The 72,089-nt window shown below is 40.8% G+C and overlaps 1 protein-coding gene across 1 annotated transcript; it reads right to left on the bottom strand.

The window, feature by feature from the left end:
* Positions 1-19,107: 19,107 nt before the first annotated feature.
* LOC148023266 (ABC transporter F family member 5-like) lies at positions 19,108-38,320 on the bottom strand. Its single transcript, XM_087696308.1, has 9 exons — positions 36,652-38,320; positions 35,926-36,267; positions 34,707-34,847; positions 34,437-34,616; positions 33,697-33,852; positions 32,183-32,284; positions 31,956-32,084; positions 31,760-31,864; positions 19,108-19,635 (listed from the first exon to the last, which is right to left on the bottom strand). The coding sequence occupies exons 1-9, from the start codon at positions 37,651-37,653 to the stop codon at positions 19,540-19,542; spliced, it is 2,253 nt and encodes a 750-aa protein (XP_087552434.1). The 5' UTR covers positions 37,654-38,320; the 3' UTR covers positions 19,108-19,539.
* Between the last annotated feature and the right edge of the window lie 33,769 nt (positions 38,321-72,089).

Raw genomic sequence — 72,089 nt, 5'->3', positions numbered from 1 at the left:
AACGAGGGGCTCTGTGTTGGAGATCTACCTCTATGACAGTGCATTTTGTTCATTGTCTATGTCCAAGCTCAACCTTTGTAATCGTGTGTGACCAATTGGGGTTGCTATTTGAGTCGTTATGGATGTGCCATTGAGCTCCATGAGAAGGTGTATCATTTGCAGATTGATCCAACAAATAGCAAGAGGAAATTATCTATCTTTATAGGTGGACAATTGAGGATGCCATGCCATTTCATAGTAAGACAAGGTAGTAATTGATTAGTAGCTCAAACCATCGTTTCTACGAAAGAAGTTTTAGACTATCTTTGAAGTGTATTCTTGTCTATTGGGGCCATGAGCTATTGCAAACACCATAGAGTGCGTTAAATATATGCAGAAATCTTTGCTTTGTCACTCACATCCTATGGAGTTTAGGTCTTTAGCAGTATAACATCTTTAATGCTCCTTATTACAAACAATCTATTTGATCTAAAGAGTATGAAGGGCCATAAGACTACAAGAGGTTTTTCTTGTTGCATGGTTTCTTTTCAACAAAGTGCAATTGTTGATGCATCTGAAGACAATGGTATTTCTGAATTGTCACAACAAAGCTACTAGGCAAATTTACACCCAAAGCTTCTCACAAATGTGTTGCAAATAATTGAACCTACAAAGGAGGATGTGTGCCCTACATGAAAGGAAGTCATTGTATACTCTATAGTTTGTAGGCCATGGCGAAGGGCAGCACACAAAATGGTAGCACAAAGCCAACAAATGTTGGCAATGCAACTGATCAAAAACATAGACAAATGAGGAAGAAAAGAAAAAAAAAACAAAGAAGCTGTCATCCAATAGTTTTTTAGGCTTTCTAAAAAATCTTAAAGTTTTTTTTTTTAAGAAAGAAGTTCTAAAATCTTTTTAAAAGCTAAATTATTTTCAATAAGGTTAAACAACGTAATGAAAAGCATAAATATTTTAGAGTGCATTAAAACATGGAGAAGAAAATTTATCTAAGGGAGGAGGTTGGAGAACTAGGGGCTCTTCTCACTCAAATGTTTTGTTACCTTGGTGAGGAGAGGAGGATCACACCCAAGCATTTGGAGCAATTTATGTATTCTCTACAAGCTTAATGTGCAAACCTTGATGTATCACCACAACCAAAATATAAGGTGTAGGATTTTGTGTGAAATTTTCTTCAAAGGGACTTTTGTTTTTGGTTTATTTTGAGATTGTAGATGCTATAATTTTTGTGAGATTTTAAATGTGTTTATGGTCCTCATAGACTACTATGTTGGCTTGTAGTTTGGGTATGCTGGTGTTTTGGCCGTAAATGGTCAAAGTTTCTCAGTAAGTGTAGTATTGAGACAAAGTCATTCTCTTTACTAGCACTCCTTATCATCTCATTTTTTGGTTGTGTGAGAGGGTTATCATTGATCACCACTCGCAAAACAACGTCAACTTCGAAAGAGAGCTTCATTCATAGTTTTCACACTAGCCATTCATTGAGATGGCCATTGCTCCCTGAATCACTTCCACACCTTTCAGCCTTGATGTAGACCTTCCCCAAGATTGTTAGAGCTTCTCAAAGTGATCTCTAAGTTTTAAAACATCTAGCAAAGGCCCCAAAAGTGTTTAGGCTAATTGAATTAGTTTAGGCAACACATATCCTTGATGTGCTCTAGCTTCTTCAGCCCCTACCTATTGCTCTAGACATTGATCAAGAAAGCTTTGGCACACCTTGGCACTTGCTCTTGGGTGGTTTTGGTTTAATATTGAGCAATTAAAATTCATATTTACTTCACTATTAAGGGTGGACTGTTGTTCATTGTTTGGGGCAACATACATATGATTGTTTAATGCTCCTATGACGCTTATGGAGCAAGTTTTTGATGTGTTGATTATGTATTTATTATCATGAAAGCTTTTTGGATGGATTACAACTTGTTTAGATCAATATTTGGAATATTTTTTATGTAATACCTTGTGGGTAGCAAGCAAACAACTTGAATACTTGTGTATTTGATGCATACATGCAATCCAAGGATATTATATGGACTTATCGATGCTTGCCACCACTGATGTACATGCTTGGATATATGCTCATTGAACTTTGCGCTTTGAACTCGGGCTCAAATATTTACATACTTGCAATGGCTACTTGCTTTGGAGCTTTATCAATTACAAGCTTGGTCGCTTACATTATGCATATACTCCTAGATGTATGTTTGATGCTTCTTGGGTTCCTGAATACTATGACACTTATCTTGCTATTTCAAAGTTTGTTCTAGTGGGAGTACTTTGGCATTTTCATTATAGAGCTTGGCTTATTAGAGACAATGGGAGTCTCTTGTTTATGTATATGTGCTTACTTGGCTTATACATACACAATTGTTGCAGACTTTGATCATTGTGGGCTTATCTATGTTTGATTTGTACACCTAATACTTGAGCTTCACTGTTCATATACAATGAGTTAGTTGCAAATTGGTGGATCTCTATTGCTTTTGGAGATCTCTTATGTGCAGTTGGCTTATGTACATGCTACTCTTTTACTTGGAAATATACCTATATACTTGACATTTATGGGTCTTTGGATAGTATTTGATACCTTGGTGGTTTATGCACTTTCTTGACACTGCTAGTTGCTTTGCATATCCTGCTTTCTATTAGAATATCAAGCTCCCGTTACTCTTCAGTCGGTCTATCTTTATGTGTATGACCGACATTAGCTAGATACAAGTGTACACGTGTGTGACATTCAATAAGTTAGTGTAGTCAATGACTTAACCACATTTAGTCTTGGTTACTCATACCTATGTGTGTAAGTCTCTTTCAGTTAGTATGATGGAAGAATAATGGAAGAAGAACAACAATGAGCTGAGGCTCATCTTCCAATCCACTCTGTCTCTCTGACTCTCTTCCAACATGGTATCAAAGCTTGAACGCCTAAAGCCTAAAGGCTTGGCAGTGGCCATTTGACATCAAGACATCACATCTGAAGAAAATGTCATCAAAGGAGACTGTGCCTGAATCTTGTTTTTTTGCAGAAGCTATATCTTGTAGCAAAAATGGTTTTTGGAGAAACGGCCCGCGATTCTTGACCATTTCGACGTGGTCTACAACTTTGCAGAAGAAAGTTTTTCAAATTCCTCACAGATTTTGATATATTTAGCACAACCTGTGTAGACTAGCTGTTTACTGCAGTAAACAGCAAGTGATTCCAATGCACTGGTTTCTTTCATCCTAACAATGTATATGCCCTTATTATCATGCATTTGAGCATGATATTGGAGTGTTAAATGCTCAATTTTGGAGCTTATTTGCAAGCTAGAAATAGTGAACTGGTTGCTATCCTAAATTTGGAAACAATATACCTACAGGGTTGAAGTATCTGTGATGCTTATTTGCTACTGAAAAATGCTTGGATCATACCACTTGAGTGGTAGATGCTTTTTGGGATATTGTGAGTGCTAAAAGTCCAAAGTTTGGACTGATTTGTTATTGGTTATACCAGGGTATTGACTAGTTATTGTCTATAGGAAGGATACCTATCATCTTCACTTGACATACATGCAATATATTCTGACCGGTTGGACATGTATCAACTCCTGCATAGAGTGGCAACTGAATGAGATGTTTTGGGGCTGTTTTGAGGTCTGAATACTCTTTTTTTAACACAAAAAATACTGCTAGTTATAGCAATGGGCTGGCTGTATTTAATACTGCTACTTGCATACATTACAAACATTGATACTTGTATGGACATAGTTGGTTGCTGGGATGTTTTGCCACTACCATAGAATGTTTTGAACTGATTTGATCTTGGTTTATGCTCAGTTGACTATGTTTTTTCATTGTCGGAATACAATTTATAGCAAGCAGGTTGTCAAGAAAACTGTCCTGAATTATAGGAAATTGTCCTGAATAGCAAGAAATTGGTCCTGACCTGTAGGAAAATGAGTCAAATACTTACAGGTTGTATACATCACTAAATACCTAAGCTGCAACTATGGCAAATGCTCAAGGCACTGACAATATCACTCAAATTATGGGAGAAAAGCTAGACAACAAAAATTTTGCCTTATGGAAGTTCCATATGAAGAATTTTTTGGTTGGCAAAGGTTATTGGGACTTATGTACAGGTGATGAGGCTGAACCTAAAATGCATAAAAGGAATCCGACAAATGATCAAAAAAGGGCTCATAAGCTATGGACTGAGAGAGCATGCCAGGTGTTACATTGGTTTTCCTTATGTATATCAGATGCTATGGTTATACAAATTACTAGATGCAATTCCCCAAAGGATGCATGGGACATACTCATGAAGAATTATGGAAATGTAGCACATGCAAGAAAGATTCAGCTGAAGAAATAGTTCAATAACATGTCTAGGAATGGAGAAGCATTCAGGCCTACACTACAAAAATCAAGAACATAGTGGATCAGCTTGCCACCATTGGATCTTCAGTGTCTGAGGATGCTATAATTGCAGTGACATTGAATGGACTTGGCAAAGAGTATAAAGCATTTGTTACGTCTATTTGTGTGAGAGTTGCATCCCCTAATTGGGATGAGCTGATTGCTTTGTTGTTGCATGAGGAAGTTAAGCTTGGGCTGAATACAGGTTCTAGTACGTCTCAAAGCAAAGACATTGTTCTTTACTCTAGCCAGTGTGGTAGAGGCGACAGAGGCCGTGGCTCTTTTCAAGGTCGAGGAGATACTTGAAATGCTTATGGATAGCATCAACAGAATGCCTGGCATGGCACAAATACACAGGGCCAGCGTAGATCTGGTGGCTTTAAAGGCAAGGGGAGATCACCCCATGGTAGAGGTGGTGGATCTGGTTCATGGCAGTCAAATGATCAATCAAACATAGATAAGGATTGTCATTACTGTGGCAGATATGGACACATTGCAAAGGATTGTTACAAGAAGTAGGGAGATATGAAGGCAAAGGGCAAACATCATGGGCCCTATGCATCTTCTAGCAGTGCTCATGATGAGCATGTTGACAAATTGTTTGCCATGCAACATGTGTCTAAGAATGTATCTAGGCAGAACAAAGATGAGAGATAGTACATTGATTCAAGGGCTTCAAATCATATGACACCCCATGGAGAATGGTTTGATGAGATGGTTGCAAGTTCACATGGTTATGTGTGTACTGGGGATGACACCCAACATGATATTCCACACACAAGAATTCTTCCGTTGTTGATGCCTAACGGCAAGAAAAAGAGCATGCATGATGCACTACATGTGCCTACAATAACCAAGAATCTTTTGTCAGTGTTGGACAAATAACAGAACAGAATCTGCAAGTGAGATTTAATCTTGGTTTATGGTAATGGCTGCAAATTGATTGCTAGAGGCCAAAGAGATGGCAGAATATTTACTCTTGATGAGTCAATTCAAGAATTGAAGGCAGCCATGTTTGCACATGATGATGGTGCTATACGGGATGTTGAGATATGGCATAAGTGGATTGGCCATGTGAATGTATAAAAGCTAAAATCTATGCAACAAAAGGAGATTGTGATTGGACTGCCTAAGTTCAAGTATCATAACTTTGGACATGAATGTGATGCATGTCAGTTTGGAAAGCAAGCACAATTTCCATTTATGAGACATGTACAGAATAGCTCACGACCCTTGCAGTTGGTACTTTTAGATGTATGGGGTCCGTCTCATAATGCTTCGTTTGGTGGCGCTCGTTATTATGTATCCTGTTGGGGGTAAAGGCGCCTCCGCCATGCCGCCCCGTGTATTACTACACTGACAGTACCCGCCACTGCACACTGCAGGTGGCGGGCGCCCGTCACGTCACTTTATTCTTTATTCTTTTAGTGACAGTTTGAATAAAGGAAGGCCCAGTCACACATTGTGACTGTTGGAGTTCCCATTTCTTGTCTCTCTCTTTTCTTGCTCTTGCTCTCCCGCCATAGCTCGCGTGCAAGCTTCGATCCTTCTCACCTTTCAACTCGTATCAGAGCTTGGCATTCTCTTGCTCGAGCTCGACTCGATGCTCCCTGACCTTCGCATCGACTCGCTTCACGCATTGGGTCTCCATCCCGGCAGCCATATCCGATCTCCCCAAGCTCCCGTCACTCCCCGGCTTCCCGAGTACCTTCCCAGCCTATTGAGGCACCTTCAAGGCATTAATACTGAGGTATTTGATCATTCTTTCAGGGTTTTATTTCAATCTATAGGTTGCAAACAACAAGGGCAGCCATGGCTTCAAACCCTTGAAGCTTATTCCCCTCATATTGTGCCTTACACCTATCAAGGCTCAAAGAGGCTTGTCATAGGCCTTTGATAGGCCCTTCTTGAGCCCCCCATTACCCCCTTTTCAGCCCATGTGGAGCAGCAGCAAGTTCAGCACCAACAGGGCAGATTGCACCATTTTTTTCCAAGCTGTGAGCACTCATCTACTTCAGGTCCACACTTGGCCATTGCTTCTTGCTCTCTACCTTGATCAAGAGGGCTATAAACTTCATGTTTGATGTCATTCAAGCTTTGGGCATTGGTCTTGATCATTCGGGGCTGATCTCTTCAGATTTGGGACTGTCATAAACTGTCATAACAGGCTGAAAACAGGGCAGCACCATTGGCATTAGCATTTGTTGCTTATACTCCATTCCGGTTGTGCTATTTGATGCCCGTATGCAGTCTACATGATGCCTAGTGCCTTGGGAATGTATGCACATGATTATGCCATGATTTTGGCCTGAAATATTGGCTGATTTGGGACTATTATTTATTGTTATACAGTGCTGGAAATAGGGCAGCCACACTTGGCATTGGCATTTGATGCTTATACTCTACTCCGGTTACCTTATTTGATGCCTGTATGCGGTCTACTTCCTACCCGGATGTATTGGGGATGTATGCATTTGGTTTGACCATGATTTTGGCTTGAATTCGGGGCTGAAATCTACTATTTAGAACAGTAAATACATGCTGGAATAACAGTGGGCTGAAGGTACTTTACAGGCTTTGGCACTTACCTATCGATATCGGATGTATGCTTTGAGCTTTGGCATGATGTCTCTGACATTTGGGGACGGCTTGGAGCATATGTATGAGATTATGGGATGCTTTTGAGCTTCACATTAGCTCTGTCTTCACTGGCATTTGGACCGACTTGGCATGCTCGTGGACCGCCTATGCCTCATGTCTCTGCTTGACAGTTAGGCTTTTGCATTACATGCTTTGGTTCGTGACATATGCTATTTGGTTCGTGTATGCCATACCGACATTTGGAGGTTGGATTTGGATGTATTTGAGCATTCCCGGCTTACTTGATCACTGATCTTGGTTGCTATTTGGATGTCATTGAGTTGACCGAGAGCTTATTTGGGCTTATGTATTGCTTCATGGTTAATACGACCGGTGCTTCATGTATGTCATGCTCTCTTGGATGCGCTTGATGCATTGACAGGGTCACTTATCACTAGTGCTTTCTCTTGGGTTGTTTGAGCTTCTGAGCTCGCTTTGTACGCCTTTTGTGCCAGTGGGAGCATTTTACATGCTTGCTTGACCTTTGACAGACAATTGCATGCTATTGGAGCACTTACATGTATTTGGAACAGTTTATGTCTTGAGCAGCTACATACGCATTGAGACTTTGGGATCATACTCCGATCTTTATGGATATACATTGATGTACTCTTGGTTCACAGGATGCTTATGAGCTGAGTCTCATATTTGGATCTTTCTCTTTGAGCAGACACCTATTTGTGTCAGGTTTTGGCAGTTACAGGAACACTTTGCCTAGAGTGTCTGGGGGTGTGCCTTTCACTGGCATATGTTATTTTGACATGCTTCGGTGTTGAGCTCATGTTCTTTTCACTGTCATTGGCCTTGCTTATGTCCGTTTCATGCCGGCTTTAGACCTAGCATTGTTTGCTTGACATTGGATCCTATTTTGGGACAGTTTGCTCTCTAGACTGCATAGCTGCAATTTATTACAGCAAGCAGTTATTGGTGGACTGAGGTGTACTTTTCATGCTGAAATATCCTGATTTGGTGTACCGCCCCTAGTACTAAGTGGGCAGCAACTTTTGGCACACTTTGCTCGCCCTTTGGACCCCGTTTTGGTCATTTTTGGACAGTTTCTATAGTAAAACAGCAAGTAGTTTTGGACTGTTTGGGCATTTCCAGCCTGCATAATGGCGTCATCTTCGCATGATAGTGCCATCTTTAACATTTCAAAGTTGGATGGTACCAACTACTCTTATTGGAAGAGTCAAATTTGGCAGGTCTTGGTGCAGAAATCGCAGATTAAGCCACTTCGGTTGAGTGGGGAGCAGCCTGAAACTATGGACTTGAACTTGATGAGCTATGCAAGTCCACGATTGTATTGTCTCTCACTGAACAGGTACATTATAATATATCTAAGGAAGCACAGAGTGCATGGGATCTATGGAATAAGATCAAGAATCTTTATGATAAGAAAAGTCCGGCGAGTCAGATGTACTGGTTGAAGCAGCTTATGGATCTGCGCATGAAGGATAATGTGACTATGTCTGCTCACTTGAGCCAGTTCCATGCTATACTGAAGAACCTGACTTCGCAGGATATCACCTTTGGAGAGAAAGTAACTCCTCTTTTCTTGCTTGGGACTCTGAATGAGTCATGGGAGGTTTTCCGTACTGCTCTTTGTGTCTCTAGTGCTACTCTAAAATTGGCAGATGTTGAGAGTGCTCTTCTTCAGGAAGAGGTGAATTGCAAAAACTTGGATGCCTCTCGTGGTAGTCATGCTTTGACAATTAGAGGCAGGAATGACAGGTATGACCGTGGTAATGGCCGAGGCCATGACTCGCAGAAGGGTCGGTCTAAATCTCGTGGCAAGTCGCGTAGTAAGTCGCGTGGACGCAATACAAATGTCACTTGTCATCATTGTGGGAAAAAGGGCCATATTAGACCACAGTGTCATGAGTTGCGTAATGAGAAACGCAAGGATAAGGGGAAAAATAAAGTGCAGGAGAAGTCCTCTGATCGCAGCATAGTACCTACGAAGTCCAGCATCAAGATTGAGAAAATTAATGTCACGCAGACTGAGGAGTCCGATGGTGGTGATGAGTTTATACTTGCAGCTAGTTCTTCTGATGCTTCACACATGACTGAGACATCTAGTATGTATGCACAGTGCTGGTTATTGGATTCCAGAGCATCCTTCCATGTGACGCCCTACCATGAGTGGTTCCACTCTTACCGCACTATATCTGGTTCAGTCAGACTTGGAGACGACAGGTCTCTTGACATTGTGGGCATGGGTGATATTTAGTTGCAGTTTTCCACTGGCAGTTCATTTTTGCTTAGGGATGTACGTCATGTACCTGCGCTTACGCGCAGTCTTATGTCTGCAGGACAGCTCGATGATGCAGGATTTCATGTATTTTTTGGGGATTCTGCCTGGAAGATTACTCGTGGCAGACTTGTGCTTGCTAGAGGCGCCAAGTCTGGCAGCCTCTATCCTCTTGTTGTATCTAGGTCCTCAATTGAGCATGTTTTGGTAGTGGGTTCTATCCCACATGTATCACTTTGGCATGCTCGTTTAGGGCACATGTCTTTGAAGGGAATGAAAATGTTATCTAGTTTGCAGTATCTTCCGTCTTTGGATTATGCATGTTTTGACTCGTGTGATCATTGTCTTTATGGTAAGCAGAATAGGTCTACGCATAAGAAATCGGGTAGGCCACGCATGAGTGAGCCCTTGGCACTGGTGCATTCCGATGTTTGTGGGCCTATGCCTTGCATGTCTATGGGTGGCGCAAAGTACTTTATTACCTTCATTGATGATTTTTCTAGGAAAGTGTGGGCTTATACCATAAAGCAAAAGTCCGATGTCTTGGCAGTCTTTCAGCGTTGGCTTGCTCTTGTTGAGAACCAGACTGGGTATAGGCTGAAATGCCTTAGGACAGATAATGGGGGAGAATATGTCTCGCATGCTTTTGAGCAGTTTTGTGATGACAGGGGTATTAAGCGTCAGTTGACCACCCCTTACACCCCACCCCAGAATGGTTTGGCTGAGCGCATGAACAGGACTATTCAGGAGCGTGTGCACTCTATGCTTAGCCATGCAGGCCTACCCCAAAGTTTTTGGGCTGAGACAGTTGGTATGGCAGTGCATGTCATAAACCGATCGCCTTCCAGTGGATTGGATTTCCAGATTGCAGAGGAAGTTTGGGCTGGTAAGCCACCCTCTTATGCGCATCTCCGTGTCTTTGGATGTGAGGCATTCTGCCATGTGCCCAAGGACAAGAGGAGTAAATTGGATCCAAAGAGCATTAAATGCATATTCCTTGGCTATGGTGAGTCAAGAGAGATGGGCTATCGCCTATGGGATCCGCAGGCGCGGAAAATAGTACGCAGCCATGATGTCGTCTTCCATGAAGACAAGATGCACAGGCAGCCTGAGAAGGTGGTTGAGATCCGCAGAGTGATCTTTCAAGAGGAGCCTAGAGCTCCAACACAGCCAGTAGTACAGCCTGCAGCAGTTCCTCCACAGGGCCAGGGTGTTGGACAGGCAGTTAGACAGGCAGGAGAGGCTGCGGTGAGACGGTCTGCTAGAGACAGACGTCCACCTGGCAGATTTCAGTCCTCTATGCATTATGTTTTGGTTATAGATGCAAGAGAGCCTTTCACTTATGATGAGACTATGCGCAGGGGTGACAGTCACTCCTGGAAGAGGGCTATGCAGTCTGAGATAGACTCCCTGCATAAGAATGAGACTTGGGATTTGGTTGCCTTGCCTAAGGGCAAGAAGGCTTTGCCATGCAAGTGGGTGTACAAGCTGAAAAGTACCTCTGGACACCCCAAGCCGGCATACAAGGCTAGATTGGTAGCAAAGGGTTTTAAGCAAGAACATGGTGTGGACTTTGATGAGGTCTTCTCTCCTATGGTTAAGATTACCACCCTGCGCTTAGTCTTGGCTTTGGTTGCACAGCTTGACTTAGATCTATATCAGATGGATGTCAAGACGGCTTTTCTACATGGGGACTTGCATGATGAGATCTATATGGATCAGCCTAAGGGCTTTGCAGAACCTGGCAAGGAGCACCTAGTATGCAAGTTGAAGAAGAGCTTGTATGGCTTGAAGCAGGCACCTAGGGAATGGTATCATAAGTTTGATGCCTTTATGCAGTCACAGGGCTATGGCAGGAGTGCTATGGATCCGTGTCTTTACACGAAGAAAGCCCGTGATGGCAGTTTGCTTATCTTGGTACTCTATGTTGATGATATGCTGATAGCAGGGAAAGCTCATGATGAGCTAGATGCTCTTAAATCTCAGCTGAAGAAGAGCTTTGAGATGAAGGATTTGGGGCAGGCCTCACATATACTTGGGATGCGCATTAAGCGCGATAGGCATCAGGGGCTTTTGTATCTCTCACAGCGGGAGTACATTCATAAAGTCCTTGAGCGCTTCCACATGCAGGACGTAAAGCCTATTGGCTGTCCATTACCTTCTTATGTGAAGGTATCATAGGCCAATTGTCCGCAGACAGATGAGCAGAGGGCCGAGATGGCCAAGATCCCTTATGCTTCAATCGTGGGCAGTTTGATGTATGCCATGATAGCCACTCGTCCAGATATTGCGCATGCAGTTGGTGTTGTGGCATGCTATATGGCTACACCTGGCAACAGACATTGGGATGCCGTGAAGGGTATCATGAGGTACCTGAAGGGCACAGCAGATATGTGTATTTGCTATGGCAGCCAGGATACAAGGATCGTGGGGTACACTGACTCCGATTATGCAGGACATGCAGATAGTAGGAAGTCCACTTCTGGCTATGTATTCACCTATGCTGGAGGGGCTGTCTCTTGGATGTCCAGGGTTCAGAAGTGTACAGCTTTGTCTACCACTGAGGCCGAGTATGTTGCAGCCACTGAGGCTTGCAAGGAGGCCATATGGTTAGGCCGTCTAGTTGCTGACCTTGGGATTGATGCTACACCTACACTGCATTCGGATTCTATGAGTGCCATTCAGTTGACTAAGAATCCGGTCTTCCATGCAAAGACGAAACACATTGAGGTGAGGTATCACTTCATACGTGGTGTCGTGGAGGACAGGTCTGTTGACCTTGTCAAAATCTCCACTGACGAGAATCCTGCAGATCTGCTCACGAAGAGCCTCACTACTGAGCGCTTTGCCTTCCTCAGGAGGTTGATGGGCGTTGGATGAGATGTCGCATTTCCTCATCCCTTGTACCTATGTACATTTGTACTGTCTTTTCTTTTTCTTTTCTCTCTCACTAGGGCAGATTCGCCTTTAAGTGGGAGGTTGTTGGGGGTAAAGGCGCCTCCGCCGTGCCGCCCCGTGTATTACTACACTGACAGTACCCGCCACTGCACACTGCAAGTGGCGAGCGTCCGTCACGTCACTTTATTCTTTATTCTTTTAGTGACAGTTTGAATAAAGGAAGGCCCGGTCACACATTGTGACTGTTGGAGTTCCCATTTCTTGTCTCTCTCTTTTCTTGCTCTTGCTCTCCCGCCATAGCTCGCGTGCAAGCTTCGATCCTTCTCACCTTTCATATCCTTCATTGATGATTTCAGCAAGTATACTTGGCTTTGCATACTGAAACATAAGGATGATGTGTTTGATGCATTCAAGGACTTCAAGAAGCATGCTAAAAATGAGTTGAGCTGTAAAATTTCATGCCTTAGATCAGATGGAGGTAGAGAATATATCTCTAATTACTTTGACAGGTACCTTGCTAAACATGGGATCAAAAGACAGTTAACTTGCACCTATACACCGTAGCAAAATGGTGTAGCAGAAAGTAAAAATAGGGTACTAAGTCAGATGGTTCGTTAGAACACTATAAGGCCAGGTTGGTTGCAAAAGGGGTATACACAGCAATATGGCCTTGACTATGCAGAGACTTTCAGTCCGGCGGCTAAAATGGCAATAGGCGGAACTGTCATTGCTTTGGTAGCATGCAAAGGCTGGAAATTATGGCAAATGGACATCAATAATGCTTCCTTGAATGGTGATTTGGTTGAGGAAGTATATATGGAGCAGCTTGAAGGCTATGTTCACCCGGACTTTCCTACACGTGTATGTAAGCTAAAAAGGATTTATATGGACTAAAACAAGCACCTAGAGCATGGAATGCTCATATCAACAGTTATTTACAGCAACATTGATTTAGATTAGGTGATGCTAATCAAAATCTGTTCATGAAGAAGACAGATCATGGATATGTGTTTCTAGTGGTTTATCTAGATGATCTTATCATCACTGGAGATGATGAAGAGGGCATTGCTGAAATTAAATCATGTTTATAGGCTGAATTTAGAGTCAAAGACCTTGGTGAACTAAAGTATTTTCTTGGAATTGAGGTAGTCTCTATGCCTCAAGGTATATACTCATGACATATTACAGAAGTATGGTATGGCTGAATGCAAGCCTATGGAGACACCTCTTGATCAGAATGTCAAGTTGCAGATTGATGTTGGAAATGACATAGAGAATGTGACCATGTATCGACAGATAGTGGGTAGCTTGATATACTTGACTATTACCCATCCCAACTTATGTTATGCGGTGGGGCTTGATTAGTCAGCTCATGCAGAAGCCTCGCAAACCACATTTAGATGCAGTCAGGAGGATCATGAGATATGTAAAGGGTACTACAGATTATGGGTTGTTTTATGCATATGGAAAATCCCTTGACTTGACAGGGTTTACTGATGCTAATTGGGCTAGTTGTGCCTATGACAAGAGGTCAACCAGTGGTTATGCATTTGAATTGGGCAGCAGTATGATTAGTTGGCAAAGTAAGAAACAACCTACTGTTGCATTGTCTAGTAATACAGAAGCTGAGTACAGAGGAGCTGCCTTAGCGTCTTGCGAAGCAGTTTGGTTGATGAAACTATTGAAAGACTTGGGAATACATCTGGAAAGCAGAGTGAGATTGCATTGTGATAACCTCAGCAGTGTTATGTTGGCTAGCAATCCTGTCTACCATGCTAGGTCCAAACATATTGAGGTTCACTACCATTTCATCAGAGAAATGGTTTTTACAGGGCAGATTGACTTGATTCATGTGAAGACTGAAGACCAGGTAGCAGATATATTTACCAAGTCTCTTGGTAAAGAAAAGTTCATATACTTCAGACAGCTACTTGGAGTTTATCAGATGGTTTGAGCTTGAGTGGGAGTGTTAGAATATCAAGTTCCCGTTACTCTTGAGTTAGTCTATCTTTATGTGTGTGATCGACATTAGTTGGATACAGCTGTACACGTATGTGACATTAGTCAGCGTAGTCAGTGACTTAACCACAGTTAGTCTTGGTTAGTCATACATATGTGTGTAAGTCTCTTTTAGTTAGTATGATGGAAGAATAATGGAAGAACAACAGCAATGAGCTGAGGCTCATCTTCCGCTCCACTCTGTCTCTCTCCCTCTCTTCCAACACTTCCTACCCAAAATTTCTTGGCAATGTGAGCTTGTCATTTTGAACCTTTGCTTGTTTGGTTTAAGTAGTTTAGTGCATTTATTTTGTGGACAACCATACATTATATTGCATGCCACCTCTTGCATTCAATTTTGGAATGATTATGAGGCTTATTTACTGTTATTATAGTAGGCCATTCACTCTTTGATTTGTAATCATAATGGCATCTTTTTTTGGGGATAGTGTCATTTTCAACATAGACAAGTTGGATGGTAATAAATTCAATTATTAGAAAACCTAGATATGACAAGTTCCGATTCAAAAGAAGCAAATTTGGCCATTGAAATATAAAGGTATAAACCCCGAAGAGTTTGATGTAGAGGCTTGGGTTGATCTTGATGAGTTATGCAAGTCCACTATTATCTTATCTTTGTCAAAGCACATTTACTTTAATATCATTGAGACAATAGGTGGTGCTTCGAAGTTATGGGAGAAAATATGCGGTCTTTATGATAAGCAAAGCCTTGCTTTGCAATTGTATTGGCTTAAGCAACTCATGGATCTTTATATGCAAGAAGGCACTCTTATATCTTCTCACTTGAATAACTTTCATTCCATTTTCAGCCAATTAGCAAAGGATTAACTTTGAGAAAAATGGCAATGCTATGTTCTTACTTGTCACTCTCCCCAAGTCTTGGGACACTTTCTGCACTACCATAAGTACTATGCTCTTGCGGATGGTTTTAAGCTAAAAAATGTAGAGGATGCCTTTCTTAATAAGAAATCAAATAGAAGGAATATTGATGTAGCATGCGCCTCTCATGCACTCACTTTTAGAGGCTGTAATAATGGCAGATATGGTAATGATGTTCCCCCATTGGTTCACAGCCACATTTGAGTTCAAATGTGCTCTAGTTCATTTCAAGTTTGTTGACTGTGGCTTCTTCTAGGTAGTGATTGACTCCCCAACAGAGCATAATTGGCTTGCTTCATTAGATATCAAGGGGATTTGGTTTATATGATACCTTGGTCTATAGGATTTTCTCCATTTGAGGTCTTTTTGTCTAAGTGCCCAGTCTAGATGTCGTTCTCGAGGCTGCACTTAATGCTTGAAGCAAATATCTAAGAGATTGTCTATGCCTTGAATAGAATTTTTTATGTCCCTCCTTTGTAGGTTAATCTAAAGGGTGATCAAAAGTTGTGCCTTCTTTGGGACCACTGGTGTATGGAGTCATCTGAAGTGCTACATATACAAGACCCAAGAGGCTTTGAGTTACTTAATGAGCCCAAATTCTCACCCTTTCTTGACACGTGTTAGGTATGTTGGAAGATCAATCATTTAGCAAGAGATTATATAGAGAAATAGCCAACTACCCTGGCTCAAATGGTTATTGATGTGCCATCTCGACCTAAAGACATGCTAGTTGGCTTGTCTCAAGTAAAGGCCCTCAAAGATCTAAGATCAAAAAAAAGTCACAAGCAGCAAGTAAGAAGAACTTGACCCCAATGGAGAATTAGATCACTAAGGAAAGGAGGGAAAACTCGAAGGGCAATGAGAAGGTGAATGGAAGGCGGAAGGGTTGAGCAAGGATAAGAGCATGAGCAGAAGAAAGAAGTAAGAGCTATGGATATTGGAGTAAGAAGAGAGAGCGAGACTATATATGGAAGCATGCCTACAAACTTTTTTTTTGAATAGTCCTATTTATGCGCTCTACAACACCATTCTAAAGTGGGGTGTGAGGGGTAGTCAACTAACGCTCAATACCCCTCTCATCACAAGATAGCTCAAAGGCACGTGAGATATGTTTACCCCCATTGTCAGGTCTTATACATTTCAACTTATGCCCATACTAGTTCTCAACTAGAATAAGAAAGCGTTGAAAGGTAGACACAACTTCTGACTTTTACTTTATGGGATAGGACTAGACCTTATGCGAATAAATATCAATGAATGTAACAAAATTCTTAGCATTACCCAAGGACAAACATCCAAATAAACAAGAGCAAAAGGCTCACATGTACACATAGAGCCAAACTTTTCATGCATGTTACAAGTCTGCTCGCCATATAAGTAATGATCACATGAATCAAAACACCTCAATTGGAACACAACCCATGAAAGCCCAAATGCAACAAAATTAAAGTAGTACTACTCACAAGGAGCTTCCATGGGGAGATTGAGAGGACTTATAAACCTTCCACAATGACAAAAGGGCTTCCCTTTTGGCTTCATTAAGCTTATGTATGTCTACAAGTCAAGGCTTGTAGCACTATCTGTGAATCAACTTGGGCATTCTTTAGATGAGTAGCATAAGAGTTGACCTCCATACGTCCATCTGAGCACAAAGCCTTCTAAGATCCTCCCACATTATTCCCTTTCTTTGACAAGTGTTTTCCCTACATACATGATGGCCACACAATAAGCTAGCTAATGGCCCATTTATTACTAATGTTGATCATGATCTTTTCAAGAGAACATAACATATTTCTACTTAGTCTACAGTGCCAATCAATTGACTTTTTATGGCACTAAAAAAAGAAAGAATCTTAATAAATTGAGATAACACATAGGCACATACAGATACTTGCATAGGCACATACAGACAACTACAAATAGAGAACAAATCTTGCAATTGTTTTAATGTGCTTTTCTTTTTTCCAAGATTGTCTACGAGTCCATGGTATTGTAATGGTGGATGTACAATCATTTAGTAGTCGATTCAAGCTAGCCAAACTTCATTTTTGAGTGAGCACTTGTGCAACAGTTGATTACATCATGCACTAATACCCTTTTCTTTTTTCTTTTTTGTTGCACATACATGCATGCTATTTTAACAAGTGATGTGCACCATTGTGTAACAACCAATCACATCAAGCTAACTAAATGCCACCACTACATCAAGTAATCAAATGACATCAAGCATACTTAAGTGCAGTAATCTATGTGACTTCTTTCTTTCCTCCCTTTTGGTACCTTTTCAACCATTTTTGTGCACTTGGAAGCGACTAAACCAACAAACATATTATGTCAGACATTTGCTAGAAGCCAATTACAATAACCAATTTTGTGCAATGCTACCACGAACTTCATGTGCCTTTGATATATTGCATGTGCATGTGCGTGTGCGTGTGCATGTGCGTGTGTGTGTGCGTGGGTGTGCGTGTGGGTGTGGGTGTGTGTGTGTGTGTGTGTGTGTGTGTGTGTGTGTGTGTGTGTGCGCGTGTGAGTGTGAGTTCACAATTGTTGTCCAACTTCATAACTATATATTCATTTTATCATCATTCATGCTTTCTCCAATGTGGTGTATTTTTAGGGCTCTAAGGTATGCTAAGAAATAATTTGTAGAATGCCATATGGCAAGGAAGAATTGTTTAAACCAGAAATTAGACAATTTACACGATGTCAATCTAAAAACATAAGCCATAGCCACCTTCTTAAAACATCAAGCATAGCCACATTTCAGCCATTTCTGTAACATAATAGAAACCAGAAAAGCTTGGGCATGCATCGTAGTCCAAACATTGTATGGCTTCCTACTTTTCCGGTGTTTTGGAGGCTTTGGTGCAGCATGAGTGTCAATTGCACAGGAAGCTTTCGACAATTCTACGACTGTAATAATGAATCGTTGATGCTTACCATTGTACGCTCGAATGTTAAGTGCTTGAAATGGATAACACAAGGTCTTCAGTCATGCAGTTTACAAATTTGTAATGGACGAGACAAGGATATTTACAATCATGCATTTTACAAATCTGTCAGAAAAAATGTGTCATACCCACTTTTTTGATGGGTGCTCACGCACATGCATGCATGCACATCCATCATCTATGCAATTCCCCTTGTAATGCAGCAGGAACAATAGCACTAAGCACTAAGATTAACAGCACAAGTCATCTGATACCATGTGAGAAAGAGATACGATGCAGAAGCAGAGAAACACCTGTTGAGCACTGAAAGAGATGGATGAGAAAGAAAAATTGCAAGAACTCAGAGAATGATGAAGCGGGCCATGGAATAAGAGGGTGAACACAAGCAACACGGCTATGGCGACCACCAGACTGCCTCCAATCTCCACCTCTCCAACAGATGCAGATAGATGTATAATGAATGCGGAGAGCGGAGAGGAGGCACCTATAAATAGGCCACAGGGAGAGGACCCCAACATGAAGCTTGAGACGGCAGTGAGATTGCAAGTACCTTCAACTCATTATATATGACCTAACTCAGGGAGAGAGAGGAGGATGAAGACGACATAAAAAATAGCAAAATATGAAAGTCTACTACCTAACAAGTTCCAGGAACCTCTAAAGACGATAAGCTTCATTATTGGTGAACATCTTGGGTCAAAAGTGAAGAAGAGAGACAGAAGAGCAAGGGGAGGAAGAATAAGAGAGAGCTAACCAAGAGGAATGGGAATAATAATGTGGTTTTTCTTTCTTTTTTTTAAATTTCAATTCCAACACGTTGGCTGCATTCACAGAAAAATTACAAACCCCAAGAACAAACACTATGATTTTGCCTCAAAGCAGGCCAAAAGATGACTCTCTATCATTCAGATCTGTTGGAGCAGACAAACAAATTGCTGAATCCGGTTGACCACTAACTTTTGCCCAAGCTGGTCTGCCATTATATATAAACACACATACCACCCCACCCCACCCCCCAAGAAGCCCCGCAAAAACGGAAAAAAACCCAACAGATGTCAAAGATCTTAATGATGCAACCATTAATATCATTAATTACCAACTAAACATTGGCATCTCCAATACATATATATATATGGGAATGATTTGTCACTACTGCTTACTCCAAAGATTACCTTTTTGTTTCACTGCTTAGTATCAACATTACAAGGACACAGAATGGTTAACTTGTAATGTCTCCTGTACAGACTGACAAAGAATTGGATCGTCAACTGATGCTCCTGTTGCAATGAAGATTGCTTGCTATACAGTTGCAGAAGCAGAATCATCAGTGGAATGCTGAAACTCCATATTCGCGGTTACTGCCGATGAGATATATACAAAGATTGATTTGCCCAGGATAAAGGGAAGGGCTCCCAAAGAGAAAGGCCTTCACCCTAAGTACTCTCTGCTGGCATTTCCGAACAAGCTCTCGATTCCACCTCTTCACATTTTTGTGATCTCTCAATTCCACCTCTTTGCATTTTTTGTGATCTTGCCCTTAGCTTTGCTTGCTTGGAATGATTGAGCCTTCTGTTTCTTTATTAACTCCTTCTCAGCCTGTAATGTCAGCATGGATCCCACAGTTAATAGACCTGTTTTACTCGGACATACGAAAATCCTCCCCCCCGCCCCCCCCCACCAAAAAAAAAAGAGGACATATTTGAACACTCTGCAAGTTCATGATAAAGTGCCAGAGGACACGTCACAATATCACTAAACCCTTTTACTTGCTTGTGTAAGTAGTATACGACATGCACAATACTGTTTCCCTTTTTCTACATGAGTAGCACACACACAAATATCCCCTTCCCTGGATAGGGGGTTCAATTGATGCTAAAGTAAAACATAGAGAGAGACAGAAGACAAACATTCTTAGCTTTGCAAGGTTTGGCATCTCTTAGGACTCAGGAGTATCAAGGAACCCTCCACCTTCATAATTTTGTCAAATTTCCTGCTTACTATGCTACTCAACCCAAGTGAAATCTTCTGCAAGCCAAAAACTCAGTGCTCTTCAATCTTTTATCCTGTTGGAGAATTTTAGGTTTCATTATTCCTTGGAATGCGAGAGGTGAATATAGCTTGCTCGCTTAACACAATTGATCTCCTTAGTTTGATGTGCATTGAAGCCATCTTCTGGCATGTGTTGTCACAATGTCAACAGATTTCTCCGACATACTATCCATCGGGACCACCAAACTGTCATCAGAAGACAGCTTGCCATGAAGAAGTTGTTACTTGCACCAGAGAGTCATTATGGCTCTCCAGTTCAGTTGTGAGAAAATCATTAATGTTCTTACATAAACTTGAATCTTCCCTATGATTTCAATGGTGGGTTGACGGTTCCCAACCCAGCCTCCTAATGTTGCCTAGATGCTTGAACTAACAAGACTTGATGTTCAACAGCTTTAAGTTCAAGTTGCTCCCTGTGGATGAAAAGAGGGTAGTTGAAGGTCAAAGTTGAATACCTCCGCTTCTAGTTGTACAACCGCTGTGATGGGAGCTTTCCTTGGGGAGAAGTACATTCACTAACAACTTTTCCAAGCCCATTGTGGGTTTCAACATATTGTGGGTTTCAACATACCACTCAGCTCACTGTGTTAACCGCTGCCAGCTCAAGTCAATCTCAGCTCTGTGTTGATGCTGCTTTCCTGCCCATAGGCATTGCGTGAAAGGCCTGTGGGTTGGGCTATTTTGCTAGGCACGACAGGTTGGCTGTGGCAGGACAATTCAGAGCTGCTAGCTCAAAACAAGGTCAGGTGTGGGACACAGCTGCTTGATTTGCAACTGGCACTAAGCCCTTGGTGTCCAAGGCTTGATGAGAGCTTTCTAATCAGTTTCTGTGAATTGGATCAGGGCCCTGAAAATCTGTTGTGCTGCACCTTCAAGTATGTCCAACTGAATTCAAACTTCCTGATGCTTACAGCTCCTTGCATTCTCAGTCCAGAGCTCAGGTGGTAGAACACATCAGCTTGACCTGCAGCCAGCACTGAGCCCTTGATTTTCAAGGCTTAATGCTAGGTAGAACTCCCTGCTCAAATTCTGTTGGGACTCGACAGTGGTATGGGGCCCTGAAAGTCAGTTGTGCTGCGCGGCCTGCACCTTCTAGTGTGTCCAACTACACTCAAACTTCTTGATGCATACAGCTGCTTTGCATTCTCTTGCTGGACTTGAGCTTTCAGAACAGTCCTAAGTTATTAACCACTTACAATAACCTTGCTCTTTGTCATAGTAATCTAGAGAGAGAGAGAGAGAGAGAGAGAGAGAGATGTGTCACAACTCAACCAAAAAAGAACAAATATCCTAATGAAATTTCATATATTCAACTAGCTTAATTGTTTTCCCTTGAAATTAAAAGATATCTAAATTATTGCAGTAGAGCCAACAAGTGATCACAAGTTATGATGGACCCACTCAATGGGTTGAACAGAAACATTCCACCTATATGATCCAATTGGGCACTTGTGACAGGCATTCAAGCATATTAGGCCAAACTCACACACAAAAAGGATCAATGCCTCGGGAGTCTGGGCTAGATCTGTCAAAATAGACAGTTACACTCTACAACATGGCACAATCATGAAAAGTTTGTGCAAGAGAAGGGTTTGGTGCAAAGCTCATGCATGTTGTAGAATACTATTGTGTGTGCGCACATGCACTGGCATGCGTGTATGTGCGTGTCAGAATGCTATCACTTACATAATAAATGAAGTGCAAATACACAATCTCTCTAAGGTACTCAAGTACTCCCACTGAGAGGGCGGTCATGCAGGGGACAAAAAACCTTCCCAGCACAAAGGTAAAAAGTGTCCATGTGAAAGAGACCATTCATAACAAAACGGCCAAGTGGAACATGATATGCATACCAAACCCCCTCAAGCAAATGTGTGAGCATGTACATGGTAGGCAAATCCATCCTCCAATGGTGGTAAGCCTTAAGCCTTGCAGAAGGCTTCAAGCTTTTCTCTTGGAAGAGCCTTTGTAAACACATCTGCCACATTGTCCTATGTAGGGACATAAACCAAGTCGATCAATCCAACATGGAGCTATTCCTTCACATGGTGATAAGGCATCTCAATGTGCTTTGTGTAGGCATAAACTACTGGTCTCGCAACCACCACGGGCTGAATGTCATTGTAGATGGTGGGCAACTGCTATCCCACATGTAGATCAGCCAACAAAGCATCAAAGACACACACATCTCAATATGGTTGTAAAAGCAGCCCTATACTCAACTTCACAGCTAGAGGTGGCCACTATTGTCTATTTATTGCTGAGCCAAGATATATATGAATCCTCAAGCATGAATAAATTCCCACTAGTGGACACTCTAGTGTCATAATGTTAAGCCCAACTACAATCTTGAAGAGCATGCGAAGTGAAGATGGCATCCTTGTGCATAGAAGAGTGCCATCGTCCTAGTACAATTTACATATGTTAAGATATGTTTGGCTGCTTGTCAATGCTCCATGAGAGATAGTAAATTGAATCTCCAATTGCGTATTGCACAAGTACAACCAATTGCGTATTGCACAAGTACAATAAGCATCCAATAGCATGCTGCTAAAGAGAGGCATCAAATGGATCCCATACATCCTGGAGTCTTAATCTATCCCCTGTCTCAATGGGTGTAGAGATGGGCTTACAATCCCCCATCTAAAAACATTGAAGTAATTGTCTATTATACTTGGCTTGATGCTTGAAGAGTCTCCTTTCAATTGAAGCAAATTAGATGCCAAGATAGTAGTACAATAGCCCAAGACCAATGACATCACAACATCACTGCAAATCAGCCCAATCAATAGCATGCCATTGTCATCCACATAAAGAATAACAATCAATAGATTCTCACCGTCCTTGCAAACTTATAATGTGCTCTCTATTAGTGAGTTGCAAAAACCAAGACCAATCAAGTAAGCATAGATCTCCTCATATCATGCTCAAGGTGCATACTTCAAGCATACAAGGCCTTATCCAATCAGCACGGCTTGCCCTCAAACCCTTTTTTGACAAAGCCTCGAGGTCCCATGATATAAATCTCTTTATATAATTGCCATTTAGAAAGGTGGTCTTCATATCCAACCAATGCACATCCCAATCCAATGTGTTGCCAATGCAATAGTACTCCGTATAGTACTCATACGTGAAGCGGATAAAACATACTCATCGTCGTCACTCCCATGTTGTTGGATATGCACACCCTTTGGCACCAAGCCCTTACTTTCTAGGATTAATGCTAGCATCTAATTTACATTTGAGCTTATACACCCACCTTGTGCCTATGGTATGCTTGCCTACAAGCAAGTCACATAACTCCCATATACCATTCCTATCAATGGAATCTCATTCAAGTGCATGACTACCATCCAATGCTATACAATTTAAAGCATCCTCCTCAAAAGAAATAGGCTTTTCATTGCATGCTATAGCAACAAGTGCCTAAGCAAGACAATTACCTCGTGCTTGGCAAGTGGCTACTCTTCTTCTAGAAAGAAGTGGAGTGGACTTTTTGATGGCACACAATGTGTCTAACAACCATCTTGGGACTGTTTTAGACTCCCTAATAGCAGTCCTCTCTTTGGCCACTACATCAAATTCATATTTTCAACGGCAAAGCTACCGATGTTGCATTATCACCCCAATAGGCTGCTGAAATATCATGTTTCGATGCATCATTTTGAAACTAAGGCAACATGTATTGAACACATGATGTAAACCCACATGGGGCTACTTTTTGCACTATGACAAGGGATAACTTGCATTTGTAACCAATATAGAACCTCCACTGCTGATGATTTTGAGGGTTGATGCAAATAGCACCCTTCACTTTCTCTACTACATTCCACAAAAATGCATTTTATTGCCTTGTCGTGTAGCTAGTGTTGACACGGCAATGGTACTTAGACACATGCGAAATGCCCAAACACACACATGGTTCACTACTAGCTTTCGTGCATTTCAAGCCTCATATGGCATCATTGAGTCAAGTGCATTGAGTAGAACCGAATACATGACTACTTCCATCCGAATACAGGTGCTTTTGCACGGCAATGATTGAGGAGTTAAACCGACTACATAACTACTTCCATCCGAAGCCTATGTGCAAGCTCTTTGTGAGTTTGCCTACACCTTAACACCTCCATAAGAGTTGAGTTTCCTTTCAACCACACCATTTTGTGGTGTAATGGATTATGCGACGCTTAGCAATACATGCATTTAACTCATGTCACATATACTACCCCCCTAAACCAATGCATATCGTAACAAACTAATTGAAGGAATCGATTAGGTATGGAGATAGAGGTAGACGGACCTTACACTCAGTGAGGGAGACAGAGAGTGCGAGTGAGCAGAGTAGAGAGTGAACACGTTTTTTCGGTACAATGAGGAGTGTACCACTTTAGGTTTTAGATAGATATATGTATGAAAGTACAATGTGCTAAGGGTGTGTTCACACCCATGCACATATAAAAGGCACGATGGCCCTTTATTCCCAACAACCTCCCACCTAAAGGCAATGTGCCTTAAGAGGAGAAAAGAATCAGCTAAGTCTAAGTATGTACAAAGCTTAAATAAATATATCTATCCAACTCCCATAATCTGTCGGCAATGAGCAAACCGCTCTGCCGGAAGACCCTTAGTGAGAAGGTCTGCAGGATTATCATCTATAAGCACTTTGACAAGCTCAATGCTCTTGCTGTCAAGTACATCTCTAATGAAGTGATACTTCACCTGTATGTGCTTTATCTTTGCATGAAAGACAGGATTTCGTGCTAGCATGATAGCACTCTGACTATCACAATGGAGAACAAGTAACTCTGTGATACCAAGCTCTCCCACCAGACGTGAAAGCCATAAAGCCTCCTTGCATGCCTCAGTGACAACTAAATACTCTGCCTCTATAGTAGACAATGCAACACACTTTTGTAGCCTGGAGATCCAAGAGACCACTCCTCCTGTGAAAGTAAACACATACCTAGAAGTGGACTTCTTGCAGTCCGCATGACTAGCATAGTCTGCATCCGTAAAGCCAACAACAGATGCTTTCTGCTTTCCAAAGCAGATGCACAACTCCTTTGTGCCTTTGAGGTATCTCATAATACCTTTCACTGCATCCCAATGCTTCTTGCCAGGGGTTGCCATGTATCTGCTAGCAATGTCAGGACGTGTAGCAACCATAGCATACATCAAACTGCCAACAGCTGAAGCATATGGTATCTTGGCCATTTCAGCCTTCTCATCATCAAATGTAGGGTTGTCCTCTGCACTGAGTTTCACATATGGAGGCAATGGAACCCCAATTCTTTTCCCCCCCTCCATATTGAAACGCTGCAAAACTTTGGAGATATACTCCTGCTGAGATAGATAGAGTAAACCTTTAGATCTATCTCTAAGTATTCGCATGCCAAGAATGTGATTTGCATCACCCAGATCCTTCATGTCAAAGCTGCCATTAAGACTTTGCTTCAATGAATCCAAGGCATAAGTATCCTTGCCAGCAATCAGCATGTCATCAACATACAAAACCAAGATAATCAGGTTGGCAGTTGCCATCTGCTGCCTTCTTGGTGTACAAGCAGTGATCCACTTGACTTCTATGAAAGCCTTGGAACTGCATGAATGTATCAAACTTATGATACCATTCTCTTGGAGCTTCTTTCAGCCCATACAAACTCCTTTTGAGTTTACATACCATTTGTTATTTCCCTTTTTCCACAACCCCTTCAAGCTGCTGCATATATATATCTTCATGCAGATCACCATGTAAAAATGCAGTCTTTACATCCATCTGTATGAGCTCCATATCCTCAACTGCAACCAAGCCCAAAATGGTTCTCAATGTAGTCATCTTGACTACAGGAGAGAAAATCTCATCAAAGTCAATTCCATGCTTCTGTTTGTACCCCTTTGCAACCAATCTTGCTTTGTACTTTGGTGAGGAACCAGAAGTGACTTTCATTTTGTAAACCCATTTGCATGGAAAGGTTTTCTGCCCTTTAGGCAACTGCACCAAGTCCCAAGTGCCATTTTTTTCAAGAGATTCCATCTCTGACAGCATGGCTTTATACCATTTCTTGCTATCCTGTCTGTCCATTGCTTCCTTGAAGCAAGACGGTTCACCACAGTCTGTCAACATGACATACTCAGCCACATTAATTGCACCAGGAACAAATCTGTCAGGTTGTCTAGTAGCCCTAGACGATCTCCTAAACCAATGGTCATTGTTTGCTGGCTGTTCCTGCAAATTTCCATTTTCAGCATGCTGTCCTGGCATTTCAGCCTGCAAATCAGCATTAACAGCTTGTTGTCCTGGCTGTTCCTGCACATGTAATGGCTCATTTTCATGGGCAATAGTTGACTGATCATTTCCTGCATTTACAAGTTCATTTATAGCAGGTATTTGCTACTGTACAGCGGGCACATTTTGCTGTCCAAAAGGTATTTCTTCCCAGAATACAACCCTACGAACCTCCTCAGTCTTTTCAAGTTGTTTGTGCATGCGATCTTCCCGAAAGATAACGTCATTGCTACGTACTATTTTCCTTTTCTCGGGATCCCACAATTTATACCCCATTTCACCCTCGTCACCATATCCTAGGAAAATGCATTTACAAGACTTTGACTCAAGTTTGCTGCGTTTTTCTTTACGAATGTGCACAAAAGCCTCGCAACCAAACACTTTCAGATTAGCAAATGAAGGTGGTTTGCCCGACCACGCTTCTTGGGGAACTCCCCCCCCCCAAAGACCTGTTTGGTGACCGATTAATCAAGTGAACGGCTGTCATAACCTCTGCCCAAAAACCATGGAGTAATGCACCATGAGACAGCATCATACGGATCTTATCCTGTATGGTCCGATTCATACGCTCTACAACTCTATTTTGGGATGGATTATGAGGGGCAGTGAGCTCCCTCTTTATCAATTTGTTGTCACAAAATGCATGAAAGGATTTGGACACATATTCCCCACCATTGTCAAAGTAAAGACACTTAAGTGTCTTATTTGTCTGATTTTCAGCCAATGCCAAGAATTTTTTAAACTTGTCAAGCACTTTATCCTTGCTACGAATAGGGTAAAGCCATACTTTCCGTGTAGCATCATCGACAAAGGTGACAAAATATTTCTTTTCCCCTAAAGATAATCCTGGCATTTGACATACATCCGAATGTACTAACTCTAGAGGAGAAGATTTCAAAGAAAGAGACTTTTTGTGAGGAGTCTGTGCATGTTTTCCATAAATACAATGATCACAGTGCTCAAAATCAGCATAACGAAGACAAGGCAAGTAACCCAAACGAGAAAGCACTTTCATTCCTCTTTGACTCATGTGTCTCAACCGGCCATGCCACAAAGAAACACTTAGCTACTCGGTCACGGCAACAACATGGTCACGCACACTAGATACATGAAGTGGATACAACGTATCACTCTTGCAACCTCTGGAAATAACCCTAGATCCCTTACAGATCTTCCATTTTCCATCACCAAAGGTGGTATGAAAACCATCATCATCGAGCTCCCCTGTGCTAATCAAGCTCTTCTTGAGCTGAGGTACATGCCGCACATGCTGAAGTGTAAAGACAGAGCCATGCTGAAACTATAACTACACACTGTCAATACCTGCAATCTCACATGCATAGTTGTCCCCAAGATGGACAACACCATCTCGACCCCCTGTATATGCGGAAAACCACTCACGATGAGGGGTGACATGAAAGGAAGCGCCTAAATCAAGAATCCAGGTATGCATGTCATCATCTGTATCTGCAAGTAGAGCATGTGCACCAAAATGTGAAGAGACAAAGAGTACATCACTCCCACTATCACTATCATGAGTGACTACATTCACCTCTTCAATTTTTACACTGCTCTTCTTAGGCTGACTGTCCTTTTTCTCTTCCTTGCAATCATCTGTCTTCTTGCCTTTTCCTTTCTCTTTCTTCCATTTGTAGTAGTCACGTTTAAAGTGACCCTTCTTGCCACAATGATGGCATTCAACGTCTTTGCCACGTGATTTACTGCGTCCCTTGCCATCATATTTGCCCTTTTGTTGTGATCTGTCCCTAGTATGCAAAGCACTGGAAGACTTACTGGATGCATTGTTCTGTCGATTCATCTCTTCCATAAGTAGAGCACTCTCTACATCAGCATACAAAAGGATCACATTAGAATTGCTCATAGCAGTCCTGAATGTATCCCAACTCTCTGATAGAGTGCAAAGCAAGAAAGTAGCCTTAAATTCCTCATCAATCATAAACTTCAAGGCAACCAGCTGGCTGAAAATGGAGTTAAACTCACTCAAGTGAGTAGACATTGCTGTACCTTCTTTCATACGCAAATCCATAAGCTTTTTCAGCCAATACACTTTACTTGCAGCGCTCTTCTGTGCATATAATTCTTCCAGTCTAGTCCATAAAGCATATGCAAAATCCAAACCTTCAATGTTGAAGAGCAAGGCATCAGAAATCGATAGCTCTATGGTTGAGCGTGCAAGCTCATTCAACTCATCCCAATCGTCCTGATCCATGTCCGCAGGCTTTGCCCCTTTAGTTTTGATCGGCTTTGCCTGCTTCTTTTGTAACAGGATATTGTAGCACTATTTTTGCCACACTGCAAAATTATGTGCGCCTTCAAGTTTCTTTATATGCATCAAATTACTGCTGTCATTGCTGCCAGCCATGGTTTTCAGCTCAAAAGTGACCAAAAAACCAGTAAATGCAGGCCCAAATTGTCACCCAAGTGACCAAGGTACAAACAAGTACCAATCAGCAATAAATGACCACGCAGAAGTACAGATTTCAGATCTGTAATTCAGTTTTCAGAAGCACCAAACCAAGTGCTACAACATTATCCAACTGATTACAGCTGTTCCAAAGGGCATGTGCATCACATTACATGAGAAATCCCAAAATTTCAGCTGCAATTTCTGTTGTACGTGTACCCACGGGCATAAAATTTGACACGAACGGTCAAAAGCCCCAAAATTTTGTGCTCAAAAGCATCAAACACACGTCTACATTTCCTCTGTAATGCATAGGACTATCCAATTTTGCCAAAATAAAACAATTTTAGCAAAACCCCCAAATTCACCAAGTGTTGATGTCCAAATTGCACGGAATTCAACCTGCATGTACATAAAATGACCAAATGCAGCACAAATTTTGCCCAAATCGCAAAAGCCCCAAATTGCACGGGGTCCAATGTGCCTCAATGTCGAGAAATTGAGTTAATTTCAGCCCAAATTGCACATGTACATTAAAAGCCCCAAATGTTGGGAACAAAATGTCACAAATTCCTGCAATTTTTGAGACAGATTTGCTTGTCTTGCATCAAATTTCCCAAATCTGGGAAAAGCCCCAAATTTCTGGCCAAGATTTGCCTTCTTTGCTTGTGCACGCGAACACCCGGTAACGGGAAGTAAATCAGACTGAAATTTTCTGATTTCAAATTTTTTTTTTTTTAAATAGGCCTTGACTGCCCGTGGTCCGTGCGGCTGCATGACGTTCGTCACTCGTGCAGCCCCCTCCCATTCGTGTGGTTGCCGTGCAACACGCCTCCAGTCCCGTCAACTGCAACCTCGCCAGGCGCCGGCTGCGTCACGTGTTGATGGTTGTGCTGGCCTGGTCGCAACTGCTGGTTGTCAGTCCGCCACACTGCGATACTACAGACCTGCTCGACTGGTTGTCGCCCGTCGCTCCACGCTGGGGGTCACACGGCTATAGTTCCCGCCACTCCACGACGGGGGCCAAGTGCACACTCTCCGCGCTGGAGTCTTCCGTAGGTTACGACCTATTGCGTGTGTGATAGAATGCTGCCTAATTCAGGCTACAGCTCCCGTCAGTCGCCTCACGACCTGCTTGCCTGTCCTGCTCGAACTTCGAGAGGTACAAACGCCTCAACCGCAGCTCATGCTTGATGTCTCGAGAAGCGTGCAGAACCTGATGGCTCTGATACTAGTTTGAAGGAATCGATTAGACACGGAGATAGAGATAGACAAACCTTACGCTCAATGAGGGAGACAGAGAGAGTACGAGTGAGCAAAGTAGAGAGTGAACACATTTTTTCGGTACAATGACGAGTGTACCACTTTAGGTTTTAGATAGATATATGTATGAAAGTACAATGTGCTAAGGGTGTGTTCACACCCGTGCACATATAAAAGGCACAATGGCCCTTTATTCCCAACACTAACAATCACATCAATTTTAGCCATGGCTAAGACAATTTTAAAACAAGCAGTCACCTCTAGATTGAGCTTCATTTAATGAATCCAACCATAACATGTCAAGTCATCAATGAAAGTCACAAAGTACAAGGATCCTACTGAGGATGGGATCCCCATCAAACCAATACATTACTATGTGCTAGCTGAAATTTTTAAGTAGCTTTGTTAAGTCCACTCTTGGGAAATGAAGCTCGGTACACCATGCCAAGAACCATTCCATCTCAATTGTTCAGAAATGAGAGAAGCATCAGATGCTAAGCCTCACCAACCACTAATAATAGCTCATTATATACCAATAGAAGAAGCTACAACTATACAACTAGACACTTGTAAGCCTATAGGTCGTCCCTAATACATAAGCCCATAGTATTTAGCAACCAACACATGGTGCATCATACAAGCCTACACAAGATAATTAGTATCATCCACTTTGTCCTCATCAACACTTGTCCCGTTGCGTAATAAAAGGCTAGACACTTATCTTGTGCTACTCCACTTTTCCTCTTTGCACTATTAAGTCTTCCTTAAAAGGAGACAGCTCTTTCTCTCATTTCACATCAAGTTCTTAAAGTGGCTCACAACCATCTCCATCGTCATCCTCCAATTCTTCATCATCAAACCTCTCAATGTCCACTCCTCTCATTATTGTTTTTCAGAACAGCATACCTATTAATTCACTTCATCATCTAAGACCTATGAGATGGAATTATACTTTCCTCACTCTCAGATTGATTGTAATTTAGTGCATCCCTAAGTATTTCAGTTGACTTGGATAAGGGCTGCCTGGGCCAACTCAATATAGGAATCACTTCTAAGTGTCAACATTGGTTTTCATGCAAGCCATGTGGCTAAATATACTGCTGATTCTTTCTAATACAACTAAATGATATGAGAGAGAGAGAGAGAGAGAGAGAGAGAGAGAGAGAGAGAGTAGGTTTAAGGGTCTTCTACATTGGCAATTAGATCTCATTCAGCATGCTGATATTCTCCCTAGCAAGGACTTGGTTCCTTGGCATATGGCAATTTCTTCTGCTCCTTTGCCGTGACTCTTGCGTTCCTCATGTGATTTCATATAATATAACTACCCATTACAAAAACAAAAAAAAAAAGAGCATGTGTGGGTTTTTGAAATTACAACTTCCACATAATACATGATGAACTTTTCTTTCCCACCCCTGCTCACACTGCAAACTCAGGCCCTAAAACTTAATCATCAAGGGCCTGTCTCAGGAACTTAATTTAGCTAGATCAAGATGATAGCAAACTCAAATGGCTTCAATCTGGTGTCAACAAACAACAGCTTTTGTACACAAACAGGACAAAGGAAACAGAATTGATTAAAAGACGATAGTATGAGAACATGGACCAGTCAATTCTTAGCAATGTAATATGTGCAATATTATCATGAAGTCAAGAAAGAGCCCCTTGCAAGGATGGTGGAAGGACTACCAACAAACCTTGGACATTTTGGATTTGGCCTTGACAACAGGAGCCTTTGCTTCAAGTTCTGCTTCCCTCTCAAGCTCCTTCTTTCGAGCTTCCAAGTTTTGTTCAAGATAGTACTGTCCAAAAAGAAGCAATGAAAGGTCAAACAGCTGAAGAAACGAACACAAGCCACAAGATTGAAATAAACAATAACCTGCAGAAACCTACATTGTAATCTCCTTCATAATTCTGCAGTTTTCTGTCCTTCACCTCCACTACTCGATTGACAATCTGTCGTAAAAAGTATCGGTCATGGGAAACTGCAATAACTGTTCCCTTGTATTCCCGCAAAGCCTCCTGTTGAGAGACATAAAATGTTCAGTACAATCCTTGCTGCACATCTGTCAGATAAGTCTAGTCAAGAACCTGCCAGGTTGTAAAGTACAGATTAATACCTCAAGCATCTCTTTGGAAGGAATGTCTAGATGATTTGTGGGTTCGTCTAAAATTATTAATGTTGATGGTGTAACCATGAATTTGCAAAGTGCTAATCGTGCCTGATACAAAGTTCAGTTGCCAACTGGTTTATACAAAAATTTCAAGATGTGTAGCACAGTACTCTGAAATCCAGAAATAGGATGCATAAAAGTAGATCAAATGAAATCACAAAAAATAACAGAGTCAAAAACCTTCACAGTAGCCCATGAGAGCAAATAATGTTCAAGAAGCAGATGGAAATGCTGCTGCACACTAAATATTAGCATGCTTACTTTTACTTAGATACTTTTGACCTTACTAAAGCCATGGTCTATGACACAAAGTTTCAGTATTCCAAATTTAACAGATTTGCTACATCAGGGCATTTTTAACCAGCTTGCATGTGAAAATTGATAGCACTACGCATTTGAAAACAGAGACTTTCAAACACTCATGTGTACAGCTCAAAACAAGATATATCCAGGCATATACACCTGCAAGACTGACATACAAATGCAAAATTAGACACGTATCAAATACATGATCTGATTTAAATTCATGGGAAATTCATCATTTGTATTTTATATATCAAATACATAACCTGATTAAAATTCGTGGGAAATTCATCATTTGTATTTTACATTTTTCAAAGGCTTCTAAATCCTTTGATTTAAAAAATGATAATATGGATGTACTCATGCAGCAATACATGTTAATACATTCACCTAAGAGTAAATGCATAGATTCTAATGTTAGGATATCATCACAATTCTGCACCTGGATAATGTGTACATGCATTGTCAGGCAGGCAGATCCTATGAGGAACATGTGAACATTGCCTTCCACTTTCTGTGTTTCTGGGGCTGTTAGCATTTTAGCATCATTTAGTATGCAGCCGTCCTTCCTAGGGATGATTTGCTTTCTATGCAGGCTGTAGCCTGTGATTTCTTCAATTTCCTTGTCAACCATATAGTTCAATTGCAACTCTTGTGTTTCGCATTTCTAGTGATAAAGGTAATTACCCTTTCCCAGAGAGAGAGAGAGAGAGACTGTGTGTGTGTGTGTGTGTGTGTGTGTGTGTGCGCGCGCGCGCGTGCACATGTGTTGTGTGTTGGTGTAGTTCAGTTGGCAGATTGAGCACATGGTGACCATGAGGCCTTGGATTCAATTCTTCGATCTATCATATAGTAGTAGGAATCCAAAAAAAGAAAAATTTGAACCAGGTCCACGGGTTGATAACACATTGACTTACCAATGCAGTAGCCACTCAATGAACACAAACACAGTTTTGAGAAAAGCCTAAGACACTGGCTAGAGAAGAGAGAAGTGAGGGAGTGAAGAAAATGGGGCAAAGAAAAGAGAGGAACACAAAACCCATTTCCATACCCCAGAAGCAAAATCAAAGTTCCTGAGCTACATTTCCTAACAATTACTGCACCATTGTACCTAGACAAAAACAGTCAAAACCTTTTACATTGGAAAAAGCACTGACCTTTTCTCCACCACTCAGAAATGACACTTTTCTATCCACCATTTCTGCTTTGAAATTACAGCGCCCAAGGAGCCCTCGTATGTCATTCAAATTCCAGTCTTCTGCAGCCTCTACCACAGTCTGCAGGACAGTCTTCTCAAGGTCTAGAGCTTCTGCCTGTAATGTACCCAAAGCATCAGCTATCTTTAGTTACTCACAACTTTCCTCCTTAAATTTCAGACCTAGCAAATAAGAACTCCAGAGTTACAAGCAAATTTCATAGACGGATCCAGTTTCTTCCAACTTAGCTGCTCTTATCCACTTTAGCATACAAACCTACTCTTTTGGACCTCCTTCCTCACAACTGTTACAACTGACATCTCTCAAATTTGTGTTTTTGCATGAAAAGTGAAAAGCTGGGCTTAAAGCCACACCCATGTTTTAAGCCCTCGTTGCACACGATATACTTGTAGCATTTTGGTAGCCCATCAAGAACTAGTCTAAAATCATACACTTGCAATTTTGGTAGTCCCTTAACACATGTCAAAAAACAGGCCTGATTTTATCCTATGTTCCCTCAAATCTTTGAAACATATGCACTGGTGAAGGCTGTTATTTACCATGTCTCAAGCTGGAAATAAATTTATAAAGTCCTTCCACCAGTCCTTACTTCTCAACTGATTAACATAACAACCCATATCCTGTGACGTAATCAAATAAGTACTACCTCACTAGAACCCTTAGAATGCTGGGATCCAAACCTGGTTTTGCTCAAAAAAATTAGGGACTACTCTGTACTCTCCAAGGCAAACTTCCCCAGAAGTCGGTTCTTCAATGCCCATTAGAAGTTGTAGCAATGTGCTTTTTCCACAACCGTTTGGTCCAATTATTGCAAGCTTCTCCCCTCTCTCAATCAAAAGATTAGCTTCCTCAAACAACACCTGCAGACACATGAGCACATCTGAGTTTTGAACACACTGGAAAAATTAGAAGTAGAAAGTATTTTATACATTCCCTTGTGACATGTATACCTTTCCCTCATATCTGAAATGTAGATCCTTTATTTCAGCAACAAGACGACCACTTCGCTCCAATTCAGGAAACCGAAACCTGATTGCTTTATGCTCAAAAGGCTTCTCAAGTTGCTCCTTATTTTGAATCTTTTCCAATTGCTATTACACAGAAAGATCAACATAAGCATGCAGTACAAAAAGACGACTTCTTAAATAACGTGCAAATGAAAACTCCCATGAAACACATTTAAGAAACAGCTTGAATGCTACCCCACAACAGACACACAAAAAGTAGTTACTAATTTACAGCTAAATCAAGGCTTAATACTGCTTCCTTTTGAGGCCTGCTCAAGTCTACTTGTATGACCCTGAAGAAGATAGTTCAAGTTTTGTCATAGAAAAGAATACAATCAGATGCCCTAGCAAGTGACTGTGTCAGCACATAGCCTCGAGACTTGCATTGAGCATTTAACCACAATTGTCCGGTCAGACATATTGTTTACATTTGTTCAGTTCAAGAATTCAAAATTCTAAGACATTGTGTCCCCCTTCCCAAGAGTGATTTGTCAACTGTAGTGGACACTGGAACTGACTTAATCAAACAACTTAGATCCACCACTTCACACTTACGTCTTCTGCATTTCTGGTCCATAGAGGTCTGGTTCATATAGATATGGTGTATGAAATCTGATGCATGGCCTAGGCCAGTGAGGTGTGTATGCGCAAACTAGTATTACCAAACAGAAAGTGAGCACATGACCTGAGTAACCACAGTTATGACAAGGACGAGAATGCAAGACTATTTAATGGAAATATCATTCAAAACACTTCAAAAGCACTACATCATCAAGCCTGTACAAACTTCAATTTGTCAAACCCCTTTACAGAATTCGCACCACCAGATGACTGACTTTTGGAACAGTAGTTACGAACTAAGTATTGGATAATCCAACCTGCAGGAACTGAAATGAGCCACTTCATCTATCTCTAGCTATAACCCCAACCCATGTGGTGTACGAACTAGACTACTTCATTAGAAACATCCTTGCAGCTGTTCACAAGTATTGAACATTCCAATCTGCACGAGCTGAAATGAGCCACTTCATCTATCTCTAGCTATGATCCCAACTGGGTGAACCAAATTTGTACTTCATTAGAAATAGCCTTGCAGCTCTCTTGGCAATTGCTATACTAGTGTAGATATCAGATAATGCAACACAGAGAATCTGAGCTGTACCTTTTCAGCAGTAGTGGCTCGCCCAGAATTTGCACCACCACTGAGTCGCTGAATAATATCTTTTGTTCTAGCAATTTCCCTTTGTTGCTTTTCCCATGCTATCCGCTGTGCCTCAGCTTTTTCTGCTTTTGCCAGCACATATTGACTGTAGTTCCCTTCAAAAGTTTGTGACACTCCCAGATCTGTTTCTACAATTTTGGTGCATAACTGATCCAGGAAAGCTCTGTCATGTGAAACAACAACCATGGGTACATCCTGGGCTTTAAGATATTTCTCTAGCCATTCAATTGTATCAAGATCAAGGTGATTTGTTGGCTCGTCCAGTAATAAAAGATCCGGTTCCTGTGGCACCAACCAAACCCCATCAGCAAGCAATGAAAACCTGAGGAAGCACAACATCAACAACAAAGCAACCCTCTCACACATTATAACCACACAATGCAGAGAAGAAAAAATGGCATCCTACTCAGTTGGTGTACTCCAACACATGCATCACATAAGAGCTTCTAGCTGTCAGGGTCAGGCATATGCTCACAACAAATAAACCACTTTTGTGTACAAATTAATAATAAACTGCTACAGTCCTATCACATTAAGATTAAAGTCACCATGGTGCTGCAAAATTCAGCTGAACTTATAAACAAATGTGCTGCAGTGTAGTATTCTGCAGTTTCAACAATCAAAGAGAGGCCCAAACCAACCTATGATTAAAGACCTGAATTGTACCTGGAGAAGGATCTTTCCTAGTGACATCCTCATTTGCCAGCCACCACTAAAAGAAGCTACGAGTCGATCATTGTCATCCTGAGAAAAACCCAATTCAGGCATCATCTTGTTAATCTTGACATCCACATCATATAAATCTACTGCCTGTGCTTTCTTTTGCAATTCATCTAACTCATCTAGAAGTTTTCCCATGAGGTTCAGATCCTCAGTACTTGCTTCCAGTTCTTTTTGCACTTCCTCAAGCCTTCGAGAAACCTTCATTTGCTCTTCAAAGGCACTCATAAACTCTTCCCTCACGGTACGGCTAGGCACAACCTCAAATTCTTGTGTAAGAAATGCAATCTTCATGTTATACTTTGCTTTTATGACATTCCCAGAATCAGCCTCTTCTATCCCAGCAATTATTCTCAACTGGGTGGTCTTGCCAGCTCCATTCACACCTACCAGTCCAACCCTTTCACCCTTTTTGACATCCCAACTCACATCTTTGAGCACAGTTGCACCTTTATAGGTTTTGCTTATATGCTCTAACTTGACACCAGAGGAAACACTGGAAGCACCACTGAGGCTTTTTTTTGCAGACCTGTTCTCAGTCAAGTCTATGTCAGAGGACACAGAAGCATCCACCTTTGTTTCCAGGGCAACAGCATATGGGGAAATTGTTCTATGACCTTTGGATTTGGACTTGACCTCCGCTATGGGGGAGCACATATGAGCTGTAGCCGAAGGCCCATTTAACAAGTTAGACGTAGCCCACCACCCCTGATGAATGCTTTGACTCTTTCTGAGAAGCTCAAAGGTAAGTCTTGAGAGCTTCTCATTTTGTGTCACTCCGATCATGGAAGAATCAGTGGCAAAGCACTTGGTCTCCAATCTCATCCGTGAGCTTCTGTCTGGACATTGGCTGAACTTGTCCAAAGGCACATCATGCTTAACTGGATGTGGTGAAATTTGGCGACCTTGGATCGAGGAAGACAAGAGACTCAGTGCCCCTGCTTCCATTCCTTGGTGGGGCAGAGAGCCTGACCTCTTGGAGGCTTACAGGATGGGAAACCAGATAGAGCCTTAACCGAACAGCCACGTGAACTTATGGTGGAACAGCCTGGCAAATTATGCTTAAAGAATCTTTTTGGCCCAGTTCAATTTCCAATGAACAGCCTGTATTGCCAGACGCAGAGCTCAAGCAAAATTTAGCTGCAAACTGTCAAGAGCCCTTCTTGAGTATACCGAGCTGAAATTGAGACCATAATCCAAACTGAAAGTTCAACCTGTACACATAGAGAGAGGAGAGAGAGAACCCAGCTGAACTGTTGATCAAGCGAGCCTTATGAGACCAGCAATCCAATGCAAAACTGTGCCCCGGAAGCCCTTTTATGAGTAAAGGCCAACTGAAATTATGTTCAAGGAAACCTTGGTAAACCAGCAAACCAATCGCGGTGTCAAAACTGTGGACAGGAGCCCCACTGCTGCTCTCCCTCTGCTGGAAGAGTGATGAAAGGCCAGCCACAACAGCTGATGATGACGATGAAGGTGAGGTTTGATGATGCTGATGCTGATGCGAGAGAGACTTAGGGCACCTTCTCCTGCCACAAGCATATACTAGTACCTCCGAGGCTCCTATATCCTGGAGGTCGGCTCTCTGCCTGGAAATACAAAATATCCCAGAGCCACAATTTCCCGAACAATTTTGTATCCCTTTGATTGGCTATCGTGATCCCTCCTTTCTTCTTGAATTTTCTTCCCGGATTGATTTCATCCTCAAAATTTCCCTGTATTTTTAAAATCGATAAATTGCCTTGCCTTCCACTTTTTTGGCCAAAAGCAGATCCCCAACACCCCCTTATTTACATTCTAAGGAGAAGAAATGAGGAATATGCTTGAAATCTTTTTTGGTAGCATTCCTAATGCAAAACAACCTCTTTTACTTTCCATTCCACTTCTGTCCTTCAATTAAGCTCAAAAAACTCAGGTGAAGCAAACATGCAAAACTCCCTAATTTGAATAACACCCTACCTTTATTGTAGGCGTTTCTATAATCGTTCTAGCCTAATCATTCGAGTTGAAACTTTAGGCTGTGTGAGAGAAAAAAGTTGAGAATGCTACAATCAACTTTGATGCATGAAAAAGATTAAAGGCTGCTGGAAATTACACATATATGTAAGTTGAGATATCTCCATGTTGTTTGTGAATGATGGGCATGAATGAAGGAGATGGCAATTAAAGGATTATTCTAACATGAAAATTGGAACAATGCCTTAGGCTGATTACACACGGGGTGCAAATGCCTGCCTACCCTCAAAACTACAAGAGTGTAATGCCGCATGGTAAAATTTTATTGGGTTCGTGTTTTATGGGCTATGCCCAAGTCTAGGCAAGCCCCTGCATAAGGTGCACCATCGGATAACATCAATAGAGTCAAAGTCTACACTCATAGAGGCACTCATCCAAATCAGCACTAGGGGCATATCATGTATGAATATAAACTATAGGCATCAAAGATGGTGCTATGCATGACATTCTATGAGCCATTTGTGGGGTCTAGTATCCAAAGTCAAGATTAGGAGGTGAAAAGGACTGCAAGTTGGCCATGAAGATCAAAAGTCAAGCTTTGAATATCCATTAAAGTGAATTAGCAATGAACTTCAACAAATGGTGATGGTACCAAGGCATGCAAGGGCATTTGTTGTACTTCAGAATATGATATGTTCTTCTTCTTGTGAAGAATCTTTCCTACTGAACCATCTAGGCTAAGGAATTTCTAGATCTTCAAGCTCTTGTTCATAGCCTTATATTGGATCCTAAAATCTAGATCATTAGTTTTAAGGTGGTTTGTTTACATCCATGATTGTGCTCAAAGTTTGTCATGAAATCTTGTAGGTATATAGCTCTCCTATGTTTTCTTATTGTCTACCTTCTCTCTAAGTAGTATTTCTTTGACGTACTCTTGAAGTTTAAATAGACAACTCTTTGAGTAAATCAAAAACACATCTAGAGAGGCTAAAACCTTAGCACCCAATTGTCAAATATCAAGTGATTCAATATTTGAGGTAGTTGCAAATTAATGTACATAGGAGGTACAAGCGGAGTTTAAGGTAGAGACATGCATTTATTATGTATTTTCCATGGATGTCATAAGTAAGGTGTTGTAGTAGAGAGGTGAATGATCTACTTGTAGACATAAAAGTTTGTGGTAATTGTCACAGATGCTCAAGCTAGAGAAGGCTTTGGTTCTATCTTGAAGTTTCTTGAAGAAGATTCTGGAACATTGCTTTGTGGCATCACTTATATCAATGCACTTATGTCAATAGTGCTTATATGATTGACGTGTCATCAAGGCTTACATCATTCCTTATATCATTGATGCTCGTGACATTGCTTATGGTAGTGCTATCCTAGAAGCTTCCCTTGTAACCTCCTTTGGCTCTAATATAAATAGGAGTCTTGGCCCATAAGTCTCTCAATCTTATCAACACCAATTGTGAGGCTCCTATGAGGTAAGTCCACTACAATTCAAGTCTTATATGTAGTCTAGCCTTATTTTATCTTATCTTGTATCTTGAGGTTAAGCCTTGTATTCAGTCTTGTGACCAATCTTATAATAAAGATTCAAGTTCTTGTTGTGTTGTCTTTTAAGTTGGGAGAGTGATGAGATTATTTCTCTTGAAGAGCATGTGTCGTGCCCATAACAGTTTGGCAAGTCTACCATCCTTGGATCTTACTTGTCCTTAATGGAGACTATGATGGAAGGCATCATTGCCACCTTGCAATGCATTCAACACCAAATCCAAGAGATGTATAGCTACATGCAAGGCAACCCCAAGCTCTAGGTCTAGCTGTACAAGTCCTACAATGTCACCTTCGAAACGTAAGAGGCTAACTTGCAGTATGCACAAGCCTCAACTACTAGAATCCCTCACAACAACATGAAAAGGAACGAAAGGTCAATATGCTTGGGAATTTTGATGCCATGAGGTCAAGATTTAGGGGTTTCCTACAATAGGGATGATTGTTTGTTTGCATGCAACCATATTTTTATCTAAACAAGGCTTCCCAAATAAAAAAATCATCTAGAGAAGCTAGAATCTTCCCTTGTCACATGCAAAAATAAGAATCTTGGGATATAGGTCCTTCAGTCTTTCCAACACCAATTGTGACGCTTTTGCGAGAGGCAAGTCCACTATGTTTCAAGTCTTATATCTAATCTAGTCACATTTTGTCTTATATTGTATCCCAAGTTATGTCTTGTAACAAAAATTGTTACGATAAAGATTTAAGTTCTTGTTGAGTTATTGTCTTTTAAGTTGGGAGATTGATGTTCATTGCTCTTGAAAAGCATGTGTTGTGCCCACATTAGTTTGGCAAGACTACCACACCTCAATCTTGCTTGGACTTAATGGAGATTATGATGGAAGGCATCATTTCCACGTTGCAAAGAATTCAAAAATATATCTAAGAGCTCCATGATGCCAATTGCATAGCTACATGAAAAGCAACCCCAAGCCCTAGGTCTAGTCATACAAGACTTACAATGCTAGCTTCAAAACGTAAGAGAGTCAAACTTGCATCATGGACAGTAATCCCTCACAACATCATGGAATGGAATTAGCCTGCCAAGAATTTGGATGGAATGAGGTCAAAATTCAAGGGTTTCTTGCAATAGGTATCATTGTTCATTTGCATACAATTAGATCATTATGTCTAAATGGGGCTTCCCAAGTCAAGCTTGTTGGCGCATTCCTCTACTGTATAACCTTTTCTTGATAAGGATTTCTCATTTCTTTATGACATTGAGACCTTTTAAGGAGATTCTCTGGAACCTTGGGAAAATAGATAGAGCAAGGAGTTGAAACCAAGCTTACAAACTTATAAAGATCAAGATTAGCTTTGGTGTATGCATCTAAATTTCATTTGCTAAGCTATAAAAATATATTTTTTAGAATCTTGCGAAGGGTTTCATATGCAACTCAAAATCTTTAGCAAGTGCTCTAATATTATTTGTGAAGAAGGATGGGTCCCTTTGTATGTGTGTGGACTATAGGAGTCTCAAAGTAGATACTATCAAGAATTGTTACTCTCTTTCATTGATGACATGCAAAAGCCCCACAAAGGTTGTCTAATTGATCAAGTCATCTTTGTTAGGATATTAGAAGGTGATGAATGGAAGACAACCTTTTGCATGAGGTATGGACACATTGAGTACATTATCATGGCATTTGGCCTCACTAATGCTCCTCAACACTTGATAATTTATATGTTTGATGAGTACATAGATGACTTTGCGGTGATTCATCTACATGACATATTGATATTTTCTAAGAGTCAAAAGGAAAAGCTAGTTCTTAATAAGCTACAAGAAATAGGATTGTATGTGGCTTTGCAAATGCTATTTTCATCCAAAAAAAAGTAGAGTTTCTCAAGCATGTCATTTCTAAGAAGGGAATCTCTATGCACCCCCAAAATATACATTCCATTCTTAGAGTGAAAGACATCAACTATTATAAGAGATGTTCAATGGTTCTTGGTTTCTGCTAATTTCTAAAGAATCATCATTGAAGTTCACTCTAAGACTGCAACCCCCCAAACCAATTCACAAGAAAGGAAAACTCATGTGATTATGGCAATAACAAGCTTTACATTAATAGCATAGGATCCAGTCCATTTCACATTAATGATAGAATCATGTTTGTATGATAAACATGATTGAAAATACATTCAAACCACAAAATAACTTCATGCTCAAACTTCCCTCCCATCCTTTATCCTCATTCTTTGTCTTTATCTCCCCATCCCCCTCTCACTTAGCCATGGATATAGAAATTCAAACTTCAATAAGGTGGCCAAAGCTCTTATATTACATCTATATCAGTATTTAATTCATTTCAAAATGATGGAAAATGGATTCTTTCCATTATTTGTAGAGGTAGTTGGATCTTCATGTAGCAAGCACTATGCATAAAAAGACAAAGGTGTGAGAGTTCACTTATCTTTGCTTGGAAGGGTAGAATCAAAGAGTTCAAACTTGGAGCAAACAAGAACAATGTAAAAAATGTACTAGTACAACATGCGTTTATGTACAGAGAGCTACATTTGCAACCTCAAACCTTTCAATGCACATACCTAATTCCAATTGTTAATATTCATCTTTTTGTAGACTTGCAATTACGTTTAATTATAATATAATTTATATGTTAGCATTGGCCTTTAGGGCATATGCTATTACAATGGTGCAGTGGCAAGGTGGGGCATGCCTCCAAAAAACATTAACCATAGTTCACTCAAGTTAAGTGGCTCATTCTCTTGAGTTAGTGGTTGACTTTTTGAGTTGAGAGTTGAGGATCTCTTGCTTGAGTATGTGCTATCTTGGAATAGGAAAAAACGAAGTCCACTTTTCGAGCGTGCTATCTTGGAATATGAAAAAAAGGAGTCCCTTTAATGAGAAAAAATATTCTCACACTTCATTTATGTGGCTCCATCTTGTTTAAGAGGTATCTCACACTTCATTTATGTGGCTCGCGTCTTGGTTAAGAGATACATAGCACCTTTATATAAGAAAAAAGGAGCACTTGATTTTAACTACAAAGGTAATATTTAAGGAGATGGAAAAAGGTGCTTGTACATATTGTATCGTAAGCTTGATTCTCTAGGTATGCTTCATCTCTTCTTTCTTCTCATTGTCCTTTTTTGTATTCTTGTATGCAACTTGAGTTCTTTCCAAATTGAATTGATTATTTCTCGTTTCTCCTCTATAATATCCTCTCTCTCTCTCTCTCTCTCTCTCTCTCTCTCTCTCTCTCTCTCTCTCTCTCTCTCTCTCTCTCTCTCTCTCTCTCTCAAGCATTGTGGCAAATACATGGTAGAAATTAGATAGAATAATATCTATATTCTCTCTCTCTCTCTCTCTCTCTCTCTCAAGCAGTAAATACATAGTAGAAATGCCAACATTGTTTATGCTATCTCTCTCTTCTCAAGCAATAAGTAGATGATAGAAATTCTTCTTCAAAAATGGCAATTTCCTAAGCTTGACATAGCTTTTCCCCATAATCATGTTTGCCATCGACTATCACCTTTGGCCTGAGACACATGGTAGAAATGGAAATAGATAGAATAATGTCTATGTTCTCTCTCTCTCTCTCTCAAGATCCCAAAGGTGATAGCCCATCTCACCTGCATCACCATATTCAAGAAAGACCTAGGTGACTAACAAGGCATGGAACGACATATATCAGAATGTCCCTACCATAAAGATAATGGTCACAAGAATCAAAACATTTGTAATCAAGAGGTAGAATACTATGAACAAGTAAGCATTTTCATTCCCTTTAAGGAGATGTATCCAAGGCGATGATGCCATAAAGATACATGTGGAATGTCAGCCAAGCCAAATTATGGTCAATATACTTATATACAAGCAAGAGATAGATGCTCTTGACATTGGTACCTCGAGTAAAGACAAATTCCCATAGGTAATCTTGTACATGAAATCACCAAAGATACATGATATCTTGCATCATCCAATTGTCCATTAGAGAGTAGGCTTTTGGTCAAAGCTAAAATATGGCATACATCATGCAAAATAAAAGTGCTACTTGAAGCAAACTACAATCTAACATCACTAACACCAGGTTATTTTCTACTCTCATGGAACATGTCATGCTAGGATGGGAATGAAACCAATCCCTATGCAATGTAATATGGAAAGAAGCCCTTGAATCAAGCAACCAACTCTAAGAAAAAGTGGATGAGGCATCAACCAATTGACTAGCATCAAGAGAAGAAGTTGCCAAGATGTAATCGTCATCAAACTTAGGCTCCAAGGCATTCATCTAATCAATTTTCAAATTGGACTCACAAGGAACAATGTTGTGATCATTAGACTTAGCATGCACTTTGCCCTTACCTTTATCGTTGTGCTTATCATCATGCATCTTATAGCACTATGGCCTAATATGACCTTTCTTCCCATAGTAATGACATGTAAGAGAGTCTCTACTATGGTGGTCATTACTACTCTTACCCTCATGTTGAGAAGTGCGAGCTACATCTTTCTATTTATCTCTTGTGTGAGTAAGGAACCCTCAACATCCTAGAGTTTCAAACCATCGTTAGGAATATTTGCACACATGGCAGTACAAAAAGTATCCCATGACTCAGAGTGTGTCACAAGCAAGAATAAAGGAGTAAGGTTATCCTTAAACTCAATGTCCTGTGAAGTCAATTGGTTGAAAATCGAGTGAAACTCATACAAATGCATGGACACATTAGTCCCTTTCTTCATGCAAAGGTTCATGAGTTGTTTCAACCAATACATCTGTGAAATAAGACTTGACTTGCCATAAAGATTGCATATCTTTTCCCATAACTACCAAGTATTATCCTCAGCGGTGCCACAACATTGAAATAAACATGTTTAGACAATGATAATATAAGAGTGGAATTACATTGTTAATGATATTTTGAGAAGGCTACTAAAGCACAAGTGTAGATGCTATTTTTTGGAGCCTCATTATATAAATTTTGGTATGTGTAATATGGACATCATCATATTATCATGGATGTATTATTTTATGAGAGTCGGTGTACATTATATTTATCACCCGTAGTTGTATTTGTTACACCTGCATGTCTTGTATGGGTTGCACATATAGATTTATGAGTAGATTAGCATAGGCTTAGCCTATTTAGACTAAGGTACAAGCATGCAATGAGGATTGACTAGCCTAGAATCCACAAAGTGAGTTGGATGCCCAAAAGAGAGTGCAAACCCTAATTCACACGGTGCAAACTCTAAAACGCAAAGTAGAGCGCAAACACCAACCTTAAAATGGTGCACTGTCCTAGAGAGGTGATCTAACCCTAATCCTAATTTTTGTCTATATAGGCTGGGAGATCTCAATTATAATAACCCTTTTGGTGCATCCATGCTATAGAAGCTCTATTGATGCAACTATTGAAGCTTTCTATTGTTAAAATATGGGGGATGTAGAGCATGGCAGATGCGGAAGCTATGGAGGTTGGAAGAGAAAGAGTGAGTTCATGAAGACACTAACATGACTGACTATTACACAAGTGAATTAGGTTCCAAGATGGAGGCTTGGACTCATAAACACAATCTTGTCTATTGATTGACAATGACACAGAGACTTTACTAAAGGACAAAAGTACTATGACATTGCATTAGAAAAGAGAGCAAGTACAATGCTTTATAGGAATTGGATGGTAGCACTTCCCCTACTGTGCTTATGGGATTCTAGTCTTGAGCCCACTGCTCCTTTTACAAAGAGATTGAAGCATGTGTGGTTGTGAACATCTCAACACCCCTCCTCAATCACAACCAAAAAGTACAAAGTGTGTAGAGGCTTTAGTGAAAGCAACACCTGCAAAGTGTGGGCACACCACAAACATGGCAAAACACTAGAGGCTATCACAGAAAAGGCTAAGTCTGGGTACCACAAACATGATGGTCATCTAGAGGATGTAACAGGGGCCTCACAAAGTGTATAGAGGCTGTAGTACAAGGCTACATGAGGAGCTTACAAGTTTATGTCCGAAGCATTAGGGCTAGGCAATACAAGGCTAAAAGAGTTTATCCGAATAGAAGGACTGATGAGGTTTGTCCTTCTCCTGGTGGTCTTCTTCTTCTTCTTCTTTAATAGAAACTAGATAGGCCTTTTGGGACCTCTTTCTGGCATGGCAAAACTTCTTGGTGTGTCCGGTCCTTTTGCAGAAGTCACAGAAAAGTTGGTCCTTCTTACCTTTGTACATGTTGCCAACATATAATGCTTGTTCATCTCTAGAGGTGCTTGGTTCTTCCTTAGTTATTAACTTCTTTTCCTCCTCTAACAATGATGCCTGGATATCAACAATCTCAGGGTTTGGCATATTGATTAGAGTTGTTGATACATTATTATATTCAGTAGGCAAACTTTTAAGTAGAACACCAATGTAAACATCTTCTTCCATTTTAATGTTGATTCTTGCAAGCTGGGTTAGAAGTCCTTCCATGTAGTTTAGATGTGTGGCAAGTGATGTGCTAGATTTCATTTCAAGCCTAAAAATTTCAATCAAGAGACCATACTTTGATGACTTAGACTGTGCACCAAACAAAGTGTCAAGTCTCTTCCATGTATCTTGTGAAGTATCACAGTTATCCACATGGTGGATATAGCTGTCATCTAGCTCCCGTTTGATAATGGCCTGAGCCTTATCATCATTCTTTTGCCAAGTGACTGCAAGGTCCACATCACGATGCTTGTTTTCTTTTCCAGTGGTAATGCCCCAGAGGCCCTTCTTCATCAGGATGAGTTTGATGTGGGTTTGCCAGGTGTGAAACCTGACTCCTTTGAAGCGAGTTGTTGGAGAGTCTTTTCCCATGTTGGATTTGTAGGGATAGCAACAAATCAACTCTAGAATTCTCAGATTTTATCAGTGGAAGAGTAGGTTACAGTGTGTCAAGAGACACAAGTAACGGCAGTGTGAAAACACACTATGTTAAGACTATGCCTGAGTTGATGTCGAACTTGAATCTTCTTAGTTTAGGGTCATCGATCCTTCTTCAATCTTTCTAGGTCCTTCCCCTTCTCGATTTGATGTTGGGACAGTAGATCAAAGTGGCAATGGGTTGCTCCAAGCGGCAAGAGAGAGAAAATGATGAGATTTTTGAGCTTAGGCGAAAATGGCTATGGAGTCACAGTTAGGGTTTTTGGGGGCAGCCTGGTTTTTCTAAGATTGCAAGAGCTATACTTGATCATTTTGAAATTTTTTTATATGAAAATGAAGTTTGAATGATGGGCTATCAATGCCCTATGGTGATCGTCAACATCGCGAAGTGTAGTGATGGCAGCTGCAGTACGAACGACAGCAGACACATTCTGGGCAATGATCTGCAAGAACGATAATGCTGGTCTTAGCAACAAGTAATGTTGAGGTTTGATGGGCCAAGGAGGGGTGCCTTGAGTTGAGGAACGATCCTCTAGAAGAAAGTAAGACGAAACATTGCTTGGATGGAGAGATCCAACTCCTCCAAGTGGGTAGGGTCATGTCTGGCTATGGCAGCCATTGAAGCTTCACTAAAGGTAGAGTGAAGATTAGAACCATGAGTTGACCTGAGGTTAGGAGAAGTTGGAAGAGTAGAGAGAATAGCTAGATTGAGCTAAGACCATGCTCAATTGAGCTCTGATACCATGTTAAAATATGCGGGATGTAGAGCATGGCAGATGCGAAAGCTATGGAGGTTGGAAGAGAAAGAGTGAGTTTACGAAGACACTGACATGACTGACTATTACACAAGTGAATTCGGTTCCAAGATGGAATCTTAGACTCATAAACACAATCTTGTCTATTAAATGACAATGACACATAGACTTTACTAAAGGACAAAAGTACTATGACATTGCATTAGAAAAGGGAGCAAGTACAATGCTTTATAGGAACTGGATGGTAGCACTTCTTCTACTATGCTTATGGGATTCTAGTCCTGAGCCCTCACTACTCCTTTTACAAAGAGACTGAAGTAGGTATGATTGCGAACATCTCAACATCTATTCTCTTCTTCTACTCCATCGTCTTGTTTAAATTGTTGAGAGTGAATGAATGAGAGAGAGAGAGAGAGAGAGAGAGAGAGAGAGAGAGAGAGAGAGAGAGAGAGAGAGAGAGAGAGAGAGAGAGAGAGAGAGAGAGAGAGAGAGAGAGAGAGAGAGAGAGAGAGAGAGGTATGTTGAGCAAGGAACTGAGGGAAGGTGAAGCTCTTTGTTGTTTTCGTGATTTTCTTCTTTTTCTCTACTAGCTTCTCGACTCATTGGTGTACTTGGTGGTGGATGCAAAGGAGCGATTGCATTGGATCGTGTTGATCGTGGTCATGGAACCCTCTTCGAACCTTCAAGCTTTTGGACTACAACGCAAGAAGGTAAGTTGGCGAGTTCACTATACCTCAAAGCCAGTCTTGTATCCTTGCTTTCTTGCTTTGGAGAAAAGGATGCATGGTTACTTAAAGTGGAGTGTTGAGAGACAAGGCGAGATATTGTCATTGAAGTGAGTTTCAACTTTTGAAAGCACAAAAGGTCATCCAAAGTATCGATTGTTGGTGCGTTTAGCTCAACATTTTGGTTCTCACACTCCTATCATGTGGTAGAATAGGAGGCTTGTTCATGGGCATGGATGGGATACCAATCGTTCGTGTTTGCAGCTAGTATTTCGAAACCCATGTGACTAGGTTAGACAGGTCGAATCTAAAGGAATTGGTTTGTTAGATTAAGATTGATGCAATAGGAATTGTTAGGGTAGGTGGTAACCCTAGTGCAAAGAAAGCAAAAAGAAAATTAAAAAGACGCAGAGGGCAAAGTGGAAAAAGGTGGATTGCGCTGAAGAAATAGGAGGAAAAAGGGCCAAAAGTGCAAGGACAACCTTAAAAGTTTAGGGCAAGCGCAAAAGAGGAAAGACACATTTTATATATAAAAGCACACCGTAAATCTTTCTAAAAGAGGACCATGATTTCTTTTGTCCAATTGGCAAATGTAGACGGGCATGGGTGAAGACACAATGCAAATATAAAGATAATAGGAAAAGATAACCTAGGCTAAAATGGCTAGGTGGCATGTAAAAAAGGGATGGGTGTCCAAAGGGGATTAGAGTTATGTATAAAAAGGAAAAAAGTGAATGAAGAAGCTCATCCTTGTATGTGGCCAAAATTAGCTCTCTTCTTCTATTCTTCTTCTTGTTCTTGCTTGCTTGAGCTTGTGCTTGAGAGAGGAAGTGTGAGAGAGTGAGGAAGTGAGTGTGTGAGGGTGAAGGACCATGGTGGAGAAGCTCTCCATCTTCTCCTCTCTTCTTCTTCTTCTCTTCTCTTCTCTTGTCTCACATGTGGCAATGGAGCATGGAGCTTGAGGATCGAGCTTGCTTGAGCTTGCACCTTGGATCATGGAGCTACCAAAGTGCGATAATGGAGCATGGAGCTTGAGGATCAAGCTTGTTTGAGCTTGCACCTTGGATCATGGAGCTACCAGAGTGCTTGAGGGAGGTGTCAACTTGATCAAGCATGGAGGTAAGCTCACTACACTCGTAGGTGTGAGAGCACATACGGCTATGTGAGAGGTAACTGTTGCAGTTGGCTTGAAACACTTGAAACAATAAGTGGTCCATGGATCAAGCATGGAGGTAACCTCACTACACTCGTAGGTGTGAGCACATATGGCTATGTGAGAGGTAACTGTTGCAGTTGGCTTGAAACACTTGAAACAATAAGTGGTCCATGAAACTTGGTGATTGAGCAAGAAGCTCCCACATTTTGGTTCCATTGCTGAGACCAACGGATTCAAGCTTTGAGTTATTGCGCACTTTGAATCAAGCATTGAGGTAGGGTTTGCCCCGAATTGGTGCTTGAGATAGGTAAGAAGTGAGGGAGTTGAAGAGGTATTCGATCTCCTTGCAAGTAACTTTTTCTAGTTTTTTGGATTCATGTAAGTAGATTGGATTAGTGTAAGTGGTTCCTTGTGATTTGGATGCATTTAGGTAAGAAAAAAAATGAGAAAAACATGGAAACACACAGTAGGTTTCTATTGTAATAACAAGCCCAAAACATGAAAAAGAGAGCTTCAAGGCATTAGGACATCAAAGAGAGAGAAGGGAAAAATAATAGGGCAAGAGAGAAAGGGTTTAAGAAGCCAAGAGGAAAGAGAGAGAGAGAGAGAGAGAGAGAGAGAGAGAGAGAGAGAGAGAGAGAGAGAGAGAGAGAGAGCTAAAGGGCAAGAGCACATATTTGGTCATTGTTTCACATTCCCGCATCCTCGAGCCCTACAGGTATGCTTTGAGTGTCAACTGATGCTTATTGATCTTAGTCAAAACCCTGGTTGCAATGCTAGGATAGGCACCATGAGTATTTAAGTGATTTTTTGTCCTTCAAGACCCTTGGCCGCAACACTTGGATGGATTCCACAGTCGTAGGAGTCTCGTTACCACTCAAACAATCCAAGTCACAAGTCCACTCGGACAACCACAAAGGCATCCAAGTTTAAGACCACATAGATGACTCAAACCTTGGACGTAATTTGTTCGTCCTCGGACAGCTATCCACATAAACTCGGATGGCCAAGTGCCAAGACCACACGGGCTTGGATGGCTGAGCGCTAGACCACTCGGACTCAGATGGGTACCCGACTCAGACATTCAAGTCTATAGCTCGGATACTGCAACTCGGACATTGTCACTTGGACAAGCTATGTAGAACCCAGATTCTGGAAAATTGGATCCACCCCAGGCTAGGCAAAGGCTAAAACCAAACAAGACGACACCCCCATAGGCCTCCAAATGTGTAGAATGGCTCATAGGTCACAAGACTCATGAATCGCAATCTAACAGCCAAGAGAATGACCATGGCCACTAACCCTCAGTAGCTGCATGTCCTGATGGAGACCTAAACTAATTGACCAAACCTGCTATCCCTCAGAACACATGTCTAGGGCACTATAGAGACTAGAACAAACCAACTAGAGTGGCTGTCACCTACATGAAAGGATTAGGACAAAAGTGTGTTACACTATATTGTTTCCATGATCATTACGCATGGAATAACCAAAACAACTCACTTACACAAGCACTCAACACCACATAAAGCACAATCACCGCACCTAGGGGTCCTCAAGTTAGGCATGCCCGGTGGCTTCAGTCAGCCGGCTCCGCTCCTAACCCCCTAGCCATTTTTGCCCCCCCACTTCATGCTTAGGGCCCATCAAGGACAAGACATACCTAGGGAGGCCACTCGCCTATGGTTAGACCTGTCACCCTAAGCTACTCGCACTGCACCTCTGGCACAAATGGGGCCCCCAAGTGTGGGATATCACCCAGGCTACCCTATGGTTAGACCCAACTCCCCATTCCACCAGCACGAGCAAAATGCACTACACAATACGATAGACACCCCCTCCTTAGGTGGAGCACCACACCGTGTCCTTCCCAGCATCACCAATGCACCCAATCACCAACTTTTTCAACTAACCTTACTACCATGCTTCCACGAGCACCCGAGTCTACACATTGCCCTGCCCTCACATGACTGCTTCGCCAACTACCTCTTAAACACCAATAGTCGACAAGAGTGCCATGGGACTGGCGCTCGTCTCAGAGAGGGGTAATGTTAACCCCAAGTCGAGAAGGCGGAAGGATGAATGAAAAATCAGAAAGAAGATGGAAAAGGAGCAAGGACATGCAAGCGGTCTCCAAAGCTTAGCCAGGGCCAAAAGCGTAGTTTTAAATAAAAGGCACCTCAAAAACTCCAAAAACTCTTGTAAAAGAGCACAAGGCTCCCTCCTGTGCCACCTATAAAAGAATAGTCGAATATAGGCCTAGGGCATAAAGCAAAAAGAGGGAATTAGAAAAAGGGACCTTGCCACAATGGCCGGTCATGTAAAAAAGGGTGGGTGCCCATGGGGTCTTTAGGGTTTGTATATATAAAGTTCAAAAAGTGAATGGAAGCTCATTCTTTGGTGTGTGCCCAACAAGAGCTCTTCTCTTCTTCTCCTCTTCTCCTCTGCTTGCTTGTGTGTGCTCTTGAGAGAGGGAATGATTGTGAGTGTGAGGGAGTGAGTGAATGGGAGTGAGGGATCAAGAGGGTGAAGCTCTTCACCATCTCCTCTTCTCTTCTCTTCTCTTTCCTTCTCTTGCGCACGCGGTTATGGCGGTTGGAGCTTGGAGATGGAGGAGGCTTGAGCATGCTTGAACTAGCATCTAGGATCGTGGAGCTACCGGAGTGCGCAAGAGAGAATGCAACTCATATCGGCATCAATGTAAGCTCACTACACTCGTAGGATCGATGGCGCGTCGGCTATGTGAGAGGTAGCCATTAGAGCTCCTTGGAACGCTTGAAACAATAAGCAGTCCGTGGGTCTTGGCGGTTGAGCGAAAGCTCCCACACTTGGGTTAAAGGGGATGATGTCTCTTTGTCTCGTGGAACAATCTCTCCTCCTTCTCAATCAACGTCTCGTCCTCATCAAGATTGCAAGTTGTCGCTCCTCCTTCTCGATTAGGGCCTCGTCCCGTCAAGATTGCTCTTGTCCTTCCTCATCTCACATGGCTAATATAGTTGTTTGGATACTCAAAATGATTGGATCGCATTTGGTCGACAAGCCCGCACGAGCATAATTGCAAAAATCTATCAAAAATAAGCAAAAATAAATTTGTTAATAAATCGCTTTATTTTTATTCATCTTTTATCTTGGATGACTTATTCCCTTCAAAATAAGTCACAGTAAATATTTGGATCCATCTAAAGTCAGAATTAAGTCATCTAAACATGATATTAGAGATTTCAGACTATTCTAATAAACCAATCTTGCTTCCTGTAAATCCTGTAGAGATTCTGCAGTTTTTTTTTCCATGTGTGGATGTGCAACACCACGTATAAAATAAGTAATGGGGACATTACATTCTTCCCTCCTTAGAGAAATCAAGATGTCCTCATCTCGAGAGAAATTGGGGGTATTCTTTGATAAGGGTTATCTCATCGACCCAAGTGGTATCCTCTTCAGGATAATCCTTCCATTGGATGAGATATTCTCTAAGGGTCCTATTCCTAAGGATTCTTTCTTTTACATCCAATATTCTATCAGGTTAAAGTTCAAGTAAACATTGGCTTGGCATTACAACTTGTTGATCATCAAGAATATGATCATGATTAGGTACATAGGGCTTCATGAACTTTTAGGGTTTTAAGAAGTTGCAGCTTATAAGTATTAGGTCCAAGAGCCTTTATGACTTTGTAAGGTCCACAATATCTTGGGCTTAGCTTCTTGAATTTTTCCAAGGATAAAGAACTCCCCTTTGGGCATACACAGATAAAAACCTTGTCCCCTTCTTGGAAGATTCACTCTTTTCTCCCTAGGTCAGCATATGCTTTCTGCTGATCCTTGGTAGCTTGTATATCTTGCTTAATGGTTTTTACTTGTTCGTCCATCTCTTCAAGCATATTCTTAGAAGCTTCAACCTTCAAGGTAGGGTCAGAGAAGTTTAGTGGGGTTAGGCATTCTTGTCCATATAGAGCTTGAAATGGGATCATTCGAATGCTTTGATGAAGACAGGACGCATTGTAAGCAAATTCCACCAAAGGTAGATATTGTATCCACCATCCAGGTTCTTTGCAACAATATGCCCTAAGTATGTCTTCAATGACCTGATTTACATGCTTAGTTTGCCCATCAGTTTGAGGATGATAGGCTCTACTAAAACAAAGCTGTGTACCGAGAGCTTCAAATAATCCCTTCCAAAAATGTGAAGTGAATAGAGAATCATGATCATTGATAATTCTCTTTGGTAGTCCATGAATTCTAAAGATTTATTTGACAAATAACCTAACAATATCTGAGGCTTTGTATCTGGTTTTGACCAGAATAAGGTAGGTAACCTTAGTCAACATATCCATAATTATCATGATCGAGTTGTATCCTCCTTGAACTGAGGATAATCCAACTACAAAATTCATACTAATGAATTCCCATTTCATCTGAGGAATATCAAGTGGTTGTAGCTTTCCTGGCAGCTTAACTCATTCGGCTTTTATTCGTTGGCAACTCAAGCATTCGATACATATTTAAGTATGTCACTTTTGAGCTTTTCCCAATGATAGCTTTTCCTAATTGCATTGAGAGTTTTGGCATAGCCAGGATGTCCTGAAATGGGGAATCATGAGCTTCCCAAAGTATCTTCTTCTTAAGATCTTGACTTGAAGGAATGCATAATCTTGTCCTGAAGTAGACAAGCCCTTTGTCAACAAAGAAGTTAAGATACTTTGTCTTAAGCTTAGAATTTTGTTCTATATTTTGAATTTTCTTCAACATTTGTTGATATTTGGGATCATTATTCGCCTTCTCCTTGGCTAGCTCAATGATAGGATTGCTAGGCATTGATATCATTGTAGTTAGTATTTGAGCTCTAAGAGGTTCTTTTGAGATAAGTGCATTGAGAAATGATTTGCGGCTTAAAGCATCTGCAATTAGATTCTCTTTGCCCGATCTATATTTGATCTCAAAATCATACTCTTGCAAGACTTTGATCCACGACATTGCCTCATATTTAGATTTGGTTAAGTGAAAACCCTTTTAAGACTTTTATGGTCAGTTACCAGTGAGAATTTCTTCCCGAGTAGATAATGTCTCTATAACTTAAGAGTGTGGATAATTGCAAGTAATTCCAAGTCATGAGAAACATAATTTCTCTCGTGAGTCTTCAATTTTCTGGAGGAATATGCTACTAGATGTCCTTCCTACATGAGTATGCATCCCAAAGCAAGAGGACTCGCATCAATCACCACTTCAAATTCTTTGCTAAGATCGGGTAGTTTGAGAATCGAGGCTGTGACTAAACTTAGCTTGAGCCTGTCAAAGCTAGACTATTCAACTTGGATCCATTTAATGGCAACCTGCTTCTTGATTAGGTCAGTGAGGGATGCAGCAATCAAGGCATAATTCTTGATAAAGACCCGATACCATCCTGTTAAACCCAATAAGCTACGAACTTCTCTTACACTGGTTGGAGGCGACCAGTCTTGTACATCCTTGACCTTGACCGGATCTAGTGAAATTCCCTCCATTGAAACTATAAACCCTAAATACTCGATTTGCTTCTTGAAGAATGCACACTTCTTCTTCTTAGCATACAGCTTATGAGATTGCATTGTCTCAAGAACTGTCCATAGTTGTGACTCGTGACTTCCTTTATCCTTGGAATATGTTAAGATGTTGTTAAAGAATACAAGGATGAAATCATAAAGATAAGGTCTGAATATATCTTGCATTAATCTGTTGAAGGTAGCAGGGGCGTTGGTTAATCCAAATGACATTACGATAAACTCGTAATGACTATACATTGTGCTAAAAGCGGTTTTTGGGATATCTTCTTGCCTGATTCTAATTTGGTAATACCCTGATCAAAGATCAATCTTGGAGAAAATCTTCGCTCCTTGTAGTCGATCAAGTAGTTCGTTGATCCTTGGAATCGGATACTTATTTTTTATTGTTACTTGATTTAGCCCTCGATAGTCAATTGTAGAGACGGAGAGTCCCATCCTTCTTTTTTTGAAATAACCCTGAAGCTTCCCAGGGTGAGTTACTGGGTCTAATGTGTCCGTGATCTAAGAGCTATTTGAGTTGTTCCTTTAGTTCTATGGCTTCTGGAATGGACATTTGATATGGTCGCCTTCTTGCAACTGGTGCAGCTCCTGGTACTAGCTTGATTTTGTGGTCGACTTCTCTCTATGGTGGAAGTTTAGTTAATGCTTCAGGGAATATGTCAACATATTCCTTAAGCCATGACGGTTCATCTTCGACTTCTTTATCCTGTTTAGTCTTATTTAATTTGATTAGGTATACAGGCGAGCCTTTTCTTAAACATTTAGCAATTCGAGAAGCTTTTGCTAATTGAATCTTCGGTTTTCCTGCTTCTCCTTGTGTGGTCACTTGTTGTCCTATAAAATTCAAGAATGTGACTTGGCCCTTTTCACAATGAATATGAGCGTCATTGGGAATTAACCAGTCCATTCCTAATAGGCACTCATAGGTTCCTAGGTTCATCACTCTGAATTTCATGTTGGCCTGATTGCCACCCAGATTAAACTCCACCTTACTTGTCTACTGTGTTGAGGAAACTTCTTTTCCATCAGCTAATTCGACTTCAGCCCAAGTGCATGCATTGTGTCTATGCTTAGTTTTCTAGCACACCTTAGTGATATAAATGAATGTGTGCTTCCATAATCAATCAAAATTTTAAAGGGTTTACCGTTATAGGTTGATGGTGTTTGAATCACTGAAAATTGTCGATTTGGTCTCTTCTTGTTGAGAGAGGCGTGAATTCTCACTCTCTCCATGTCGGTTTCTAAGGTGGGACCTTCATCATCTTCTACTTCCTTGAGGGTTATGTCGGAAACTCTTCCTCTAGCTGTGGCTCTCCACCTCTGGTTGTTACAGAACTTGCTTTGGCATTCATTATGTCCGAGTTTTGGGCATCGCCTTTGGATATGGCAAGGTTTGTTACAATAATAGCACCTATAAATATCCCTATTACCGCCAGTAAAGTTCTCCACTACCGATGTCTTAGCCTTCTTGCTATTAGCAAATTGAAATTGATCTTGGGCTCTTTTTGCATAGGCCCTAGTTATATTTCTATTTTGGAACTTATTATTCCAAGGCTTATCATTTATTGGTTTGGACTGGAGTTCCTGTACAATCAGTCTTGTGCATCCTAGAGATCAGATGGACTCGTTGCTTCAAGCCGTGTGTTCAGGGGATTATCCAATCCGTGGTAAAACTTAGATACTTGCTGCGCAATGTCCATAGACAGTGCATACTTGAAAAGTGTTACAAACTTTGAGTAATAGGCTTCTAGTGTCATTCCAAGTTGCTTTAGAACAAAGAATTCATTCATCTTTTGTGTGCGGTATGTTGGCGGAAGATACCGGCCTCACACTCTACATCCTTTAATACATCCCAACTAACAGACGCTTTGGAGATTCCTTGGCCTTTACACCATTTTTTTCCACCAAATTCGGGCTTCTCCTGTTAGCTTTAACTTGCCGATCATTGTTTGATTAGCCGGGGTAATTCCAGTAGCAATGAAATAATCTTCCATGGACTCGATCCATATTTCTGCTTCAACCTCGACATGTTTGCCTTGGCCAAGAAAAAAACAACTCATATCTCAGGCTACAATACCAAGTTTTTTTTATATTTATTTTCACTCTGATGCCACTTGTAACGTACCCGCCTTGACGAATAACATTTTAGTAGTCGCCCAGAGTTTACATCCCAACCGTCGCCATCCGTACTCTAACCAGAATGATCAATTTTTGTCCAACTGGTTAACCCTAGGTCTACTTGCAAGGGCACTACAAGGAAATGGAGCAATAGAGATGGCCATTTGCGATGCAAAAAAGTAGTGTCACTAAAAGCGTCGTTATTTGTGTTGCTATTAGCGTTGCTAATTCTATTAGCGACGCCGGTTTGAGAAAAAAGTTTCGAAAACTCGAGTGTGACATTTGCCGAGAAAACATTTGCGAAAAACAATGAAAGAGAGAGCGAGAGAGCTTAAATCTTAGAGAGAGAGAGAGAGAGAGAGAGAGAGAGAGAGAGAGAGAGAGAGAGAGAGAGAGAGAGAGAGAGAGAGAGAGAGAGAGAGAGAGAGAGAGAGAGAGAGAGAGAGAGCTCATCACCATCATCACCGCCGTCACTGCTATACATGAAGAAGAAAGAGAAGTATGCAAGGGAGAAGGGAGGGAAGGTGCAAAGAGAAGGTACAAAGGGTTTCATCTTTAGGCCTTTGAGGTAGGTACATTGTCTCTTCTTGCTTTATTTTTGTGTTCTCTTCTTTTCTTTTTTGTTTTTCTTTGCAAAGAGATACATGGAAAGAGAGGGAGGGAGGAAGGGAGGGAGAAGAATGAAGGGAGAGGAAGAGAGAAAGAGGGAGAGAAAGGAAACAAAGAGAAAGAGGAAGAGAGAAATGAGAGATGAAGAGAGGGAAAGAGGAGGATGAATGAGAGAAACAACAAGAGAGAGAGAGAGAGAGAGGGGGGGAGAAACAAAGAGAGAGGAAACAAAGGGAAATAGAGAGAGAAAGAGAGGAAGAGAGGAGGTAGAAAAGAAGGGTGAGATAAAGAGAGGAAGGAGAGTGAAAAGAAGAGAGAGAGAGGGAGAAAGAGAGATAGAGAGAAAAAATAGAGAGTGAGAGAGAGGGAGAGAGAAATAGGGAAAAAATGAGAGAATAAGAGAGAAGGTTAAGAAAGAAAAGTAAAGGGAGAGGGGGGAAAGAGAGATAAAGAGAGGTGGGGTAGCATTTCTTTCAATATCTTTGTTTTTTAAGCTTTTTATTTTCTATCTTTGATTGTCTTTGCAATGAGATAAGTTGAGTGAGAGTGGGGAGGGAAGGAGGGAGTGAGAGCTGGATTTTAGGACCTGATTTGGACCCATTTTTGAAGTGTTGAAGCTCATTTTGGAGTCGAAAAGTGTTTGAGAGGTGTTAAAAAGGCAATTTTCATGAAAAATCAAACGGTGGCGGATGACCAAGTTAGAGTTTTCCTAGATGCATTTCGATATCAAGAATCCAACACAAGTCTCGGTTTGTCAATCGGAGGTCGTTTGGTCCTCCATTTAATCCCCGCAAGGTTTAGTGTTATAAATCAGCTATCGGATCGGGAAGCCGTAGGTGCATGGGAGAAGCCAGGTTGATGGGGTTTGATGCCATGAAGCCGCCTATCCAATCGGATTGCAAATCGAAGTTCGTTTGGGCCTTCAAAATTGAAAAATCCACTTGCGGGACAGTGTAAACACAAAAAGATAAACCGGTTATTTTAATGTTTTAAACCTTAGGCTTAATAAAAGCCTTGAAACTAATGCAAAAACTATCGAATAGAGGGAAGCGTCAATGCGCCTCCTCATTTTTGCTCGTTGCCTCTTCGATTCAAACCCGTTTGGACAGAGAGAGGGAGATTCTCAATCAGGGCAGGGAGAGGAACAAGATGGCTGCAAGCTTGCCTGTTTTAATGGAGGATTTAAAAATCTCATTTTTAGTCTTTCTCTCTCCTCCCTCTCTCTCCTGCAAGGGGCAATTCCTGCGTGTGAAGAAGAATGAAGCCCGGTTGGTGAATGCTTGTCTAGTATAGTACCGGATTGCTTCGAAATCGAAGGTGGGCTGAAGATGGCAGTGTGGAGGCGGGCTGAGCATCAAACGGGCCCTGATTTGCAGACATGCAACAAGTTTCAAAACCTAAAATAATAAAAAAATACATAGTAATGGCATTTTTACAAAGAAAATGGCTCTTTTTTCGCATTTGATGAAGTTAGCAATGTTCATATGGGCTGAAAATTGATGGACATGTTGTTTGCTGTTGGTTTTAGTTTTTCATAATAAAAAACCCAGAAAATATACACTTAAAGTGTGGAAAATAAATGGAAAAAACCTGAAAAGCATGGTTTTTAAAAGTAAAAAATGGGATTTTTGGGCTTAAAATCAGAAAAGTATGAAACAAAACACCAATAAAATCTACATGGTTGCTGTTTAAAGACTCAAGAGCCACAACTATGAAATAATGCTAATTTTCTTCTATTTTTATTGACAATAAATAAGGAAAAATATGAAAAATGCTCTTTAAAAGGGAAAAAATACGGAACGGACGAGGAAATTTATGGAAAATTATGGATGTGTATGTGGGTATATAATGAGGATAAAGCATGAGGGTTTGCCTCAGGTTATCCCCATTTATATGTTCTGTGAGTATTTACTGCTTATTTCGTGTGAAATACACATAAAAATTACCCCTTTACCTATGCAACGAGGCAAAACCTTAAATGGTAGGGGAGAAGGGAAGTTTGAGTGCTAAAATATAATATAAAATCTGATTTATTTGCTGCATTATTCATATAGGATGATGTTAAGTTAAATAAAGGGAAGTACAACACGAGTGTAAGGCTTGGTGTCTTCTCTCGTCTCGTAACAATTACGCGTTAGTGTATATAGAAACATGAAAAGAATGGATTTGCACAATGCATGAGGCTATTTTTCAATTGTTTGAGCACTTAATCATATACACATTTGCATCAAGCATCATTAAATGGTATCAATTACAAGCTCCTAGATGCATAGCACTTGGTTTCTCTAGGACTTGACCCACGTAGAGAGAGTGAGCAACCCGACTGTAGGCCTAGACGGTGGGTTAAAGGGGATGGATAAGTGTATTCCTGGAACGTTAAATATATTGGCACTAAGAGGGGAGTTTGTTTCAAATGTGTCTATATGTGAAAGCAGCGCATCGAGGAGCCAATCCCCAAGATGAAGGAGAGTTGCAGTAGGGCGGTGGCAATCAGCCGAATGGTGCCCTGTGTCTGTGATATGTGGCATTTATTGCAGATATATGTATAATCTCCCTCTGAGGAGACGGAAAAAGGGAACATCCATTGGATTACAGACTATAAACGCGCAATAATTAGTGTTTAGGATAGTGTATCCCTCGATAGACACTCTTGGTCCGCGAGGCCGTGTGGTGGGGTTGTCTGTTGAGAGCATGAGGTCCAGCTAGTGCCTTAGCTAGTGTCGGCCCATTTTAGGTTCCATCAGGGAGAGAAATAGAGAGAAGAAGGGAGGGGAAGAAAGAGATGGAGACAAATAAAAATAGAGAGAGAGAGAGGGGCTTCATAAAAAGTGTTGAAACCCGAGTTTACAGGTTTGTAAATGAGAGAGAGAGAGAGAGAGAGAGAGAGAGAGAGAGAGAGAGAGAGAGAGAGAGAGAGAGAGAGAGAGAGAGAGAGAGAGAGAGGCTGCCACCGCCGCCACCATCCACGAAGAGGGAGGAGACAAGTGTAAAGGAGAAGGAAAGAACTCACGAAGGAGAAAAAAAATGAGAGAAGTACGAAGGGATTCTTCTTCAAGCTTTGAGGTAAGTGCATTATCTCTTCTCTCTTTGTTTTTCTCTTTTCTTTACTTCTCTCTTTCTTTTTGTTGATGAAGAGTGTATAGAGAGAAGAAGTGAGAGATATCAACATGCACAAGGGAGAGAGAGAGAGAGAGAGAGAGAGAGAGAGAGAGAGAGAGAGAGAGAGGCCGCTGCCACCGCCAATCCACTACAAAAAGAGAGGGGACAACTGCAAAGAAGAAGGAGGAAATATGTGAAGGAGAAGAAGAAGAAGGAGAGAAGCGCAAAAGTATTCTTCTTCAAGCTTTGAGATAAGTGCATTCTCTCTTCTCTCTTTGTTTTTCTCTTTTCTTTACTTCTCTCTTTCTTTTTGTTGATGGAGAGATGTATAGAGAAAAGAAGGGAGACAGATCAACACAAGGGAGAGAGAGAGAGAGAGAGAGAGAGAGAGAGAGAGAGAGAGAGAGAGAGAGAGAGAGGCTATCACTGCTTCCACTAAAAGAGAGGGGACAACTACAAAGGAGAAGGAGGGAACCCATGAAGGAGAAGAAGGAGGAGAGAAGCGCGAAAGGATTCTTTAGATGCCAAACTTTGAACCAGGGTCTGTACGCCTTTTTTTTCCCAAATTTTTTTTTTGGACTCTTGACTACCTAACGAGTGCGCATGTGAAGTTTCGTCGCATTCCAATAAAAGCTTGTGGATTTATGATCACACGATGGACAGTGTGTATGAAGCTGCATTAACCTGGTTTTGGGGTTTAAATGGGTTAAAAGTTCACTCTTCTTCTCATTTTCACATCTTACTTTCTTTGCTTCCTTCATTCTCATACCCCCAACCTCTGTCTCTTCTCCATCTTGCCCTCCTCGAGCTTGCATGGTAGGCACCAAGCAAGCATGTCCCCATTTCTCGGCCATGGGAAGGCCTCATGCCAAAGCCCGCCACCTAGAGCACAAGGTGGAGCCTCCTCTAGTGCAGCAACAAGTGCTCCCCATAGAGCACAACAACCACTAGAGAAGAAGAGGAGATGGAAACCGGGAACTATCACCCTTCGGGAGATAAGGAGAATCCAATGCGGATACGAGCTTCTCATCTCGAAAAGATCTTTTCATAAGGTTGTTCTCCGGAAGTCATTTAGGACTTGGAGCTGAAAGGGATGGAAAGATTTTGGGCATGAGTGCAGGATGCTATGATGGCAGAAAGAAGAGCCTACATGATGTACTACATGTACCTTCTATTACCAAGGAATCTATTGTCGGTTGGACAGATGGCAAAACAGAATTGGCAAGAATCTACTATCGGTTGGATAGATGATTTCAACTAATACACATGGCTATACATTCGGAAGTACAAGGATGAGGTACTCGATGTCTTTAAGAAAATGGGTTTATAAAGAGAAATGCAAGTCAGATGGTTTGTTGGAAATGTATAAAGCCCAGCTAGTTGCAAAGGGATATGCACAACAATACGCCTAGATTATAAGGAGACTTTCAGCTCAGTTGTGCCAAGATGGAAATGGTGAGAAAAGTCATTGCATTAACGGCTTCTAAGGGCTGAAAATTATGGCAGATGGATGTCAAAAATCATTCCTGAATGGTGACTTACTTGAAGAGGTATATATGGACCAACGTGAGGGTTATGTACACAACCCGAGGTGTATATGGATGCTGGCTAACAACCTCGTCTATCATACTAGATCCAAACACATAGAGGTTCATTAAAATTTCATCAGAGAAATGGTACTTGCAGGACAGATTGATCTACTTCATGTGAAGACAGAAGACCAGGTAGCATATATCTTTACCAAATCACTTGGTAAAGAGAAATTCATTCGTTTGAGGGATCTACTTGGAGTACAGCAACTAGTCTGAGCTCAAGAAATGGAGTTTGAGAAGGGGGAGGATGAGCTTGATTCTTTTGATCTTAAAACACCTCCATCCATTGAGATTGAGGGTGAAGACAAGAAAGAAGAGATAGAAGATGACTTAGACGTAGGTAAAAACAAGAAGGAAGAAGTAGAGCTTAGAGACACTACCACTCCCTATATAAGTGTTTCTGGCTCCAACACCATGGTATAACTCTTTATAAATGTCCAAATGCTCCCCCAAAAAGACTTGAACAAGTTTGGAATAAGCTAGAGTGAGCAGAAGATCAATGGGACTTATTCATATCTCAGGGTCCTGACTATAATGAAAGCTTGAAGTGGAGCTCTTCTTCTTGGGCCTAACAAGTGATAAAAAACCTCCTTGAGTAATAGTTTTTTGAATTGATTATATCTAGCTTTTGCAATTACAAGCTCTTTTTCTTCTCGAGCCCAAGCAAGTGATGAAAAGGTACCTTTGTGGAATACCTTTTTGAATTGATTATATCTAGCTTTTGCAATCAAAGGATTCTTTTTTTTTTTGAAAATCTAATACACAATTTTTAGACATTAGGTGTAGGTGACATTGGCAAATGAATTATACAAGAATATTTAGTGCATATAACTAGAAGGGTGGCAGGGCTGGATGCCTTGCCACCTAAATTTTTTCCCCTCTGTAACCATCGCTATTTGCATTGGAAATTTACTATGTAACCGTTGCTATTAGCATCTCTATTAGCGTCTCTATTAGCATCTCTATTAGCATTGCTATTTGCGTTGCTAACCTAATTAGCGACACTAATAGCGATGCTAATAGAGACGCTAATAGTGACGAATTGATCACATCGCTAATAGCGACGCGAATAGCAATGACAGGGGTAAATTTTTCCATGAATAATTATGTCGCTTTAAACGTTGCTATTGGGTCTATATGTTATAGTGGGGAAGCATCCTACCGTTACCCATGGAGGACCGACCTGAACGTTCCTAATTGATCTAACACTCACCTATCAACAACTAGCTCACATCCGGAGGTGTCCTTCGAGAGACTTCTTATCTAGAAGGAGTGATTGACATTACCCTTTGTTCATGGAGTACAACACTTTTTTCCATAGCAAACTAAGGATTTATGGAATCGCTCGCAATGCTCTTGCACAGCCGCCATACCTTTCCCCTAAGATAATTTAGGGTTCAGGTTCTGGGACCAAATCATAGTTAAATCAGCGAATCGACCCTTCCTAGAGTTTCTTCCTAGCGTTTGCTTTTGGGGAAACCTCTCAGCTAACCGAGACCACCCTGTCGTAGGACTGGATTCGTCGAGAATCCACGTCGGGAATCCATCCACCCGCTTCCCTCTATGGAAGTTCTTAGTTATCTAATTATCTACCACATTACGTGAAACATATAAAAATAGCTTCATTAATTAAAATCCATTTATGCACACTTATTCATTTACGTAATTTACTCATGGACATATAATCAGAATAAAACAAGTTGATTGATTATTTTCCATAATGTGTGTTATCCCGCCCATACAGGAGAAAAATTACATTCTCACATACTACCTTATCTAATGCATCTACACGTCACGTGCTGCCTCATCCGATGCATCTGCACATCACCAAGATCAAATCCATCTATAGTTAGCGTTCATAGGTATCCCAAGTAGAACTCGAGCCATATAGGGGACCAAGTAATTCCTAGGTGCGAAAAAGGATTTACTAGCCAGATCCCCCTGGCACCTTTCCACCTCCTACTTAATACAATCCCTATTGGGAGACCTCTCGCCATCGGAGCCAGTGCATGCTTCCGTGGCGGTAAAAACATCCCCTCTTGGTATAGGGATTCAACACCTATCCTTGGGGGAGGCATAGGGCTCCTCAATTTTTATCTGTTTCAATATTTAATTCAATCACGATCTAATCTAGAAAATCACAAATAAGATTGATGTCTTCAAGCAGTTATGACTTCAATCAATCATGCAACTTTCAAGTGATGCTTAATCTAGTATTGTCTTGAGTTTCACATAATGAAATCTTCCCCTTGGAATTTAACTAGGAATATCAAGATTTTTGAAGTCTCTAACTTCCCAGTTCTTGTAACCAAGTTTCTTGGCCTTAAGTCAATATTTCTCAAGAGACTTATCTTATTTCTATTGAATTTGGATAGAAATTTTTTAGAAAAGCTTGTGGTATCGCGATTGGTAAAGGATTGTTATCCACGCCTGTAACTCCATTTAGTGACTCTCATACTCGCAACTCCAACTATTGTTTCCACGTTAGTAGGGTTATTCGCTATTTTTGCTTTTGAATTCTTTCTCTTTGGGGCCATGACGGAATAGAGGTATGATAGAATAGGATAGAGTTCTTCAGTGTCTTCTCTTCTTGGATCAGAGTAAAAGAGGATGAGAGACCTTCAGCGTATCCCTTTCATTGGGTTGAACGGGATGATGTCTCTTTGTCTCATGGAGCAATCTCTCCTCCTCGATCAGCGTCTCGTCCTTGTCAAGATTGCACATTGTCACTCCTTCTTGATTAGCGCCTCATCCCGTCAAGATTGCTCTTGTGGAAGCCATGGAAGAAACCTGATGGGTTCGGGCAGCGCTTCCGTGTAGGGTTGGAGGGAGAGAGAGAGAGAGAGAGAGAGAGAGAGAGAGAGAGAGAGAGAGAGAGAGAGAGAGAGAGAGAGAGAGAGAGAGAGAGAGAGAGAGAGAGAGAGAGAGAGAGAGAGAGAGAGAGAGAGAGAGAGAGAGAGAGAGAGAGAGAGAGAGAGAGAGAGAGAGAGAGAGAGGCTAATTACAACAGAGCTTCGTCGCATCAATAGCAACACAGAGACTTTTGCATGGGTCGTTGTGTGTCTATTACGTGACGCTCTATCCCTGTTTATATAGTAGTGAGAGGGGGGGGGAGGAGGTAAAGAGAGGACACCTGCTTTTTGGCGTTTTTTGATGACATCATCGATGACAAAGATTTTCGTTTTTTTTGCCTTGTAACTTTTTTGGATCATAACTTTGTCGTATGAACTCCAAATATAGTTTTTCGAGTACTCAAAACGATTGGAATGTATCTATCAACAAGCCATCGCAGGCAGAATTGCAAAAATCCATCAAAAATAGGCAAAAATAACGATTTTTGTAAATCGCGTTATTTTTATCCATCTTTTGTCTTGGATGACTTCTTCCCTTCAAAATAAGTCACAGTATATATTTGGATTCATCTAAAGTCAGAATCAAGTTGTCTAAACATGACATTAGAGATTTCAGACTATTCTAGTAAACCAGTCCTGCTTCCTGTAAATCCTGTAGAGATTTTGCAGTTTTTTTTCCATGTGTGGATGTGCAACACAACGTATAAACTAAGTAATGGGGATATTACAATGTCTAACATTGATACTTGGACCCATGTATGATTATGGATGGCTTTATCACATGAATTTGAGCTATATTGGATACTTTGACACTTTGGCTTTATGCTTCAATTGCTTTAGTCATTGACATTACAAGTTTGAAGAGTTACTTGTATTTCATGCTCCCGAATCTATATCGGATTTCAAATGGTCATGTACTTGATGTCAAGAGCTTGTATTGCTCATTTGGCATTTGTATTTGCTTCATGGGAGCAACTCGCTATTAACATTAGAGCTTTGGACTCTTTATCCATTTGAGCTTGGTTCTTTGACACAATGGGACTCTTGATTCATGTATATGCTATCTTGTATGCTATTTGACACAATTATCTCCACTTGTGGGATGATTTGATTCTGTATGATTTGGACATAGGCACTTACCTCTATCATCATTTTTTTAGTGACATATATGCTTATGGGATGTATGGTTTACTGATATTTTGAGTTCGTGATAGTCTTTGGTACCAGTAGTCTATGCTTAGTCATTGGTAGTTGCATTCTTTGTATGCCAATTGCTACTCGAATATCCCTAACAGTGGGAGCTTTCTTTCTTGGCTATTTTTCCACAATTTAATTGACATTTATTGTTCTCTTTATTTTAGCATTATTGTAATTATACTTTTTAGTGTTCTTTTGGAGAGCAAACATTGTACTTTGGTAGTCTATTACTTATAGTTAGTGGACGTTGTCAAGTGTTTTTTTGAAAACTGAAAATCTCTAGTAGTTAGGTTTGATTTCTGCTAGCTTAGTTGTTTGTGTGACAATTTGTTTTGACGTTTCGTAATTGGATTTCTTGTATTTGTCTAGCTTAGGATTTGTTCTGTCATTTTGTTTGGTTTGTTGTGTGTGAAAACTTGATAGCCTTGGTCGAGCTTGGTATTTTTTTGGACAGGTTGAAGTTGGAGTTTGTCAGAAGCTGCCAAACATTGTGGAACATGGTATGTTTTCTCATCGAGACTCTTGCATATCATGGGCATTATGAGTTCACATTGCACTTGTCTGATGTACTGGACTTTGAGGTCGTCTCTTGTTCTTATCAAATATTTCCATGCCATGGGTTGGGATAAAGCACATTTTTCACCATCGTTGAGTACTAGCACGGGATGAGGCCCGTTGCAGCTATATGTAGTAAATCTTAGTTGCATGCACACTTAAGAGAACACCTGCTATTGAACACGAACTATTTCCTGCATGTGCAATATTTAGGATATTCATCACAAAGTTAGAAACCTATGGTTGAGTGTGTAAGATGGTTGGGTTAGAAGCTTGTGAAGGATGCTGCCAATTATGAGATGGGTTGTTCTTATTTGGTCAACATCTTGAGGACCATCATTTTCTTGAGATTGTGAGATTTGGATGGGTGGAGCGAAGAATGATATCTCTTTTTGCTGAGAGTTGAGAGGTGAGGCTAAGGATTAAAATAATCAAGGAACTTTTGTTTGCATTTTGCATGACTCACAAGCACATGTAGATAGGCTAGACACAATTTCTTCAATGCATAAGTTATTTTTATGTTTAGCATCGATTGATTGGTTGCATGCCATGATCCAACATTGCATATTTTTCCAAATCATGAATGATTGGGCACGAAGTTCATTTCAAAAAACCATATTCTTGCTACGGCACACTACATAAAAACAAGTTCATATCCAGAGAATGTTTATTTTGAAGACTCAAGGATCAAAGGAAAAGGTCGTAAGTTTTAGATTGTCAGCAAGTATTTCTTGAAGAAAAAGAGGATATGTGTGTTGAAAGTGTGTGCAATTACAAGAACAATAGGCTAAGGAAGGGAATAAGCCGTCTTAGATAAAAGATGAAGAAAAATGATGCGATTTACAAAAATTAATATTTTTGCATATTTTTATGGATTTTCATAATTCAATGCACGATAGCTTGTCAACCAAATGTGTTCCGATCATTTTGAGTACCCAAATGACTATATTCAGAGTTCATATGACGAAGTTATGATCCAAACAAGTTGCAAATAAGCATAGAGCAAAAAAACAAAAATAGTGAAAAGCAATAGAAAAGCAAAAAGCCTAATGTATGTGAGAGAACTTGTGAAAATTATATAAGGATGAGGAAGAGAAGAGCAAAGGGCCTTCCCCCTCGATTCCAATTATACCTTGTGAGAGAGATGAGAGGAGGGTCGCATGCGAGAGAGCAAACTCTTGACGTGATAGTCGGAGAACTTGAAAGTTGAAGCGCCGAGTGTCGGCCAAAGCTTGTCAAGGTATGAGAATATGTTTCACTTGGTTTTTTCTTCGAATTGTTGGTTTTTTTTTAAATTTGGGTTTGTATGATGCTCTATCCGCATTTGGGTTTTAATTTGGTTTGAGCTACGAGAGGCATTATGTGTTGTCGTGTTTTCGTGTGTGGCTTGTGGTGTTTGTCGAACATTTAAATTTTTCAAAGTTGTGTTGTGCATCTAACAAAGTCAATTTTTCCAACCGGCACTCCTTAAAGTCTTGTTATCGCGTTGTGAGTGAGGCTTGCTCTCGATCACCTCTCGCATAACAATGTCTCTATACTTTGGTATTCCATCCTATTTTGTCCTTGTTTTTGGCTTATTCTTGGGGGCTGATTTGTAGTCATTTACAACAGCTTAGTCTCTTGGATTTTATATTGACATACTTCCATTATGGCTAGTTCTTTAAATGGTAGCGCTATATTCAATATTGAAAAGCTTGATGGAATAAATTTCACCTATTGAAAGATGTAGATATGGCAGATACTAGTTCAAAAGAAGTACGTTAGGCCTTTGAAAACCAAGCATGTAAAGCCAATAGGCATTGATTAGGATACTTGGGATGAGTTGGATGAGCTATATATGTTGAGCTAAATGCACCAACAGTCGAGACTTTGGACAGACTTCTATCCTTTCAGAAGTTGCAACTCACTTCAGTGACAATATTTCACCTTGTCTCTCAACATTCCGCTCTAACTAACCATGCATCCTTCTCTCCAAACTAAGAAAGCAAGAAAACAAGACTATCTTTGAGGTATAGTAAACTCACCAAATTACCTTCTTACATTGTAGTCCAAAATCTTGAAGGCTCAAAGATGGTTCCACAACCATGATCAACACGATCTAATGCTATCGCTCCTTTGCATCCACCATCAAGCACACCAATGAGTTGAGAACTAGTAGAGAAGAAGAAAAAAAGCAAAAAAATGATGAAGATCTTTACCTTTCCTTAGTCCCTCGCTCGACACATCTCTCACACGCTCTCTCTCATTCACTGTCAATAATGGAAGTAAAATGATAGAGTAGAAAAAGAGAATAGAAAGCTTCAAAAGTTGCACTAATAGAGCTTTTGCAGCATGGATGTACCAAAAGGGTTCTTATGACTGCTGAGACTTCCCACCCTTATATAGATGCAAATTAGGGTTAGGGTTAGGTCACCTCTCTAGGATGTGTACCCTTTTAGAATTATGGTTTGTATCCCACTTTGCATTTCAGGGTTTGCATCCTTGTGAATCAGGATTTGTGCTCTCTTTTGGGCATCTTACCAACTTTATGAGTTCTATGATGGTCAATCCTCATTGCATGATTGTACCTTAGTCTAAATAGACCAAAGCTACACTAATATAATCTCAAATGTAAATGTGCAATCCACGCAACACATGTGGATAGTACAACACATACAATTGCCAATGATCAATACAATGTACACAAGAGTGAGTCCAATTCTCATGAAATAATATGTCCATGACAATCTGATGATATCCATAATACACAAGTGCCAAAATTGATATATCAAGGCTCCAAAAAATAGTATCAGCACTTGTGCTTTAGTAGCCTTCTCAAAATACCATTAACATTATTTCCCCCCTAGAGAAGTGCGAGTCCCATGGCACTCACATTGTAGGTAGCATGATGGAGCTTGCACCAAAGACACAAAATGTTGGGAGCAATCCATGAAGTAGACCTGATGGAGAAATAAATGTCGATGATGAAGAACTCAATATTGATAAATATGATGTGTTTGATGAAGAATGATGTGACAAGAAGCTAGTATTGAAGAATATGATGCTCCTATTGATGGTGTAGATGATGTCCCAAAATGAGTCTCAATGATGGAAAATGATGGTAGCATGAAGGATCAATGATAACTTTGTTGAAGAAGAAGTCATAATGTACCTTGAGTTTATGTGGTGAGGAAAGGGCTAACGGTTTAGAGATGAAGCTAGCTGACCAAAGCCACTAGATGCACCTAACTTGAGGACCCCTAGGTGCAATGAAATGTGAGTGCACCTAATAAATCATGGAGCATTTTCTCTCTTTTTTTTCTTCTTTTTTCAAGTAGATGTACAAGTGATTCATCCCTTAGAGAGTGGCTACGAGGTGAGTGAAAGGCAGCCTTTGCTCAAAAGATATGGCTTAAGAAATGTTCAGAGGTAAATGGGTGATTTTAGATAGAAGGGATATGTGCACTGGGAAAATCTGTTATCCACCATATCCTTGAGTAAGGCTACTTCCTTCCTCCTCATGTTCTTTTAGGATAATATTTGCATTGTTGTGGTGGCCAAGTCCTCCGTTTTCCTATTTGGAGAGCTTCCTTCAAAGACTCCTAGATAGCTCTATGGTGCTCTTTTTGGAATTTTCCTTTCTTACTCCCTTTGCCGGCTCATTTTCTTGGGTAGCTTCTCAATATGGGGCTCCTGTTCCACCCTTGGTCTTTTGTCCTTCATTTGTCCCACTTTTTCTACTACTGGTGCCACATGGAATGGTTCTAAGAATACCATGGCTTTAGTAATGAGCTTAATGAGAGCACTACCATAGGTGATCGCACACAACTTGGTCTCAAAAAAGGTAAGCTTTTCATCAAGATTTCTAGGAAGAGCCTTGTGTGCCTTGGAAAGAGACTCACAGACTAGATCTAACCCCAAAATTCATTCAAATCTTCCTTAGAGAGCTTATCAACTAGAATGTCCTCCATGAACCCTTGGGTATCCTTCCTACATGATTTTTGGGTTTTTCGTAAATAAACAAATAGTGGAAGACTTACACAATGGCCATGAGATCCTCCTCCTCAATGGCTAAGAACAACAAGCCCTCTGTTGTGACCTATTGCCAATTGCTCCATCATTGATCTAGTAAGAGGGTTTTGAATGGTCTAATGTATTTGTTGACCCTCGTCGAAACCTAAAGCTTGCTCCACTAGTTCCAGGGTGAGGGTGATTTGACTAAACCTCTGCTCTATTCCCACCCCATGCTCCAAGGAACTTGATCAAGTATTTGGCTTATAGTTCTAGATAAAATCAAAGCACATGTCAAAATGGATGGGGCCATTACTTGCATTGACATAGGTTTCAAGTCCACACATAGCAACCAGATCCCTAGTCCAAGGATACTTATCAATGAAACTCACTAAGTTGGTAAGTTGCCAAAATCTCAAGGCTCCAATTCTCCACATGCTAGCTTCCAAGTCAAACTCTTTGCATTGCTCCATAGTGAACACACACCTGTCATCATGGTGAGAATCTTTGATAGCCACTAAAGTAGTTCTATGAACTAGTTCAACTTGTGAAATTTGTGTAGCTACCATTTATACTTGCAAAAAGTAAAATCCATATGTTGAGAAATTTTCAATTAAACAACACAAAATCATAATAAGAGCCAAAATATACCTTTGCCTATTTATCAAAGAATACAAAAATCCCAAATTCCCCCCGGCAATCAAAAGGGACGAGCAAGCTTCCTAGCTTGCAAGTGTAACAAGCAAAGAACTAGAAAGGATGATAGTGCAACACAACAAAAACTAAAGAAAAATAAACAAGACTAATTATGTATAA

The sequence above is a fragment of the Lygodium microphyllum genome, chromosome 16 (assembly GCF_053477565.2).
Source record: "Lygodium microphyllum isolate KBCC chromosome 16, Lygodium_microphyllum_v1.1.10, whole genome shotgun sequence".
NCBI classification, from domain to species: Eukaryota; Viridiplantae; Streptophyta; class Polypodiopsida; order Schizaeales; family Lygodiaceae; genus Lygodium; species Lygodium microphyllum.
This window is presented reverse-complemented; position numbering and strand designations above follow the sequence as displayed.

What these genes read in the sequence shown, in the direction of transcription:
- LOC148023266 (XM_087696308.1), bottom strand. Translation starts at nt 37,653, where the DNA reads ATGGAAGCAGGGGCACTGAGTCTCTTGTCTTCCTCGATCCAAGGTCGC. An exon ending in GAGCCACTACTGCTGAAAAG is followed by an intron (nt 34,848 to 35,925) that starts GTACAGCTCAGA and finishes TCTGTGTAATAG; the next exon opens with CAATTGGAAAAGATTCAAAA. An exon ending in ATTTCAGATATGAGGGAAAG is followed by an intron (nt 34,617 to 34,706) that starts GTATACATGTCA and finishes ATGTGTCTGCAG; the next exon opens with GTGTTGTTTGAGGAAGCTAA.